The following is a 64207-nucleotide window of genomic DNA, read 5'->3' on the forward strand; positions in this document are numbered from 1 at the left end:
CATGGATTTGTAAAGAACAAATCATGTCAAACCAATCTGATAGCTTCCTTTGATAGGATAACAAGTCTTGTGGATAAAGGAGAAGCAGTGGTCGTGCTTCTAGACTTTAGTAAGGCATTTGATACTGTCTCGCATGACCTTCTTATCAATAAACTAGGCAAATACAACTTAGATGGGGCTACTATAAGGTGAGTGCATAACTGCCTGGATAACCATTCTCAGAGAGTACTTATTAATGGTTCACAGTAATGCTGGAAGAGTATGACAAGTAGGGTTCGACGGGGTCTATTTTGGAACCAGTTCTGGTCAATATCTTCATCAGTGATTTAGATTATGGCATAGACAGTGCACTTATTAAGTTTGCAGATGATACGAAGCTAGGAGGGGTTGCAACTGCTCTGGAGGATAGGGTCATAATTCAAAATGATCTGGACAAACTGGAGAAATGGCCTGAGGTAAATGGGATGAAGTTTAATAAGGACAAATGCAGAATTTTCCACGTAACAGGGAACAATCCATTTCACACATACAGAAAGCGAAGTGACTGTCTAGAAAGGAGCACTACAGAAAGGGTCATAGTGGACCACAAGCTAAATATGAGTCAGCAGTATGACAGTGTTGCAAAAAAAGCAAATGTGATTCTGGGATGCATTTACAGGAGTGTTGTAAGTGTGACGTCCCAGGTCGCCTCGCGATGTCCTACCCGGAGTCACTCCCCCTAACTAGTGAACCAATTCCTTCAGTTTCCTCCTAGACATGTTCGCCTTCAGTTTCCCTCTCCCTAGCAAGGCGGGAGGGGAAGGGGGGCCCGGGCCCACCCACTCTCACGGGCCCCAGCCCAGGGCCCTAAGGGTTCGGGTTCAGTTTGACCCGACCCGGCTGACGGGGCGTGAACCCTTAACACGTCAGCCCAGCAGTCAATCCAGACTCTGCCCTGGGCTGCTTCCTTCCCTTCCGGTGCCGGCGCCACTTGGCACCCGGCCTTCCCAGTCAGTTCGCTCACCGTCGATGCCCGGTGCCCAGTCAGGAGGACTGGGGGATGGGTCAACCGAGTGCTCCTTCAGCTGCCGGCCTCCGTCGGGGGCGATCACCTCCGCTCCCCCTCTCCTTCCCGTCTCTACTCCGTGGGGCCATTTTAAATCTGGCGCCGGGGCCATGACCCCAGCGTCTCCCGGCGGCCCCGCCTCTTGCGTCCGGACATCCTCCTGTTGCCGCCCCCACGGAGCCCGGCTGACGTCATCTGGCGTACCTAAGACAAAAGCGCTCTGCGCAGCTGCCGAGCAGCCCATACAAAGCCGGCTAGCGCCTGGCATCCTGCCGTATAGTGCCGTTTGGGAGGGCGCCTCCGCACTGTGCGGGCCTGTCCCGTCACATAAGCAAGACATGACAAGTCATTCTTCTACTCAACTCTGCACTGATTAGGCCTCAATTGGAGTATTGTGTCCAGTTTTGGGCACCACATTTCAAGAAAGATATAGAGAAACTGGAGAAGGTCCAGAGAAGAGGTACAAAAATTATTAAAGGTCTAGAAAACATGAGCTATGAGGCAAGGCTGACGGAATTAAGCTTGTTTCGTTTTGAAAAGAGAAGACTGAGAGGTGACATGGTAGCAGTTTTCAAGTATCTAAAAGGGAGGAGGAGGAAGGAGGAGGAAGGAGTAAAATTGTTCTCCTTGGCTTCTGATGATAGGACAAGAAGCAATGGGCTTTAAACTGCAGCAAGGGAGGTTTAGGCTGGACATTAGGAAAAACTTCCTAACTTTCAGGGTGGTTAAACAATGGAATAAATTGCCTAGGGAGGTTGTGGGATCTCCATCACTGGAGATATTTAAGAACAGGTTAGACAGACATCTGTCAGGGATGATATAGACTGTGATTGGTACTGCTGTGAGGACAGGGGACTGGACTTGATGATGTCTTATCCAGTTCTAGTATTCTGTGATTCTGTGAAAAGAATCCTAGCCACCTCTATCAATCCAAGCTTTCACCTTTTAGGTGTGTTGCAAGAACTGGTGTAATCTGAATTACAAAATGAGACTGCTCATGTTTGGTGGCCTCTGATTGCAATGTAGCTGTACGCAGATCCTGGAAACTGCCAGAATGTAGTTTACCACAGAATGGGAGCCTTTAGCAGATGTCAAGTGTCAGAGGGGTAGCTGTGTTAGTCTGAATCTGCAAAAGTGGCGAGGAGTCCTGTGGCACCTTATAGACTAACTGAAGTGTTGGAGCATAAGCTTTCGTGGGCAAAGACCCACTTCGTCAGATGCATGTAGTGGAAATTTCCAGAGGTATACCTGCCTCTGGAAATTTCCACTACATGCATCTGATGAAGTGGGTCTTTTGCCCACGAAAGCTTATGCACCAACACTTCAGTTAGTCGATAAGGTGCCACAGGACTCCTCGCCGCGTTAGCAGATGTGTACTTGAATACAACATTTATACCACCTCTTGTGGAGTCTGACTATGATTCATATTGGATTGGGTAAGAACACTAGCACATGAACTGAAACTAACCAAAAAACGTTAAACCAAAGACAACACCAAACAGAAAAGTATCTTATTGGTGGAGATGTTTAATGGAGTGCAACTGAGGTTGATGTCACCATCAGTCTTTGGGCTGGATCCTGGAAGCAGCTCCATGTTGGTGCATGTAGTGCTCAATTTGTAACAAAAGTGGCATTGCGGCTCAAGCACATCTTTTAAAAATTTCATAAATGATGAGGCAAGCCCAGGGATGCCAGGGTTAGGAACTGCCAAGCCTAGAGGTACTGGTAAGGGTACTGAACAATTTTGTGTAGTGAGGGTGCTGACAGCTGCTGAACCAATCCTGAAACCCTGTATATAATGGAAACCGCTTCAAGCCAGCAGCACCTCCCACACCCCCAGGTCCAGCACCTTTGGCTACTGGGCTCAGCCCTGGCAAAATTCAACACTGGATGCATCCCTGTATCTGAGCCAAGCACCACTGGGGGCTCCACTGCCATGAAACTCATTATAAGCTGGTGGCCTTATTTAACCTCCTAATTAATAACCTGGAAGCCTAGAGCGAATTCTCTGTCATGGAAGACGTCACAGATGATGCTAAACTGAGATTGAGGCGAGTTCAGAGAAGAACAATACAAAATAAGGGGGATGGGGAGCCTGATACCGAGGCCTGGCGAAAGGAGCTGACAACTAGTGCAGCACGTGCCAGCAGCCTAGAAACTGTCATACGGGGAGGAAAGGATGAAGTTGAGGCAGAGATTAGGGAACGAGGCTTGACATGGAGTCTGACCGAGGGAGAACCCGGTGCAGCGCGGCAGGGAGAGGGAGGCAGCTGCTCCTAGCAGCAGGGCAGTGCCGAGATGGAGGCTGCCTGGCAGGACAGCGGACGGCAGCTGCCGCCCCTCGGGGCAGGTGAAGGAGGGTTTAAAATAGACCTCGGGGCAGGTGAAGGAGGAAGGCATCCCGGCCAGGGAGCAGGGCGGGCATGCGGCACATGGGGCGTGTGCAGGGCCTGGCATGGCAGGGGAGCTGCTCCCTCGCGGCGGGTGCAGAGCGGGCTGGAGCCGGGAGGTGCGGGCAGCCGCGGGGCGGGGCTCGCACCTTGCCAGGCTCGCGCGGGGGGCTCCGCCGCCCAGACACATTGTAGCCGAGCCGAGCACTCGCTCGCGGCCCGGGGCGAACCATTCTCCTTGCGGGGGGGGGAGGGTAGGTCCAGCCGCTGCGTCTTCGGGGAGGACGCAGCGAGGAGGGAGCAAGGGCTAGGCCGGCCCGTGGCCGCGCGAGGGGCGGCGACGTGGGGAGGCGCGGGCGCGCTGGCGGGCTGCGGGGCTCTGTAGGTGGCTGGCTGCACTGCGGCTCCCCCCCCCCCCCGGCCGTTGCAGTGGGCACGTCCCGGTGTAGCTCAGGCTCCCGGCCGCGCGAGGGGGAGTTTCCTGTGCGGCTCCTGGCGGCGGGGCCATGGCGGCGACCGAGATCGCGCGGCAGGTGGTGAGCGCGGGGCCGGGCGGGGGCTGCCGGCGGCGCGGGGCTGGGGATGGCGGGCGGCGCCCGGGGCTGCAGGGAGCTGCACGCCCGGGGAGCGATGCTGGGGCGGCGCCGAATGAATGGCTGCCCCGAGCCCGGGCTCGCGCCGCCCCCCCCCCCCGGGCGGTGGGTTCGGGGCGAGGCCCCTCCGCTAAGCCCGCCTGGGGAGATGGGTGGGGGCTGGGAATGTGCAGCTGGCTCCGCGCCCCTGCTGCGCCAGAGGCAGAGTTTGGAGGCGAGCTCGGCCAGCGCCGGGTACCTGTGATTCTCCCCCTTCTCCCCATATCCCTCCCTGCTACCCAGAGATTCCAGTTGTGTCCCCCCCCCCGCAGGATTCCAGTTGTCCTCCGCCCCCCGCGGGATCCCAGATCCCCCCCCCCTTTTCCTGGCGATGCTACCGCTCATTGTCCCCCTTCTCTCCCCTGCCCCCCCCCCCGCTTCGAGGTCCCAGCTCGCCATCGCAGAGGGAGCCAAGTGTGGCCCCCGACGGCAGGGGAGAGTTTCGGTGGCCGCAGGGCTGTGCGGCGCGTGCAGCTCGTCCGCAACTTCCCGCGCCCCCGGGAAAGCCAAAGGGACTCTTGAGCCGGACCAGAGGGTCGGGCCAGGGGTGGGGGCGGTTAGAGGGGGTCGCCCGGGTGCTTGAGAGCGCGTGGTTCGATTCGACTTTCCTGTGACCGGGGGGCCAGTCTCCGTGCTTCACTTCCTCCCTTCTGCAGAAACGCTAACAGCACAGCCCGTGGTTTGCCAGGGCGTGTGTCCTTGCATAAGATACTGGAAGATGCTCTGAGTGCATGCGATAGATAGATTGATGGAAGTGGGGAAGGGTTTCTAGTAAACCCATCCTGTGCTGGCAACGGGGGGAGTTATATGCATGATTCTAGGAGTGGTGCAACTAGTACCCCTTCAGGGTATGTCCAGCATTTTGAGGCCCCAGGAGCCCATCCCACAGCCTGGGTGGACTGACTTGGGCTAATGGGAGTCGTGCTAGTTCTGTATCCAGTGCTGTGTTGTTGTATCTTGGGCCCTCAGAGCTTAACCTGTACCTTTAAAATAATATCCTCACAGCTGTTCTTAGAGCTCTAGCACAAGCCCCACTAGCCCTAAGTCTGTCAGTCCTGGATGAGAGGCTTGATTGCACAGGTTGCAAAACACTAGACATGGAGATCATCTTGCCATAGCGGGGTATTGGAATAGAAAATTAGCATCGTTTTACAAACAAGGAATATCCTTGATTGATCCTGTGGTTATTTAAAAATAAGGTGGGTTTATGACTAAAAACTTTGGATTTTTGCATAGTTGCACTGTCCCTAACTCACCCAGTGTTGATGAGGTGTTGCATTTATCTCATCTTGAATCCAAATGTCTCTCAGAAAAGTGACTAATGCCAAATCTGTCAGACTGCAGTAAGAACTTACTTTTATAAGTGGAGGATAAGGGATGTTAATAAGTTTTCTGTTCATTTTTCAATATCAATGGGAAAGTCTTGTGCAGCTTCCATCACTGTGAATCCTTGCTTACTTGGCATTATTTCCCATCCATAAAGAAGCATAATTCACCATTTTTGTTCTTTGCTTATTAGCAGCTCACTTTGTTAATAGACTTAAGTCTTTCCCCCATTGCATGATTGATGCAAACAAGGCTCTTCCACCCTGTGTATCCTGAGCTGCTCTTTGCATGTCCCTGTGCTGTTGAGCTCCATATGTTTTCTCTTTTGGAGCAGTGTTGGAGGGAATGGGTTCTTTATTTAGCTCTTTTTGCATGTTCTTCCAGCTGCTCATGGCACAGCTGCTCTGGCTTCATTCTTAGCACATGTCCCAGATATTTCCATCTCCTTTTCTAGGTAACTCTAGATATAACGAGTTGTTGGAACAATGATGAATCTTTGCATTAGTTATAAATTGGTTCCTTATAATACTTAGTGTTTTTCAATGGCATTTAGTTTTGAAGACATTTAGACTTTTGTCTGTACTTTTGGTGGATTTCCAGCTTTCATATCCAAATGTTAAGATGGAAATACCATTTGAGTTGAATATCATAGTTTGGTTTCTAAGCTATAAATTTTCAGTGGCCAGACCTTGGTTGAACTGATGATTGCAGCCATTGCCGTGCCAGTTGGTGACATTATTTCCTTCTGGACATCCCCCTTGGCACATTGTCATGCTGTAAACATTGGCACACTTCTTGTAATTCTTTGCTTTCTAAAATAAATTCAACATTGCATTCTCTTAAAGAAATGCTGTACAGGACTATTAGACATGCATCACTAACTCATTGAGATTTGCAATATGGCTTGGCTACTGTTGCAAGGCTAGGTAGACAGCTATTCACATTGTGTGAGGTTTTTTAATTTTGTTTTTTTAGACAAAAAATGTGTGTGCCACAAGCTGAAAACATCTTTACCCTGATAGATTACTCGTGTTGTTTTAGGCCTAGACTTGAGGCAGTGTTTTGTTGTGCATGGTCATTGCATGGTGCAGAAGAAGAGCACTGTTCTTGCTGAAAGCAGTTAAAATTGTGTAAGAAGGGCAGGACTGGGATTGCACCAGGGATTCACTGTGAGGATACAAAACCTTTTGTCTCTATGCTGTACTCTGCCACCAACCAAATCAATATTAACGGAAAATTATTGCCATTTGATTACTGAGTGGTCTCTGGGCAATAAATGTGCTATTGATGCAGTAGGGATGTTAAATTTTGATTAATCAACTAATCAAATAGTCACCATCCCACTGCGCCTTTCCCGTTAAAATGTGCAAGAGCCACGGGTGGCTCTTGTACATTTCAGAGAGAGAGGTGCAGCAATAGGGATGCCTCTGCTTCCTGTGAAGATGGTGCTGAGGGTGGGGGGACCAGCTTTTAAGTCAGCTCCCTCCAGCACCAGCTTCTGCTCTCCCCCCATTGCTACCTCTCTGGTAGAGGCAGCAAGTGGAAGGAGCTACTAGTCGAGTGACTGCTTGACTATATCTGATACGCTTCTGCTTATTGGGTAGTTGATTAGTCACTTACATCCCAATTTTGCAGGGAACATGTATCCACAGCACAAAAATGATCACTGTTACTGTCAGCCTCTGCTGAGATGCAAAGAATAAATTCACCCTTTACCTCTAGAGGGCAGTTCTTTCTGCTTATGGTTGAGACATGTTAGCAAGGCAATGCAGATGAGCCTCTGATATCTTCTTTGCAAATGAATAGGGTGCAGGTCTCAATTGTTGTGAATCTGAACAATAGGATCCTGATCCTGTAAATTGATTATCCTAGGCAGAAGCCTAATGCTTTCATTTGAAGTGGGTGTGTCTGCTTGAATGAAAAAGGTTTATGGGGTTGGGGGTCAGCTTGCTGGATCAGAGTCTAGATGTGCATAGGAAGCTGCCATATATAATTTATATAGTACAAGATTGGAAGTAATAGGAGGAGGGGTGTTGAATGTTGTCGTATCCGTTTTTTGTTGAGGGGAATTTTTCCTGGGAAAATATCCAAATAGCCTGACATCTCTGCAACCTTTGGCAAGGGCATCAAGAATTGCTAGCAATGAAGGAGTCAGTCTGAAATTCCAGAAGCACTTCACTGTTCTTACATGTTGAATGAATGATCAGTGCAATCACGTTAAAGTGGAGATTGCCATTGTTGTTTTAGTGAATTCAAAATCATTGTTTAAAAATTAATCTGACTACTGCCACTAATAACGAGGAAAGAAAAAGAAGCATGAAGCCCTTTTCCTCCACAACTGTAATGCAGGCATCTGAAATATAGTTACACTGTCCACCAGGGATTTCTGGTCATTGCATAAATAAAAGAAACACATACTTGTACAAGTCTGAAGCAGTCAGTAAAAGTGCTATTTTAAGCTGTCTTCTCATCAGAGCCAACCTGGGTCTAAGTTACATGAGTATCATAATGCAGAGTCTTGCACCCAGAAAATGAAGTTGCTCCAATATTATTCTTGCTTTAAGGTGACGTGAAAATCTTTTTATTTGTTAAAAGTGAGACACTTACTAGACATTAGGGATGTGAAAGGTTAACCAGTAAGATCACTGTAAATGAGTGATTTTTATCAGAAAAAACTTAAATAATCTAATAGCACCTTAAAGACTAACAAAACATGTAAATGGTATCATGAGCTTTTGTAGGCACAACCCACTACTTCAGATGACAGGAGTGTAGAAAGTCCAGATCGAAGAATAAATAAGGGAAGGAGGGGAGGAAGAAAACGCATTATCAACTATCTACAACCTATCCTGGAAAATGACCCATTGTTCTCAGAGGCCTTGGGGGAAAGGCCAGTTCTCGCTTACAGACAACCCCCAACCTCAAACAAATTATTTCCGGTAACCACACAACACACCTCCATCATGATCATCCAGGAATTCACCTGCAATCAGCCCTGGTGCCATCTCTGCCCACACATCTACCAACCATTTCATCACTGGACCCAACCACATCAACTGCCAAATCAGAGGCTCATTTAACTGCACATCCATTAATGTGATCTATGTGATCCATACCCTCCCCTTTTTTTCTCTCTATCTCCCAACCCCCTTCCCTTATTTATTCTTGGATCTGGACTTCCAGCATTCCTGTCACTGAAGAAGTGGGTTGTGCCCACGAAAGCTCATGATACCATCAACATGTTTTGTTAGTCTTTAAGGTGCTACCAGACTATTTGTTGTTTAAGTTTTTCCTGTTACTAACTCAGTTACCCCTCTGAAGCTTTTGATTTTTACCAGTTCAGGTTAACTGGTAACTGATGGGGGCTAGAGCAGCTCCAACCTTTCTTGGGCTGGGGTTTGTTCCAGCGTCTCAGGGGGTCTCTGTCCATGGACAGTCTAGGCACCCCACTGGCAGGGCCTGGTCAGCTCCAGTATGGGATAGGGGACAGGGGCCCTGTGGACTGGGGATCCAGCCCAGATCCTGCTTAGTCAGTTATCCAGTTAAACATTAACTGATTAACTAGGATTTTACATCCCCACTAGACACCATTATCAAAGGACAATCTTGTTAGAAGAAACAGTCAGATAATGGCCTTAACCTAGATAAGCTCTTGTGTGTACAAATTCCTGGATTTCTTTGCTGAGCAATGCTAGAAAATGTGTATCCCAGGTTTTACATCCCATATGTAAAATCTTATTAAGGGCAGTTCACGGCAGAGGTTCTTGTGCACATCCAAACAAATACAGCACAGACTGAACTGCTTTCCTTCAGAGCAAAATTTAATTCATATCTGCACTGAAACACTCAGTATGTTGTTTCTGACATAGACATTACATGTAGCAACATTCTGAGTAGGTGACGTTTTGCATGTTGAGGCCCTGGTCCTGAAAACATGCCATGTGCATAAGTAGGCTACCAGCAGGCAGAACGTTTTTGGCCCAAGAGTGTCCTCTCCCCACAGATTTTTCTCATTGCTGATGATCTGGTATGCCTCAAGCAGCCTGAGTCTAAACCATTTACTTTGCAATGAATTTCACTGCTTCTTATCTCTCAACTTCTAGACTGAAGTGTCAATGAGAATTAGTGGCATTTTTTTAGGTGTGTAGGGCTCTACTATACTTCATAGTGATGGGCTTCATTTTATGACTCTTAATTTCCATTCTTCAGGGCTGTTTATCTTTACGACACTCAGTACTTAACAGTGTATAACAGCTTGATATATCAAGTTTTTTTTTATGTAGTCTTTGTGTTTTAATGTGAAGGTTAGCATACTAAGATTAAAAATCAGTTATTTGCACCGTATTTGCTGCTATGTCTAGAACGGATGTGCAGTGTGGTCTAACAGTATTTTCAAACCACAGGTGACTAGAGAAGAGTGAACAGGAAGTGAATTGTAGATAGAGTTCTACCTTGTGAAATATAGCTTGCCTCTTGTTTTTATGGGTAATTTTTTTTGTTCCATCTGTATCACATGTATATTTAGAGATGAAGAGAGAGAATGTGTTCTGAATGAGTGCATATACTTCCACCCACATTTCCTGCAGCAATTTGGATTGAATTCTTAAAGTTTTAGTGTTTTAGGTAATATTTCCATACTGAAGATTTAAGACTTAGTACTGACAACACTTCATATGTCTCTGTCTCTAATTTAGAATCTTATTTGTGATTCCTTATCTGTTGCTTTTGTTAGTGCTCATCAATGGGTTGTTTCCAGTAGGGTATTAAGATAGTGGTGATTGTTTATCAGAGACAAAACTGTGCCAGACAGTGTTCCGTTGGTTTTTATCTTAGCTTGTTTAAATTTGTGCTTGTGAAGACTTTATTGCAACCTGATTCACCTCCTGTGTACAATATTATCTAATTCTTACTCCTTTTTGAATTATTAGAATGCAGAGCTGCATACTCAGAAGTCGCTTGAGATAAACTAACATTTCTTGGGTGACTAGAATGCATTCATCTCATAAACATGTGATTTCAAGGCAAGGTGCTTTGGAATTCATCAAGTGCCATATTTGGTGAACATGTTGGCAGGAGGAAGCAGACGCACACACAAAATATGGCTGGGCTAACATATTTACACATAACAAGACTGTAAATATGGCTAATGGCTTGAGTTTATGTGGAGCTTCAGATAAAAAACAATAGCATCCATGTTGCAGTCTATTCCTAATGCATTTCTAGAGAACATTTTCCCTATTCTAAAATGTGTAGTTCAATGAAAGAAAAAAACACACTTTATGATCTTTTTTTAAAAGGATTTTCAATATGTAAAGAGAGAAATCCGAGAGGCTAAAAAGTGACATTTATGCACTCTTGCACACTGGTTTTGGCCACTGTACTTCTAACAAACTAATGATGAATTTAAAAGGCCAAATGTGAATTTTCTGGACTAGAGATTGGAATACCTGGTTTAGGGAGATGCCTTGAAGGAGAAAAATGTCTTTGTGAGGGAGAAACTAGGAATGTAAACGAACCCCCTCCCAGCTCCATCCCGGCTCGAGCCAGCTCCAGGAGCTACCCCTGCTGCAGCTCTTCATAGCAGTTCTTATTGACTAATTATGTACAAATTGTATCAACTACACAATTAGTCAGATAACCACAATTTAACATCCTTAAGAGAAACTGTTCTTCCTAGCACATTTGTGTGCAAATATGAGACTAACACCAAAATAGAATTTTGGATGAGTCAGACTCTGAATATGAACCTTTGCATATACTTTGAATACCTTTATGCAGATGTCTAGCTTGTGTCCAGAAAGATTTATCGTAAGTTGACCTGTGGCAAGTAGCTAGGTGAATATTTCTAAAAGGCTGGTGGTGAGGAGCTGCTCTGTGTACCTGGCATGAGAGAGGGGGCCTGGAAACAAAGGTTTATCCACTCCACACATCCCTCTTTCATGGGCAGGTGCGGAAGTCAGAGAAAGGACTGCTTCTTTTCACTCTACTGAAATCCCTCTGCTGCACTCTTGAGGTGGTTCTGGCATAGCTGCTGTTTGTTTTGGCATAGGGATGTAAAATCCCATTTAATTAGGCCATGAGTGGGGAGCTGGTCCCTGGGTACCTGTCAACATCCCTATTTTGTAACAGTGTTGTTTGTGACACAGGAAAAGATGGAGTCTTGGGGCAGCCAATCTCCAAGCATTATTTCTAGCTGAGCCAGTGGATGACTGGCAGTTGCTGCTGTTTGAAAGTCTCTTCTGGGTTTGACTCAGTAGGAACATTTTGACCATATGAGAATCTTAACTATTGGAACCAGGCTGCCAGATGTTTGGGGGAGGAGGGTAGCAAAGCATTGCTGAGGAGTAATTGTTGATGCAAGGTTCTATGTACCTAGAGCAGTGAAGGGGGGAACTTAAGGCCCAGGGGCTGCATCTGGCCCCCGTCTTACCTGGATCCAGCCCCCAAGGCTTCTCCCCCAGCATTGGCACTCCAACCCTCCCCCTGCAGGGCTGAAACGCACAAAATCTACTAGGTTAGCCCCCTCTCCCAGGCTCTGGTGTGCAAGGGGATTGTGAGGCATGTCTTTCTCCTTCTCAGTTGAGGACCACAACGACACTGTAAATGTGTTTGGGTTTTTTTTGCTTCTCACTTGCCTGATTTTTCCTGTATTGTTGCACATGCAAACATCTTAGTAACTGATTATAGTCAGTAAAATCCTAATAATGACCATCAGCAATAGGAAACACACACAACTGCCATCATTGCAAGGACCAATAGGAAATAATCCCACACTGCAGGTAGAGTGACTATCACCCCCAACTGATTTTTCTGTGGGTCAGCAGCCCTCAACCCAATAAAGATTTCCCTCCCCTGATCTAGAAGCTAGAATTTTCCTTCTCTGCAGATCCACACAATTGAATTGCAGCACTCATTTTCAACTCATGGCATTTTCCTGGACAGTCTGTTGCCTCTTGTGATAAATATGCAAGAGGTTACATGGTCTGCCAACTAACACTAATTATGTATAGTATTGCCTATAGCTTGGACCACAACAATCCCAGAAGTATAGTATAGAATAGAGAGAGAGGAAAAAGTCCTGTTGGGTCACCTAGTCAAATCTACCTGCAGAATTATTTCCTATTGGTCCTTGCAACGATGGCAGCTGTGGGTGTTTCCTATTGCTGATAGTCATTATTTGGATTTTACTAACTGTAATCAGTTACTAAGATGTTTGCATGTGCAACAATACAGGAAAATGTCATGTTCAGCAGCTCTCCATTTAGGTTCTGTTGACAGCAGTTGTTAAAATATTTACATTTTACAAGCATGTTGCATTTCCATTGTCTGATTGGTAAGGTTACAACTTGATGGTTAGAAAGAATAAGTAACAAAGTTATTTTGACATTTTTATTACAAAATAGCCACAGTTACTGATAATTAACTTCTATTTTCCCTGGGAGGGCATGAGTGTTGTTTCCATTATAGGGAAAGTCTTGAGAGTCCTACGCCTCAAAGCTTTAATGATTATGAATAAACTGTGTACACACACACACACACACACACACACACACACACACACACACACACACACACACACACACACTTGTTTAATCATAGTTTCTTGAATATATTTCTGTGGCAAAGCAGCTTTGCAGTGCAAGTGGAATTGGGTATTTTGTTTGCATTATCTGGAGCCATTTTTAAGCAGTGAGGGAAGTATACTGACAAGAAGCAAAGATTTACAGTATATACAGATCTGGTTTTTTGGCTTGCTTGGCAGAAGGAAGAAGTGACGCATTCCCCTTCGGAAATCTTAAAAGTGTCTATTGATTAGAATGTTGTATTTAGAAGTAATTTTTAAAAATGTTTTAAATCTTTCCAGGGTGAAGGCTGCCGTACAGTCCCTCTTTCTGGACATGTAGGATTTGACAGTTTGCCTGACCAGCTGGTTAATAAGTCAGTTAACCATGGCTTTTGTTTCAACATCCTGTGTGTGGGTGAGTATTTCCATTTTGGGATAGTCTATTGCAGAACAAGGCTGCTCTGCAGCCAGAAGTCACATTAGGTAATTGGATTAATATGGTAGCTTTGATTTATTCAAAATGCAATTTTTTTTGTAATATGTAATTTAATGAGATTTACTGGCATTCTAAAAAGTCTGCAGCTGAAGTAATGGAGACATGTAATGTGCAAATCTACTGAGCAAAGAACTGTAGAAGTCATTTCTAAGATCCTCAGCTTTTTTATTTTTGGTGGGGATTTTTTTCATATTTTAATGCAATACTTTTAGTAAAAAATCAGCTGTAGAAGTCAAATAATTTGACACGAGGCCTTTTCTGGATTGCCAGTTACTTAAAGAAAAATTGTGCTACTCTTAAAAGGCAAAGAAAAACACTACAAAAATATTCTTTCCCTATCCACTTTTCTTCTGTACTTGTGTGCACTTGGGTGTTTATAGGCAAGTTAAGTTAGTGTCTAGACCAGGCTTTGTGCATCTCAGCATGTCCAAGTTGCCCTTTCACAGCTCTGTCTGGGCACCTCAGTCATCGTATGCAGTTACTGTCTGATTTTTATATCTTATGACCATAGTATATGATGTATCCATATAGTCTTAAATGGGATTGTGGAGCCAAATGGCCTCTTCGTAGCACAGGGTGGAAACAAAATTAGTTACTGGGGTCACCATATGGCTAAACATTCCTTAATGAGTAGTGGAACAAGACTACTATACTTCTCCTGACTGATCTAAGTCTAGCCTCCAGAGGTAAAGTATGTTTGCTACCCTACAGCTGCTATTCCAGATAGACTGTGCTTGCATGTCTCTGACTTCAAGGTACTGTCAATAGACTAAAGCAGGGGCAAAGGAAGACATGATTCTAATGCTTAATAAGAGCAAAATTTGCCCCTTAAATCCTAATGACCTGTCTTGGCTCTGATAGTTGGTGTTTGTGTTTTGTGAAGTTCTCTCCACATGTGTCTACATTGCAGTAGGACACTTGCAGCCGACTTGGGCTCAGTGGGCTATACGACTGCAGGATAGACATTTAGGCAGCCCTAGGCCGAGCCTGAATGTCGACACTGCAACTTCATAGCCTTGCAGCCTGAGCACTATGGGCCCATGTCAGTGGACACTGGCCAGCTGCGGAAGTCTTATTGCAGTGTAAACGTCCCCTCCCTGTCCACGAAAGATCCATGTATGCAATGCAGTGTGTGGCACTCTGGAGTTCATGAGAAATTCAGACAGGAAGAGCAAAATGGTGAGAGTCGAGCTCTGCCAAATGTTTCTGAGAGGAAAACTTTCCCTTACAACGGAATTCCTGTGAGAAGATAAACTTCATTGACAAATGGAGGTCATTGTCGGGTTCAGCTGTTAGGTAATTCCCCTGCATGCGTTCCCAAAGATGGTACTCTTATTTTGCTGTTACTACTTGACTCCTCTTTCCTTCTTGCTTGTTGAAGTGTGGTGGTGTTTCTGAGGTTGCAGGCTTCTCTTTAGATTATGTATTCTCTTTGATATGTGGAAAGTGGTTGACTTCTATTGCTTATTTTTTTTCCTGCAAGTAGGACAAAACTATAATATATACTCATCAAACATTAATCAATATGAATAACAAGGGGGTTCATCAAGATTAATATTCTCATTACAAGTACTAACAACAGTGCTCATAGAAATATTCCATTGCAGACTAGACACTTGTACTATCTTGGCTTCATCTTTTGTAATTAGTTTTTTAATTAATTTTTTGTTAGGAAAATATCATTAATGGCTTGGCAAAGGGCAGTGTAGTGAGCAGGGGTGGCCGCTCACTGACCCCGAGGGAAAAGAATCCCTCTCTGATCCCGGATGAGCCAAGCCAGTTCCCTGCTTCCTTTATCTCCCTGGAAGCTAAGGGGCAGGGCGGGTAGGATAAAAGCCCAGCCCAGAAGCTCAGTAAGACCCCAGCCACCCGAGGAAGCAGAGGCCTGCCCTGAGCTCCCAAGCTAGGAGGGCCCTGAGGACCTTGCAGAGGCCGAGGTCTGGCCCAGATCGCCGGGCCCCTGCTCGGAAGAAGAGACCTTCTTTACCCTGGCAGTCTGTGTGGGGCTGGGTAGATGCTGGGGGTGTCAGGAAGTGGCCCAGGGGAAGCTGACGACTGAGCTTATAGAACTTTAGCGTGTGTCAGTGTGTTGCAGGCTGGATCCCTGCTGACCCCAATGGCAGCCAGGGCTGTTCCTGCTAGGGCTGTGGGCCGGGACTTGGTGGAGTAGGGAGGGTCCGCATCTTCCCCCTCCCCCCCCCCCCCACACACACACTCCACATACCAGGAGTCAGTCTTCCCCTCCCTTCTCTTGCCTAGGGAACTGCATTTGTGTTCCTGAACCAGGGCCTGGGCCTTACTGACTGTGGGACTGCATTTGTGTTGCTGTCCCGCCCTGAACCAGGGCCTGGGTTTACCAGTCGTTGAACTACTATTTGTTTGTCTTTGTTTGCCGGGTCCATCCTGCTGGCCAGGTATTTAATTTAAAGGGGTCTGCTATTTATTTATAGGCCGGAGCACAGGTCTGGGGCCCAGGACTAAGCCAGTTGGCTTACAGGCAGAATATACTTTCTTCAGTCTTATTTGAATGGTTGTTAAATATTTGTTTTTTCTTATAAGTGTTTTGTTTAAATTTCATGTTAACAATCAAACTATTAAACATTCTGAAAAAATAACTTTCTCCTTTCTATTTGTTAGGTTTCATTTAAATATCATATTCAGTTCTTCTCATCCAGAAAGTCTTTCCTTTCAGAAAAGTAGTCAAGACATGAAATTTTAATGAAAAAACACAAGAAGGGAAATAATAGGCTTAGTTTCATGCCACTTTGGGGGAGGGATAGCTCAGTGGTTTGAGCATTGGCCTGCTAAACCCAAGGTTGTGAGTTCAATCCTTGTGGAGGCCATTTGGGGTGAAAGTTTGTCAGGGATGATGGTACATGGTCCTGCTGTGAAGGCCGCAGACTGGACTTGATGACCTTTCAAGGTCCCTTCCAGTTCTAGGAGATAGGCAATCTCCATTAATTAATTAATTAAAAACGCACAAACTTATTCCTTCCCCTTTTCCTTTTTGCTAATCTCTGCAATATGCAATATTTATGGAGGGATGATTCTTTTAACGGGAAGCTTACCCAACTAGTTTATAACATTCCTTAAGACAGTTGAATATGAAAGTGCAACATTTAAACACTTCAATCACAAGTAATCTTTGTTGAGAAAAGGAAATTATGTACAGGTTGGACCTCCCTAGTCTGGAACCTTTGGGACCTTAACTGTTCTGAGCCAAGGAGTTTGTCAGACCGGGGAGGTCCTAGACACTAGGCACCACACCGAGGCTCCCACTGGTCACTGGGCTCGGCTCCCTGTCCAGTGTGGCTTCTGGCCACCAGCTTGTCTGCAGCTGAGCTGGGCCCCTGGCTGCCAGCTGTGTCTGCCCAGCCCTGGGCTCGCAGATGGTGGACTCCCATCCAGTCCCCACTCTTGGTTGCCAGGGCTCTCTGGTCCAGCAACAGGACCACAGATGATGTCGGACCAGAGTGTCCTGGATTTCATAGGTTCAACCTCTAGATATTTTAATAGATACCACATTCATTGTAAGCCTATTATTCTGTCAGCTCTCCCTGAATCTCTTAAAGTGATTGCATTTTGTTAAGGAACAACTTGGAAGTGACTTGTAATGATTAATTCTGATTAAGAGCCATTTTAAGATGTTGTCTGCTGAAATTGATCTTTGATTTGAGATGAAAGCCAAAAATGGGGAGTGAGTGGGAAAAAATAACTGAGCAGTGTACTAGAAGCCATGAAGACCAGGAACAGAATCCCTGATAATTAGTAGCGGTTGCCTTCCTTTTCAGTGCGTTAGTTGGATAAATATTTTGGTGCCTTCCCCTGTTTCCTTCGTGCTGTCTACCTTATTTAGTGAAATGCAGAGAGATAATAGAATTGGGTAGCTCCTGCGCTTCAGTGAGCTTTCTCAATACAGGCCAGTGCAGATTAGGGTCATGTTAGATTGTCATTCCACTTCACGCGAGTGGCTCCTTCCCTGAAGGGAATCTTTAAAATGAAAATACCTGCTCCTTGTGCACTTGGAGCAATGAGAAACTGACACAGCCCCAGAATGGGGCTTGATCTCATAGCTTGTGACACGGCCACTCTAAGAAAAAGAAATGCCCGTTTCCAGCAGATAAGCATGTTTCTTCATGAGCCGTATTTCTCCCCAGTTTTTGCAAGCCTGCCTATGCGTTTCGTTATGTGCATGCAGTGTAGTTGTAGTTGTGTCTGTCTCATTAGATACTTTTTACCAAGAAGTGAAACTGTATTCATGTTCGTAGCCTAAACTGAGTCATGGTGTTAGAGGTTCTGTTCTAGGTACCATTAGCAATTGTGCTGTATGATGCCAGGGCTGAGGTTGGTTCATGTTCTGTCTAGTGCTTTGGGGTGATGGGATTACTACAATTCTCAATTGCACTTTTCCCAAAGGGAACATTTTACTTGTCTGAAACAGATTTGACAACAAAACTGGGTGGATTCAGAGGCTTCTGCCTGATTACCCAGGCTGACAAGTCAATCTATGGTGCGTAGAGAAGATGCACGCGGTGTTCAATAACAGCCTAGTGAGGCTTGTGAGCTGTGACTTTGAAGGGGCCATTGTAAAGCTGCAGTAACTGAACATCTGTGGCGTTGATCAGAATGGATTCAAAATAAGGAGGTTGCTTAGAATACAAAGGTGCTCCTGAAAAGAGGAGAGGGAAAAATATTGTATGGAGTTTTCTGGATTTGGGGTCAAATTCTGCCTTCACATGCACATAAGTAGCTCCCACACGTGCACAGGAGAATTTGCCTCATTGCATTTAAATTTTGACTTTTGAGCCAAGAGGACACTTTGTCTTTTTAAGTTGCCTGGAAACCTACTGATTATTTTTGTGTTTAGTTTTTTTTCTTTATTGTTTCATCTGCTATGAAATGGATGCTTCCTGTCACTTAATGGCAAAGTACTTCTTTTGAAATGATACTTTGTTCCTCTTTTGTCCTCAAACTCCCTAATGAAGGAGAACCAAAACCCCACACAATTTGCAAAGGTTCTCCCTACAGTGGGCTCATATAAGGCTTGTCTTTGTGGGAAGATTTCCCAGCATAGCTACACTGAAATTATTTGGTTGTAATTACACTAATACAAATTTCTATTGGAAGTGGAGCAAATGTTCTGGGATAAAATGACTTTTATTCCTGAATAGTGGCCAGCTAGGAGCTTTATATAGCATAGCTATAGCACAGTCATTGTACTAGGTTAGTGTGCAGGGAAACTTCCCCATGCAGACAAATCCTAAGGGAACTATTGTTCCCCTCTCCACAGGGAATGTTTTTATCATGCGGAATTGCCTATATGAATCCTAATCTCTTTAACAGGTAGTGTGTTGTTTAGACATTGTAATCTGCTTCTCTAGCAAAGTGCCTGCTTTTGCTTTAAAAGACATCTTTTTTTTTTTTATTGAAGAGGAAATGCTCAACCCCAGTTATTGGGCTTTTTCCCTTCTGATCGCTTGCTGCAGATCAGAGCATGGAAAAGTGTGTCCTGGCTCTGAAAACCTTCATTATGGTAGGGCAAAGAAGCGGCACCCTTGGCAGGTTGTGAGTTACTGCATCGAAAAACTCACTAGCTTCTGTCTGGCAGTGCTTTGGTTCTGGTGCAGGGTTCAGTGTAGCAGGCTTCAGGTTTTCAGTCCTTGAAAATACTTCCATCTTAAAAGCTAAAATTAATTCACCTTTCATGAGCTTCTCTAGCCCATGCTTGCCAATTATCAGGAGTACCTGTGTTCCTACAGGATGTTCTGCTGAAGCTGAACGTGAAACAGCATGTTTTCACTAAAACGTCTAGGACAGGGCTACTCAACTTTGGAAGCCCTGGTGGCCACAATGATACTCACAGCACATGCCAAGGGCCGCAACTTAAGTGTGGTTGGATATACTTGCAAATATATATGCAAATAGCTTCTTTCACACTGACAGGCATGAATACAAAGATTTAAGGCAAGACTGTACAACACACAGGCCCGATTTAAGACAGTTCTGCTGCTATTAATAAAATGCAATATTTACCCAATTTCTGCCCATTTGACAGCACTTTTAATGAGTAATGACAGTACAGGAATTGAACTACTAAAACGCATATCGACAGGAGACCATTACATGGACTGACTTTTTGCTTTGGCTCCCATCCATGGGCCGCAAACAAACAGGCCATGGGTGAGTAGCCCTGGTCTAGGATGTCACAGGCACAGGACTGTGTGGTGCAGGATCAAGGAGAAGGAGGCTTGGAGAAACTGCTTAATAAAGCAGAACTATCTGAAATCATTTGCAGTGCAAAATATCAGCTTCAGCATGAACTAATGCCTAATGCTTGAGACTAGGGATTGGCTCTATGCCTAATACCGCCACCCACTCGTTGTGTAAGGAGCAAATCAATGCCCCCCTCTCTGCCAACCTCCTTTTACCAATTTGTAAAAAGGGAGAATACACTTCCAAAGCTCTTTGGAAGTCTTTTGTGGGGATCACTATGTGCAGAATATTGTTGCATTACAGTTCAAGGGTCAGTTCAACTGCTACTCTCCCCCCTCCCACAAATATTACAATTCAGCCATACTCAGCATTGTTACTAAGTCAGGCACGCAGTGTAAATTGTGTTGCTGTTGCTTTTCAGTAGGTGTGCAGGCTGTCTGAGTTTCCTGGTACAGCAAGTTATAACAATGGCAGGTCATCACTGCTTTCCTTTCCCTAAATAAATTCCTAGCCATACTTTGGGTAGTATTGCATGACACTTAGATACAACTTCCAATACTGGACTCTTGAGTGTGTGTAACCTTCACAGCAGGCAGTAGCTTCTCCAGTCAGGCTATTCTCATTGGTCTGAACACACTGGCATTTTCCCATTGTGCTCAATCAGAGTAATACACCTCCCTTAATCCTCATTCATTGTTTGTGTTCTCTGGAGATGATTCTAATGCTGTCAGATGGAGTGAGCCCAGTCTACTTTGCCTCTTGTCCTTTTTACAATACCATCTGTTCCATCTGGACTTCTCTATCCTATCAGAAGCAGTTGGCGCTATTCACATCTTCTTGCCTGCTAAAATTTCCTTCTGTTAGGCAGGAAGTCCTGAGGGATTGACCAATAATCCTTCACTTTATTCCTTTTTCCATTTTAAAATAGCATTGTTCTCTAGTTTGTCAGATGTCTTTTCAAAAAGTCAGAATTTATTAAAAATGGGAAATGTGAAAAATCTCATGCCATTTTTACATCAGTGCTGACCTATTGGCTCTTTTTTAAAATTTCTCATCTTAGACCAAGAAATTAATTTCTCTGGTATGTAGTTAATTGTGCTTTCAGATTTTTAGTGCTGCAAGTGTTAGAGTATTTACACGTAGCAAGGAAGCATTCGTTATTTTAAAAACTTAAATCTTTATACACAGACACGCACTTGCATATTTTGGGCTGCAGCACCTACATTGGTCTTAATTTTATTATAAATCTGAGTTGTTTTATTTGGTAGCTGTGCCTCTGAAATCAAAATTTAAAAAAACTGTCTTAATTGAGATTTGAAAAGAGAACCTATGAAAACAAATTTTAGTCACTCTTGGATTTATAATATTTTTAGAAGATCTAAATTTATGTAGATTAAACTTACATTGTCTCTGCTTAAAGCAACTGATACATGATTTTATGTTGCACCATTGAAGTCAGTGGGAGCTAGCCCGTTGGCTTTATGCATTCAGGATTAGACCCTGTATTGTTTTTCTTTTTTTCTCCTTTTATTACTAATGACACTGGCTTGAAAACTCTCCCTTTCTTGAAGGGTCACCTGCTTCTTCTCCCACATGATGTCACATTCATACAATCATAGACCCATAGAGCTGGAAGGGTACGTCTAGACTACATGAAGCGGCGATTTAAATAATCACCGCTTCATTTAAATTTACATGGCTGCCACGCTGAGCCAATCAGCTGTTTGTCGGCTCAGCGCGGTAGTCTGGACGCGTGGGGGTCGACATCAAAGGCATTTGTCGACCTCCCAGGTATGTTTCATCCCAGGAGGCATACCTGGGAGGTCGACAAATGCCTTTGATGTCGACCCCTGCGCATCCAGACTACCGCGCTGAGCCGACAAACAGCTGATTGGCTCAGCGCGGAAGCCATGTAAATTTAAATGAAGCGGTGATTATTTAAATAGGTGCTTCATTTTCCTATGCCGGGTAGTCTAATCTACATGCCTCTGTCGCCAGAGGCATGTAGTCTAGACGTACCCGAAGAGACCTCAGAATGTCATCAAGTCTGCAGCAGGGGACAGGGTGCCAGTGTAGACAGAGTTCAGGGAGTGGGGACGGGAATAAGGACAGTTCTGTAGCTAGGGACAGGAGAGTGGGGACAGAGTTCTGTGGCTGGGGAGTGGGGTGCCAGTGGAGGCAGAGAGTCCCCCGCATCTGCCTCCTCCCAGAATTCCCCCCCCCCCCCGAGGGAAACCAGCACATGCCTGCCCCGGCGCCGACCCCCCCCCCCCCCCACCCCCCGGCGCATGAAAAGCCCTTCTCCAGGGCTGACACTCCCCCTCCCCCGCGTACGCCTTCCCCGGGGCTGACTCATCCCTCCTGTGCGGTGCAGGGAACCGATGCTCCCTCCCGCAGTACACCCAGCAGAGCAGCTAGTGCACTTCTGGAATTGCCGGAAGTGGCGCTAAGCTGCGGGACTTCTGTCCATCCCCAGGAAGCTGACACTACCTCCATTTTCACTTGAGGTAGGTAGTGGGTCTTCTCGGGGGTGGGAAGGAAGTGGGGGCGGGGCAGACAGGACACCTTGCAATTGATCTGTTGATCCCGATTGACCTGTTGGTGGCCAGGGTTGTAACAGGAAAGGCTCAAAAAACAACAAACAGTCTAGTAGCACATTAAAGACTAAATAGTTACAAGAGCCTGATAAGAACCGTTAGTTTGCACTTGGAAAGGAAGATGACCAATACCAGATTCTACACACAGTGAAGGTGCTAATGGTTCTTGATGTCTGTGTGTCTGTTTGGGCAGAGAAGAAAAAAAATCACTTCCACAGCCACCTCTTTTTCTTTCCGGCAGCTTCCCTGGGGTTCTCCAGCCAGCTGCCAGAAGTTCAGTACAACGCATCCCCATTGCCCCTTTCCTGTGGTGCTACAGAGAGGAGCTAAAAGGTGGTGAAGTGGCACAATAAGCTTTGCTCAAAGGACACACACACACACACACACACACACACACACACCCCGCATCAGTGGCGTAGTGAAGGGTGGGGGAGTTGCCCCCGGGCGCCACGCTGGGTGGGAGTGCACAGCCCCATCCGGTGAGCCCAGCGCTGGCGGTCCACACGCTGGCAGGCCAGTTGCTCCCTGCAGACAAGGGCCAGGTGGTAGAAGTGGGCACTTCAAAAGTAGGATTACCATACATCCGGTGCCTGGCTCTGGGGGAGGGGCGTTGGGTTAGAGAGGGAGGGCTGGGGGTTCCTGGCTCTGGCGGAGGAGGGTGCGTGCATTGGGTTAGAACAGGAGTCCTGGGGGTACTTAATAATTTTTTTTCAAAAGGGGTACTTTATTTAAAAAAAAAAAAAAAAGGTTGAGAAACACTGGGTTAAGATATACCTGAAAATATCACTGTATACATTGGGGACAAACAGGAAGGAGGTGCAAAAAACCCAAGGGGAAAAGGAAATGAATCTGGATTCATAAATATTGAATTGTTTTCCTCTCCAGACTTTGGGTATTGCTGTTCTCGCTTTACATGAGAAGGACCAGGGAAGTAGGGGAGTGAAGGGATAAGCCCTCTGACACTGTCTAGTTCTTCTACTCTCCTGGTCCTGGTCGAGTGTGTTCCCACTAAAGTTAGCAGCAACATTTCTTTTGATGCAGGATTCAGCACTTATTTAGGGAGGTTGGCATCCATATAAATTGGGCATGCTGCTACTTCAGCTCTCCTATCCCACCAGTATATGCAGGAAAGCTTGGCAGAAATTCCTGGAAATGCCACAGCCCTCTCAAAATCTGCTTAGATTCTCTCTCTCTCTCTTTTTAAAGCTATCCTCTTCCTGGAATCCTTGAGAAAGTCCTTGTGGGGTGATAACAGGCATCTGTTTGTGCTTTCTGCCCTCTCTTAGCTGTTAGCAGATGTCTTGAAATCCTGATCTAAATTCTGGAAATAGCTGCTGTGCTCTGCCATGCTTTACATATTTGCTCCATGTTTGGCTCGTATATTGGGGCTGAGCAAACATTCTACTGCAGCCTGAGCGACAGTCTCCTATCTGTTTCTATGCCCATGTGATCAGGCCCTTTCTTTTGGGCATGCTGATTCTGCCCTCAGGCTGATGTGATTGTCAACCGAGCAACTCGGGGAGCAGCTGCACACTCGATTGTAGTGCTGTGGTAGCCCTGTGCCCTTTTCCTTTAGGGCAAATGGTCTTTGATCTGTAGTACAGTAAACTGTGTCAGTGCCTTAATGTAGCACAAATAAAAAGCGTGGATGGCTACAACTGGGTGTTTCGTTTTAGTCCATTTTCCTTCTGACTTTTGCATTAATTCTTACCTATGGTTAGAGTGTAACCAACCAATCAAAATTAATGAGCAGTGGGTAATCCTGACACGTACCTTTGCATGTACCGGTAAGTTGGTAAGTATATGAGGGAAGCTGTTGTTACCCTCCCCCCCCCAGTAATATTTATGTACACACTTGTTCAATGTTTAAAGTTGTCATGAATTTGGGTGCTCATGGAAATGAAGTTTCTAATGAGCTCTGTGTTTGACAGTGACAGTCACCTCTATGGTACAGAAGAACTCAGTTCAAGGCACAGTGACATGATTTATACAGGGACTGAATGCTGCTTCCCCTTTGCCTTTTCATCTCTTTTAATCTGCAGGTTTTAATGACACTGTGCAGTCTAGTAGCCAGTGAATACAGGCTTCCATTGTATGTGACTTTCTACTCGCTGGGCAGCTCATTTTGGAACATGGGTTTAGGGATGTTAGTGAGTAGTCATAAGCCTAAGCTTATTGGATAGTCGACTGGAGTATCAATTACTCACTTTTCTCTTCCCACTTGCTGCCTCTGTGAGACATAGAGTTGCCAGATGGTCTCAACAAAAATACCAGACACACTTGACATTACATCACAATCGACATTACATCTTGTTTAGAAAATACCGGACATTTATATTTTCTCAATTTGTTTTCCGAACAGAAAGCTCAAATACCTGGCAACCCTAATGAGGCAGCGTGGTGGTGGGGGGGTGAGGGAGACAGGAGTCAGTGCTGGAGTGGAGCAGGTTTAAAAGCCATTTCCCCCAGCACCATTTCCATGGTGTTGCTGCCGCGCCCACTCCCCCCCCCCCCCCCCCCAACACACACACTGCCTCTATCAGAGGCAGCAAGGTGGGGATAGGGGAGGCTGCTGCCACCAGGCAGCTGCTGTTCATGGTGGCCCGGGCTGGCCACATGGATCCGGCAACAGACCCTGGCCGCTGCAATCAGGGGATGCTGGACTTAGCATGAGCTGGACCGAGCAATATTGGCTCTCACTGGTCTGGGATGCTGCGCCTCTGCATTTTAAGTGTATCACGAGCCCAGTGGCTAGTATATTTAAAATGCAGAGCTGAAGCGCAGGTGGGTCCTGGAGCCAGTACACGTCAGGATTGCTCAGTCCCTGCTCAAGCTGGATCCTGAAGCTACCCCTGCTACAGCTCTGCACAGCGGTCCTTATCGACTAATTGTGTAGTGGATGTAAATTGTATGAACTACACAATTAGCCAGATAACCACAGTTTAACATCCTTCCATGGGTTCTGCTTGCATCTGTTGAAATTTCGCCCTTGCTAACCGTTCTGACCTTGATGGGCTGAACTATCAACTCTGGTAAAATGTTTTGCCTCTTTTTCTTTTTCTTTTCTTTTTTTTTAAAGGAGAAACTGGCCTTGGTAAGTCCACTCTTATGGATACCCTTTTCAATACTAAATTCGAAGGTGAGCCAGCATCTCACTCACAACCTGGAGTTCAGCTGAAATCCAGTACTTATGACCTTCAGGAGAGCAATGTTAACCTGAAACTGACCATTGTGGGCACCGTGGGCTTTGGGGACCAGATTAACAAAGAAGACAGGTAAGCAAAAAGAAGTGAGGGGATGTTTGTAAGAGGGTATTTTTTATTCTCTGACTTAACTAGACAGCGGTTTCCAATCTGCTCTCTAACCTGAATCAACCCAGGCGGGTCCAGTTGGCTTTGAAAGGGTGGTAGGTGCCTTCTCACCTCATAGGAATCGCATTTTAAAACCCATTTCTACCCTGCTGCTTGTGGCTGCTTGGAGTAGGATGGTGGTTAGGTAGGCAGGTACTTGACCTTCTCAGACTCTTACTGGTGTCTGTGCTGCATGGAGCATTGGCTAGAAGACAGGGTTCATTGATTGAAAGCTGTGTCTGCCCTCCTCAGTAACCAAAGCTGCAGTCTGTCCATTGGATGACTGAGCACTCCCTGTCTAAAGAGCAGAGGTATTTTCTGACTCTCACTCTGGTGCTTCAGCGATGCAAACCACAATTACGGTCCAGTGGCTGCTTGTCTTTGTTGGGGGCTGGCAATGGTTTTTCAAGTGGGAGAATGGGACATGACCTTAATTAGATGCTCTGTGGGAACTGGTCTGGTCCTTGCTGACTTGCCTTTCCAGGCCCTTAAACAGAGTGGTACCACTGTACATCCATTTTTAGGGTTCAAGAGCAGAGTGTTGATCACAGAAATACCTTCCTCCTCATTTGTAGTTTTCTGCAGAGGGTCTCTGGATGAAGTTACTTCAGCATATTTTTTTTAAAATAAGCAATCTTGGCAGTTAAGCGATAGTCACTCTGTTTCCATGTGTCCAGTAGTCGGTATTAGGGATGTGAATGGGTAATCTAGTTAACCAGTACCTCGGAGCAGCCCGTGGCCTGCTGCAGGTGAAATGTTGCTCCAGCCCCACAGGGGTTAGGACTGACCTGCCCATGCAGTGGGGGAGGGATGGGAGCAGGGACCACCCCACCCCTGTGTGGGGCTGCATAGAGGGAAGGGGGCTGGATCCCATCTAATCGGTTACCCAATTAAACCTGAGGTTTAACCAGTTAACTGATTCACTAGGATTTTATATCCCTACTCAGGGTTTCAAATCTCTCTACAGGGAAACAAATGAGAGCACGTTGCAGAAAATAGACTTCCTGTGGTAGTAGGAGGATTAAATTGACTGGTGGTGTTAAAGCCACCCCATGAGAATAAAAATGCAGTTAAACTCATGGGCACATGACAATAATGAGGCCAAGACCTGATTAGACATTTATATGATAATTTCTAGAGGTATGTGAGAGTAAGATATAAACCCTCACGCTTCAAGGCATAAGTTGACAGGCCACTAACTGCCATGGGTAAAAGAGGAACTTCCCTGTAGGCAGGTTATTCTGTAACCATCCTTTCACGAGGTTTCTTGCGCTTTCTCTGAAGCATCTGGGGCTGATGTCTGTCACACAAGGTACAGGGGACTAAGAGGGTCACTGGGCATGAGAATTCCAATGTCCTAGCACAAGGCAAACTGTTTACAAAAGAGCAAGTTTCACAGGCGGCTGCACTCTGGGTTAGTAAACTGTAATGATGGAGCCTGAGTGATGGACAATGCTCTGTATTGCAAAATGAACAGTTTTTTCTCTCTCCGCCTATCCCCCAAAGCTATAAGCCCATCGTTGAGTTCATTGATGCCCAGTTTGAAGCCTACTTGCAAGAGGAACTGAAGATAAAGAGAGTCTTGCACAACTTCCATGACTCCCGTATCCATGCCTGCTTGTACTTCATCGCACCCACAGGCCATTCCCTGAAGTCTCTGGACTTGGTAACAATGAAGAAGCTCGACAGTAAGGTACGGGGCAGATCACCTCAATCCTCTTTTCCTTTTTCTCTGATTACTCTTGTGGAACCTCACAGATCTGTCCCAGGGTTCCTCCCCACCTTCCATTCCTTGAGCTAGTGCAGGTTATGCTGCAGAGTTACTGAGAAGGCTGCATAGTACACACTTAAATTCTTCATGTGGCCCTACGTTTTCTTGCTAGACATGGAAATTGCTCATTTCACTGCTGTCACTGAGTGAAGACTAAACCCTTTTTTTACTGCTTCCCTTTCAGGTGAATATCATTCCCATCATTGCCAAATCCGATGCCATTTCCAAGAGTGAACTGACAAAATTTAAAATTAAAATTACAAGTGAACTGGTCAGCAATGGGGTGCAGATCTACCAGTTCCCAACAGACGACGAATCGGTGGCTGAGATAAACGGGACAATGAATGTAAGTAACAATAACTGTGACTTGCCCCACACCCTGCTGATTTTTTTTTGTTCATTTTCTGCTTTATTCCTCTTTAAAGAGCAATAAGAGGATTTTGCTGCAATTTTATATTTATAGTTCAGTTCTATCCAAAGTGTGTGAAACAGCCAACTCTGTGGCCTGCCTCTAGTGCTGTTATAATTCATTAGTTTTCCCAGTTGCCCCTCAAGTTGCAAGGCAGGCGCAACTTAAATATTAAAAAACAAGCAAAATGGTGTCTTTTTTTCTCGAAATATCCTTTAAGGTAGGGATCCCCAAATGTTTCATGACCTTCCCCTTTTTCCTTGTCTGCCCCCCCAAGTGCTGAGCTGGGGGTGGGGCCATGGCTTCTGGGCAAAGGTGGGGTGCTGTAGCCAGACGTGAGACTGTCGGCTGACAGGTGCAGACAGGGCAAGGAGGCTGTGGTTGCAGCTGAGGGATGGCCAAGGGTAGAGCTGTGGCCAGAGCGTGTTTGAGTGCAGGGTTGGACTGGGGCCAGGCAGGGAGTAAAGCGAGGGGCAGAGTCGAGGTGGGTGGCCCTAGAGGGGGCATAGCACACAGTTCGGGGATCTCTGCTTTTGTATATCTGTAAAGAAGTGAAAGAAAAAAAACCTTCCCCTGCCTCCCACATTTCCGGGTCACCTTTAATGTCTTACCTTGGTTTAAAATGTGCCATTATTACTTCTTGACATTTTAAGAGATGAATTGTTTTGGAGATTGGGGGGGGGAGGGGAGGAAAGGGATTAATTTACTTCTTCATTGGGGTCAGAATCATTTGTGGAAGAATTCCGTTGATTCAATGTAATTTAGACGGAACAGTTTCTGGGGGGGGGGCTCAGTAGTCTGGTTGGTCCAGATTCAGAGTGCAATGGGCTAAAAGGTTTTCCTATAAATTCTGTCAGGGAGGGTGTTAAATTTCCCATTCTGCTGTGCCCGTCTGACCTCAGTCAGCTGTCCCTGCCCTCTCCTAACATGGCTTAATTGGTAGATGCTGCCCATAGATGTGGAGGGGTGGCTTTGTTGGCACTGGGCTGCTCTTTTCCTGAGGGTGGGTGTTCCTCTGCAGGAGTGGCATGGACGAACATCACTGTAGGTTAGGGGAATGCCAGAGGGGTCCATCCTCAGTTTTTCAAATCAGCACTTCTCTCCAGTTACCCAAACTCACCCCGGCCAGCAGAGTCCCATGCTTTCTTTACTACCTTTCTTAATGACCGGTCACAGTAGGAAATAATGCATCCTTTTAGCCCCTTTGTGGCTGTCTGGATGCGTATGTGCTGCAGCTGCTGACAGACAAATGGAAGGTAAGGGTAGATGTGTAAGTCTGATCCTATGACATGAGTGGTGTTCTGGGATTTGCCTTATTCAGATCAGTGTTGTCTATGTTAGACACAGTGATGCATTCGTGCTTCTATGCTGTTCTCCTCCCCATTTCTGTTTTGGTATTTCTGCATTCTTCTTTTTCTTGCAGAGTCATACTTTTGGGTCTTCCTCGTCATGTAACCATGTCTTTGCACAACAATAACCCCCCTTGCTGGCTCTAGTTGCTCTGTGTTGTCTCGATGCTTTCAGAGCCAGAAATTCATCTGGCTGCCGTGCTTTGATGAAGGTGGCGTGTTTTTGGCCATAACTAGAAAGCAGATGGACTGTGTGCTTGTAATTAATCATCACAATGTTTCCACTCCCCAAAAAGGCTTGCGGCACCTTAGCTTTTTCCAAATAACAGCTCTTTCCCTATGACTCAGAGAAATTCTCCTGTGCACGTCTGGATTTCCACCATAATGCAGAGAGGCCCACCTCTTGCACCCACAAAACTTGTGTTGGCAATTTTTCTGCTTGCCATTGAATTGTGATTCAGATCCAAGAACCTGTGTCCTGCATCTGATCACGGTGTTCACTGTCCCTGTAAATACCTTGGCCTCCTGGAAAACGGACAGCTTCATGTTCTTATCTTCTCACATCTCAATCATTCTCTAAAGATTTAAGATGGAAAAGGCATTTTCTGCCAAAGGTATTGGGACAGTATTTTCTGTGACTTTATCTAATGAGAACATGTAAAAGGGAACCAGCACTGCTTAGGGTTGGAACAAAGGACAGGAAGTGGAGGGGGGAAGACTGGATTGTGTGTGGCCCCGACTGTGACACTGGCTGCTCTGTTATGTTGGGCATGTCATTTAACCTCTACCTCACTTTCCCAGCTGCATAATGTCTACTTGGAAAAATGTGAAGTGGAAAGAATCTTTAGAGACGGGTGTGTGCTTAGAGTGGCTCTGGTCTGTACTTTCTGTTGTGGCTTGCTCTTGTTATTTGAATGGTTTTGCTGTTGGATCTTGCTTCCTTGGAACTATTGTTGGGGAAAAAATTGACCGAGGAACAACGACCACTTTCTTAGTAATACTAAAGTCAGGGGTAAATATCAGTCACTATGCTTTGGTCATTTTAATTTCTCTTGAATGGGAGTTGCCCTCACAGATTTTAAATACACTGTAAATTGCCAGCGGTTGATCAAAGAGGAAGACTCTGATTTAAATTCTCACATTACACCGATGGAAATTATAATTGCCGGGTTTATGAGGACCGATGATTATACAGGACGGAATTTGAATTTGATTCCAGTATTTTATCAAACATGGAGAAGATAGATTATAATCATTTAATTTAATTGCATAAAGCAAATCTGCTTTGATTTCAGGTGCTGGAGATAATTTGGTAGAGTGATTGAAACCTGTAAGAATAATGCATAAGGCAAAAGCAGAAAGATTCTTTACTTTTTAAATTAACATTTGGAGCAGAAGATAGGATTGGCTTATTTAAAAACTTCTCTAAAAGACGGAGAGGCCTTCCATTCCTCTTCTCATTTCTCTCCAGATCTACATACCAAGGACAGAATTACGTTTCTCTTAAAATACTAGATCATTCATATTTGTGCAAATCAAAACTCTCCTGTACGGACATGATCAATTAATCCTCATTATGTCGATGCTGTTGCTAGGTTACTTGATTTGATCTGGAGGAAGTGACAGAGCTGTTTGCTTGTTTAGTGTATTTTTGAAAGACTGTGCCAGGAACATTGCCTGGGCCCCTCTGTTATGATAGTTTGAAAAAATCCAAATAAACTAAAATTAGAAATGTGATAGAAGATACTCTGCTTTTAAGATTAAAATAACAGCCAGATGATAAAATAGTTCGAACAGATGGTGTGATTTCTTGTGGGCAGAGTACAGGCTTTTGAGCCAGAACTCTGGGGTTGCAGTCCTTCCTTCCATCAATCAGTAGCTGCATGACTTTTAGAAAAGCTACTTCAGTTTACTCGTGTAAAATGGGGGCAATAATTGAATACTTGATAAGGATGTTGTGAGGCTTGATTGTTTGCAAAGTGTTTTGCTTACTCATATGAAATAGGGATGTTAGATACTGATTAATTGAATAATCATGTAACTGAATCAAATCTTAGCCATTAAAAGATTATCCGATAGTCCTGGGGAAGCCTCCTGCCATTCCTCACTGCTGCCTCTCCATCAGATACAGATGCAGCAGTGCGGGGTGGCAGAAGCCCCTGTCCCCGTGGGCCCGAGCTCCCTGCGGACAAGAACTGTGCTGACATCCCACAGGGTAGTCTTTGTCTGCAGTGGCATGAGGCTCCCCATGGATAGAGGCTGCTGTCTGGCAGCCTTCTGTGCCCCTTCCCTCCCCCTAGCGCTGCTGCCTCTAATAGAGGCAGCGGTGTGGGAGCAGATGGCTCCTGCCTGCCCCCCCTCATTGCTTATCATACAGAGGCAGCAAAGTGGGGAGAAGTACGTGCAGTCGATAGAATTAACCAATAAGCCCGAGTTTATTAGTTAATCATGTAGTCACTACACGTTGACCTGTCTCGTATTTCATTTTAGGGATAAGTTCAAAGGGTTTTAGTAAGGGTACATGTTGAAGCTCTGTGGTCCAGGACTCTCTGGTCTGGATGTTGTGGGACTAGAGAGCCCCAGTGGCAGAGGCTGCCAGTGGTGAAGAGCAGAGCCTGCTAGCAGAGCTGGAACTCATGGGGCAGCAAAGCCTGCAGCTAGCTGGGCTGCTGGGAGTGCCAGCAGGGTGGTGGGGCAGCCAGGAACTGAGGCTGGGGAGTGGAGCCCAGCGGAGAGGCTGGCCCTCTTCCCCTGCCTTTCCACTTCACATTCATTTTTCCAAGATCGCATTATCCAGCTGGCAAAAACTTAAAAAGCAACAAATAGTCCAGCAGCACATTAAAGACTAACAAAACATGTAGCTGGTGCAACCTCCATGCATCTGAAAAAGTAGGTTGTGCCCACGAAAGCTACATGTCCTGTTAGTCTTCAGGGTGCTGCAGGACTATTCGTTGTTTGATTTTCCAGTTACAGACTAACACGGCTACCCCTCTAAACCAGCTGGGAAAGTGAAGCAGAAGTTAAGTGACATGCCCAACATAATGAAGGTTCTAAGGGTGCTGGACCAGGGAGGTTCAACCTGTATAAGCATCCAGATTTGGTAACAGACAAAGTTACAAAACCTCTGGGTTATTTATCTGAAAGCAAAGAGCCAACAAGTAAAATGTAAAGCTCTCCTGTGATGAGAGAACATTAGATCTGAAACAGGCAGGATATCATAAGAAAGTCCTTGTAAAAAATCGGAAGGTTTATTGTAGTGAATGTTAAAATCTTTCTGAATTGATTCTTTCCAAGAAGCTCAGTAAAAAGCTGGGAGCCAGCTCTGAGACTTCCCAGTAAAGTTCTAGCACTGTGCAGTAACTGCTGTTTATAAACTGGCCATTGTGAAAGAACAATTCTGTCTGTACATTAGTGATTTCTGACAGTTGTTCAAAGAAAGTTAATGTGGACTGACGATTACCTGTACCATGGTGGTGAACTCAGCATAAATGGCACATTCTGTTGATAGTTACTCCACTTGTATATCTGCATTAAAATCGTCAGTTATTCCTGACTTGTGCTAGTGTAACTGAGGGGAGAATTCTGTCCTTGATCTACCTCATTACTCTCTTTTAGTCCAGTTACTTTTTTAATCTTTTCTTTCAAATATTTGTTTTCTGGAAGCTGTATTTGGCTGTTCCTACACAGTGCTGTAGGAAACAAATCTCCCATTCATGATCTTGTAGGTGGCAATATCCTGTTTTTCTGGGCAGTTGCTAATATGAATTCCTTCCACTTTCATGTGTAGATGTTTCCCTTCAGGTCTCTGGACTGAATGGGTTGGGGGTGTGTGTCATTTTTCTGTCTTGAAAACAATAAATACATTTTAAATGAGAACACACAAATGTTTCCAGTTCAATAACTGTTTATCTGTTTTCTTTAAAAGTATAGCACTGAATTTCCAGACCTGCGCCGTTAGCTAATTTCCAGCAGCTGTCTACTTTCCAGCTATGAGGTTGCATTTCTTCCCTTTGGCTGCTTTGCTTCCTAAAGTTTTCTCTGTTTCTTCATGCAGAAGGAGCTAAAATTGAACGTAATGGGCCCACGTCTATACTAACACACACCCTTCCAAGCCTGATGATTTCAGTGAGACTGTAGAGGTGTCAGTCCACATAGAACCTAGCCCAGAACATTCTTAAGGGATTGAACAGTTGCCTGGCCCTGTGGAGTTAAGGGTCCATCTCAGTACTCAGACTAGATTGATTGGTTGATTGTACAGTATGTTCATGCCTTTGCTCTGACCATCAGGATGAGAGCAGCATGGCCCAGGAGAAGGCCAGGTAGCTCATCTCAGTCTGTTGTTGATACAAACAGGCATTGTTGTAGTGTGTTTTGTTTGTTACTCAGTAGCCGGATTTAAACCCATGTGGCGGTTTCTATGTCACTGATGTGTTCAGGTGGAAAAAAGCTTCTAATCCTTTATCTGAAGCTTACCACCATTAAAATTACTAGGAACTCAATCCTGCTTTACTCAAGCCAATAGGAAAACTCCCATGGCAGGATCAGTCACTAACATACTAGCTATTCTCCATGCACCACTGCGCCCACCCCACTTTTCCTGGGGAGCTTCTATGCACTGAGACTTCCCCACCCTGTGTACATACTTCTTCCTTACTTCCCCAATCATATCTGGCCACCCTTCAGGCTAACTAGGGCTGGCCATGGTTTCCTGTGGAACTGAGGCTTGACTCTAAAGTGGTGACAGAGTGATGCTTACAGATTGATGCTTCCTCCCCTTTTCTAGGGACTCGACCTGCTGCACCACCAAGATTCTTGTATCTCATGGCTACTCAGGGATTGAAGGACGGGTCTCTGGCTCTGTGTCAGAGAGTGGGTTGAGCTGGCTCTAATACAGCCCTTTCAACTTAAAAACAAATCTCTCCACATTCCCCTCTGTGTGCTTTGTGCTCTTATTGATTCTTGTCACTAATCCAAACAAATTTTCAACCTACTTGTGATCTTAAATCCTTATTCTTTATTCCTATAAGCAAAGCCAAGGTCATTGATCTTACTGGTATAATTGGTATCCCATGGCTACATTAATTACTCAGAATTCAGTTCAGCTTAATGGCTCTTACTAGCAAATGTCGCATGGTATCTAGCCTACGGATCGATGGAGGGAGAGAAGGAGCTGTCTGCTTATTTTAAACAGTGAAATACAGAGTGTGATTTGTTCACTGTAGCGCAGAATGTGCTATATTCCCCTATCCACCCCGCCGCCCACCCTTCAGGTCTAATGCGTCACACAGCAGACAGAATAAAGTACTAAGGGAACAGCATTTTTAGTTCAGCTGCTACAGCTTTTCTGGAAGGTTTTAGAGGATGGGATGAAGAGCTCCTACAAGCTGACTAGGAGCAGCAGCTTAACGTTTATAGAGCTCCTTATATTTTTCAATCTTTCATTTGCACAGGAACCATTTGAGGTTGTTAGATATGGTCTCCGTTTTACAATGGGAAGCTGAGACTGAGCGGTTATGTGACTTACCCAGAGTCCAGGAAGGAATTGGTAGCAGAGTCAGAGACACACCCTGGAAGTGGCTTCAAACCCTATATTTGGTCTCTTAGGCCATGCTGTGTTCTGTTACTCGTGGGGTGCCAATATCCCAAAATGAAAAGAAGGATGAAATTCTCAAATCTTTCAGGCTTGCTGCTTTGGAGTGGAGAGCAGCCCTCATTGGCCTTTTTGCACACCTGGGAAGTGAGTGAGACCATGCGGTGTAAATTGGCACAGCAAAGACAAAGGGCCATGCAGAGAGGATGTTTCCGAAGTTTACAAGATGTACAAGTGCAGGGTAGAACGTGCTTTCGTTGAGGGTAAGCAGGTAAACTGATGCAGTTTAGGGTTTGAAAAAAAATGCAGGGATTAATCCAGCTGAAACAACCCTAGAGTCCATGTGCTTATAGGAAAATTAAGTTAATACATCCCAGCTAATCAGAGCACTGCTTCCATTCTCCTACTCTTGTCCTCTTTCAAAATGTCTCCTTGGTTTGTCTCCCTAACTTGACCTGGGTTTCTTTCCTTTCCTATATTGTTGAGTGAGTCAATTGCTGCCATTGGCTACTTCATAAATACCCCTCATGAACTCAAAGGCTGAGTGAGTGGATTCAAAGCCGTTAGAGAATCGAGTTTGATCTAGTATCAGAGGGGTAGCTGTGTTAGTCTGAATCTGCAAAAGCGGCGAGGAGTCCTGTGGCACCTTATAGACTAACTGAAGTGTTGGAGCATAAGCTTTCGTGGGCAAAGACCCACTGACGAAGGTGCCACAAGACTCCTTGCCGAGTTGGATCTAAAGGCTCTCGTGCTAGACTAGATCACTCTGGTAGCGGGCAACCCTTTTATTTCTAGGTTGCTGGTTCCGATGCATTGCAGCTCATGGTAACTGCAGGTTGCTGCCATCTTGCTAGTTTTATGTCGGCTCACAATAGCCATTTGTCCACATTGAGAGAAACCATCACGGCTGGCATCTTGGCTGGCAGGCTCAGTGCGGGGACCAAGGTGTGAATGGGAATGGAGACTGATCTACCCCCATAGACATGTCAGCAGGGAAGGGCCTGCTTCTGTCCTATAGCTAGAGTTCTGTAGAACAACCTCCAAGATGGTCACATTCATGAGTACTGAGTTCCTGAGTGTCTTAAAGAGGGAAAATGTGTTGAGAGCTGAAGAAAGCAAAGGAAGCACCGATTGGTGTCTTGCTGGTTCCACACCAGAACTAACCCCTCAGTCAGAGTGAGCCTGCTAGGGCAGGACCAATAGCAGAGTTGGTCCCATGTGTGTCCGGGCACTAACTCTGTGCTGGTTCAGCTGGGGCAGCGAGGTCATGACTAGAGAGCAGTAACAATTAGCAACAGTAAAATCCCCACAGCTCTTCCTTGTCATGGCCTGGAGCCACTGCCCTGCCCCACTTTAGTGACCGGATTTATGGGATGGGAGGCTGAGTTGGGACCAGTGAAAGGTGACTAATATGGGCCTGTTGAAACGTTTCAGGCCCACTTGCCGTTTGCAGTGATTGGCAGCACAGAGGAACAGAAAATAGGAAATAAAATGATGAAAATCCGTCAGTATCCCTGGGGCACAGTGCAAGGTGAGTGCTGCTTGCTGGTGTTGGCTGGGCATGCTGTGACCGTTCTCCCCACTGGCAGTGTGATCTCACCAGAGGAAGCAGGACTGAGTCCACATCAGTCTCTGGTTGTAGCTCTGCTGTTGGGCACCTCTGTGCCTTTGAATCCTTTAGTGCTGCGCTTCTCAAACTTTTGGGGCTCTGGAGCCCTTTACATGCATAAAAATGTATGCGGAGCCCCAGCGGTCCACTGATTGTATGTGTTGTACCTATCGATGTTTCCGGTTTGTCAACCTCACGGAGCCCCTCGGGCTCCGCAGAGCACAGTTTGAGAAAACTGCTTTGGTGTATCACTGCTTGGGACTCCTCTTAAGAGAAGCTGTTTTCCATGCCAGAAAGGGTTACTGAAGTCTCTTTGTGGGGCAGGGTAAGGCTGAGAGGGTCTCTGGAGAAGACGTGTGCATATGTCTCTGTGTAACTCCTCCTTGCAACTCTGAACAGTTGAAAATGAAACTCACTGCGACTTTGTGAAGCTGAGAGAGATGCTGATCCGTGTGAACATGGAGGATCTTCGTGAGCAAACCCACACGCGCCACTATGAGCTGTACCGGCGATGCAAACTGGAGGAAATGGGATTTAAAGACACTGACCCAGACAGCAAGCCATTCAGGTACGATCCCTGGAGCACTGACTGTAGGAGAGCAAGGAGCTTGAGAGACATGCATAGGCAGGATGACGAGCACTGTATAGTGCCATGTTCCCTCCCTTCCTCCCCCCCCCCCCCATCCACTTGTGGAATAAATATTATATGAACCAAAGCATGTGTCGGGATGTGCACCGCCAGTAGAAACACATGCTACTGACTCCAGGTGCTCTGCTAGTCAGCTGAGTGACATTTGAATCTTTTCTGGGCTGCTTCCCAAGCGCTCAGCTTACAGGGAACACTGACTGATCTGGCTCTGCAGAAAACTGGAACCTCCTGAAATGTGTGATCTTTGGAATCTTAATTGGACTCTGCTCACAGCCCTGCTGAGTAACGCCACCGCAGCTCCTTAACACTTCAGTGGGAGGTTCCACCACAGAGAGAGAGAAGTGGGGGAAGGAGAAGTAAGGAAACGAAGTGACAGTGTAGCATGGGGCATGAATGAAATGAGGTGCAGGGTGGAGGAGGGGTTGACGAGGAGAACGCCAGAAGCAGAGAAGTATGGGAAGTAATCTCACTTAGGAAGCTGAGGAGCCTCTTACCCCATGGGGACCCCCTGCAAAGCATGGTGTAGTCGTTTCCCTTTGAAAAAATGTCCATCTTTAAATGCTTTGCCTGACCGATTTGTCAGTCTGGTCACAAGAGTATCCAGTAGTGGTTTCTGCTGTTCTTTTTTTCATCCAGTCACAGCTAAGTTAGGAGGCTAGAACAGTTCAGCCAGGCAGTAGTGGGCTAGTAATTTGCCCATCCATTCAAGCTCTGTAATAATGACCAGAACTAATAATTGCATGGCAGGAAGGGCCCTTGGAGATGTATGGATTAGTGAGCAGCATGTTATATGTGGATGAAGGGTTTAATGGTGAAGGTCTGATCCAAAGCCCAATGAAATCAGTTGAAAGCCTTCCATTCACCTCAAAAAGTCGTGGATAGGAAAAGTGGGGGAAGGAAACTGGGCCTGGGTGAGGAGGACTGGGTAGGGAAAATGTATGTCGGGCGGTAGGGAGGAGAGGAAGGGAAAGCAGTACAAGAAACAAAGCTTGACTTATGATGGGGATGTGAGACTCTCCTAGAACTGGAATGTTTGACGCTCTCTATCATCTCTGAAGCAAAGGCACTGCTCCTGCTCCAAGCTGGACATCTGAGGAGGGTGTGGTATGTTGGGCATTCATTTGCAGATGACTGTTCTTGAACAGCTTCAGGGGGTAGCGGAGTTAGTCTTTGTAGGATAATCTTAAAAAACAACAAATAGTCTGGTAGCACTTTAAAGACTAACAAAACATGTAGATGGTATCATGAGCTTTTGTGGGCACAGCCCACAGTCAGCCAAACCCATTGCAAAATGAGACAGACCTACTCTGCCAAGTTTGGATCAGGAGTCAAACTTCCCCAGAGTCCTAAGGGTGATTGGATGTGGGTTTAGAGTGGCCCCTTCTCTTAAGACCATGAGGGGCAATCTAGGCTAGTGCGTGGGCTGCACAAGTGGCCCTTCTTCATCTCAGTGGGTAACAAGATAGTTTCCCAGAATAGGGTAGTTTTTCCAATTGCGCTACTGTGCCTAGAATTTGTACGGTGTGCCGATTGAGCCATAGCAGTGCTTTGATTGGATGCAGAGGGAGAGCACAGCTCTCACTATGTTGTGTGCAATCAGCATGCACCTCGCTTTACGTGCCCTTGCTTTACATGCATATCACTTTTGTAATACCAGTAGGAAAAAAAATTATGTGGACAAAAGCCAACAGAATCTGGCAACCCTGTGTGTGGGTAGCAGCAAACAGAATGTCTCATAGGCCACACATAGAACCCCAATGGTCCGTAAGTGAGGGAGATGTCTGAAGATGACTGATGGCATTAGAGCAACACGGTCAGATTCTGCACTGCCATGTACAGTCACACTCATGATTTTTAATGGAGATGCGCGAATTGAGAGCAGAAGTTAGACCACTGATTATTTGTGTTTTTTCCCCTCTTTAGCTTACAAGAGACCTATGAGGCCAAGAGGAATGAGTTTCTGGGGGAACTACAGAAAAAGGAAGAGGAGATGAGGCAAATGTTCGTCCAGAGAGTCAAGGAGAAAGAAGCAGAACTTAAAGAGGCCGAAAAAGAGGTAAAGATGGCTCTGTCTGTCTCCAGTTCTCTGCTGTTGTGAGCATTAAATTCACCTCAGGAACATTGGTGCTGAAATTGCCATTCTGAAGCTAGGCCACGTTCTCTCCACATAGTGACTTGCTCAGAATGGAGTCGGTTGTGTCTGTTTTATGCGGGGGGGGGAACCTGGTTGTAACATTTTTATTCCATAAGAAAATGCAACATTCTTCTATTGTGATGGCTACCAGATAATATCATAGCACGGTGAAAGTGATGTATTTATGTAAGGTATTATGTGTACATGGCCTAGGGAGAACTCGGACCCCTTAGTTCAGTGGTCATCCCTGGTCTGTTCTCTTCCCATTTGTTTTATTGAACTCCCCTCCACGTCCGCTGTGTGTGCGCCAAGGTGCCAGGAGTGAAACTAGGGCCTTGAAAGAAATGGAATCTTCAGTCTCTCTTCCCCATGTGCTAGGAATTTAAACATACATACATACTTCCTGCACATCATAAGGGGAATAAATCTTGCCATGTGATGGCTTGTAAGAATAAAGTTTATGGCATGAGATAGCTGTAATCTATATCTGGCTGTTGGAGACTAAAACCTATAATTTACCAACCTCTGTAGTTAAGTAGGTACTTAAGAAAATTTTCAAAAAATAACCCAAAGATCCTATTAGAAAGTAAAGTAAATGGATTGAAATAAATAAAAACACATTTTAGAGGCATAGTCATGTTAGTCTGTTTCAGCAAAAACAATAAGGAGCCCTGTGCCACCTTAAAAACTAACACTTTTATTTGGGCATAAGCTTTCAAGGCAAGAACCCATCTGATGAACTGAGTTCCAGTCCACAAAAGCTTATGTCCAAATAAATGTGTTGGTCATTAAGGTGCCAAAGGACTCCTTGTTTTTCCTTTGTTTTGGGCGGGGGGAGGGGGAGTTGACTGCTACTTTTTGTAACTATACATTGTCTGCCAATTTTCCCACTTTATCCACACCTTTCTCAATGATATATTAATAAAATAATGCCTAGGATTTGTAAATGTTTTGGGGTAAGGACGGTTTACTACTCTGTAGCACAATGGGGGCTGTAGGACAGGGGTGGCTAACAAGATGTTGGTGTTCGCCAAGGTTAGCCCCTTTATGCTGCTACCACTGTGTTCATCTGTGCCTCTGCAGGTATGGGTGACTGCAGCTCCCATTGGTTGCAGATTGCCGTTCCCAGCCAATGGGAGCTGTGGGAGAAGTGGCACCAATCGGGACACTGCTTCCCACAGCTCTCATTGGCCAGGAACAGTGATTCGCTGCCAACAGAAGCTGCAATTGCCCATACCTGTAGAGAGACAGGTGAATACAGCAGTGGTAGCCTGTCAGGGGCTAACCCTGGCAAACTGGATCCAGCTCGTGGGCTGTTCTTTGCCCACTGCTGCTCTTGACATTACTATAATAAGCACCTGATTTCCATGGGCTGTATAGCATGTTGTTATGGACCTACGATAACTGGCTTGTGGTATCTAATCAGTTCTCCCAAGCAGAGTCAGATGGAGGAAGAATCAATACAGTACCTCCGTGTTGGAGTGTCTGCTAATGCCTTGTTCTGCTTGAATGATCTGCCTCTGTTCTTCTTCACTCTAGCTGCATGAAAAGTTTGATCGTCTCAAGAAGCTGCATCAGGATGAAAAAAAGAAGCTGGAAGACAAGAAGAAATCTCTGGACGATGAAGTAAACGCGTTTAAACAAAGGAAGATGGCAGCTGAATTGCTCCAGTCTCAGGCCCAGCAGGCTGGAGGATCACAGACTCTTAAAAGGGAGAAGGAGAGAAAAAAGTAAGTGGCTAACCTGATGGTGTTTGCTTCCTGGTAATGAATTTATTTTATTAGTTCCTAAAGGTGAAGTGAGACAGACTTTCAGCCCCTAATATGGCTGAATAGTAACATGAAGCTGTTGACCATCACATTTCATCTTGAAGACCAAGGAACCCAGTGCTAACTAGTCTGCATAGTATTTTGGCTGCCACTAGCCGATGGGTGCTTTAAACCAGGCCTAGTTGGGGTACCATTCAGCTGTCTTTTCCCTATCTATGCCATGGCATTCAAAACAAAACTAGCCTGATGTAGTGCTTGTTCAGGGACCTCCCATGTTTTCCTGTGGACAACATGTGAGCACCATGATGGAGAACAATTCCATGTGGTCCAAAGAGGTGCCAGATGTTGGGTCTCACACAGAGCTCCATTTGCTGTAGTTAGGTATAGAAGCAAGAAGAGCACTGGAGCCATTTGGATGTACCATGCATCTAGAGCAGGATTTGAGCAGAGGAGGTAGCAAAAGATGAACAAAGGAGCTTCTCGTCTGTCATTTACCTGTTCATTTAAAACTGAGAGAGTTGAGTTTTTCCAGTGTTTAGAGCTTTTCGTATAGCTCCTGGTTACACTGTGGAGACTTTCCATTGAAGCCAACTGCCACAAACACATGCAGATCTGTAGATATTTATTGGTTACTCAGTGAATTCTAGCTACTTTAGAGCAACATCAGCTAAATAATATTTTCCGTGGGGAAAATGTAAGAACCTGGTGTGTGACTCAACATAGGTGAAGAGATTAAGATCGAAAGCAGGCTTTCAGTGGTATTATTTTGCTGGGAAAGCTAGTGTAATAGAGTGGAGAACTGGGTCCATGACCTACAGTCTGCAACCACTAGAGAGCAACATAGTCATCCATACTTAGGCAACCTGTCATTCCACCCAAAAGTGGCCAGTTATTTCTCTCTGTGATGGTACATTACCTGAAACAGAGTTCCACTGCCATCTTGTGTGTACTAGGAGCATTGTGCATATAACAATCCATTTTTATAGCTTCCACGATTGACACCTGTGCAAATGCATAGACCATCTGTGCAAATGCAAGATTAACTCTGCATGCAGTAAGCAGTCCTAAGTAACCCAATTAGTCCCATTACTATGAGGAATATAGGAGATGGCCAAGGAGCCAGATGAGAACGTTTGTCATGAAAGGATGTCTTCTCTTTGTTTGGAACTTTTTGTAGCAGTTTGATCACTATCGTTCAGCAGTAAAGAATCAGGTCCAACATTTAATATGCCATTTTATGTTTTAGCTTAATTCTTCTAAACTTCTATCGTCTTGGTTTTACTGTGGGCTGCACACGCATTGTAAGGCTGTGGCTATTGTCTGATTAGCTTTTCTGTGCTTTCCTCTCTTGGAGGTTCCTTCAGCCTCCTATTCACTTTTATTTTTGTTTTGAGTTCCCTTCAGTTCCTCAACAGCTTGTTACTGAGGTGACCAGGACGGAATTAAGTGGTGTAGAGGACAAAAGTCTGTCTTGTAACTTATATCGCACTTTGTTGCATGTTTTGCATGTGTTCCACATTTAGAACACACGGACATCCATAGAAATCTTACGTGCAGAACAGTCATGGTGATCTTCACTGTGGATTAAAGATTTTTTTGCCTTAAGATTGATCTTGCCAGAGCAGCATAGAGAGAGAGATTATCATATTCCATGATATGTCTCTACAGAATAAACAACTCCAGAAGCACCCAAGCATGCTCTGTGTATCTGTGTTGAGACTGTCCCTTTCCCAATGTGTCATTTCTAGCATTCAGCTTGATTAGGCATAAAAGGGTTTAGTATAGGTTGAACCTCTCTAGTCCAGAACTCTCTGGTCTGGAAACGTCTGTCCTGAATGATTTTAGTTAGCCAGATGTTCACTTTTCATGGGTGTAGCCAGATTTCCCACAGTCCCATAAAGTTTTACAGCCACCAGTCCTAGCTCTCAGTGTTCTGTGCTGTTATTTAGTTCTAATTTACCCCTAAGTGCCCACTAAGCAGTAGAAGTGTTAGTAATGCTGCTAGACAATATTGACCTCCTATGGTCTGAACAATTCTCATGTTCGGAACTGGTCAAGTCCCAAGGGTGCTGGAGTAGAGAGGTTCAACCTGTACTATCTTCACTGCAAAGTTCAGGGACCCAGAAAACACCATCAAGAGTGAGCGCTCACCATACTGAGCACTGAAGATAACAGTAATTTAGTAAGAGGATTCTCTGCTCTCAGGTACAAAAGCTGTCTTTAAATGTGATATTGTGCTTTGCTGTTTACTTAAATCTTAGAGTTGATATTGTCCTATATGTTCCATTATAGTATTTAGATCAGAAATCTCCATAACATGCCATGGATTATATTTACGCAGTATTTAAACTCATTTTATAGTGGCTGAACATAGACTAGACTGTCTATTTCCCAGTACATCTCGCTTCTTTTATGGAGTTCAAACTCTATTAATTGCACTAATTCATGACTTGATTTCTTTTTCTATTGTCATTCCATCATCAGTAGTTCTTACTTGTGTGCTGTTTTACAGTTAACTGCTGTTTGCTGCATGGTGCATGAGGTACATTGCCCTGGTAAGCTTTATTAACTAAAATAGATCTTGCAGTGGGATTAATTAGAGTTCCTGAAAACAACAAAAAACACACAAACTTAAAGTCAGTGCATTTTCTCGCCCTTTTTACCTGCTGTGGATGTATTACCTGTCTATAGTTGTGCAAACACTGTTACACCCTTCACCTATGCACTGTAATTTTATATGTTCTTTGAAGATGCTGCAAAGTAATGTGCAAGATTATGCCTATAGAATTGTTTTGATTTGTAATGCTAATAGACAGAGCTAAATAAGCATAACGGGCATTTCCTTCTGAACTTGACAGCCATTTAGCTTATTCTTTAAATATGTAGGCTTCTCCAGCACTATGGTAATAGTTGTTATAGAAATGCTTATGGTGATGATAGAATCAAGATATCTGGTGAAAATTGGCTTTTTCACCTGGGGTGTGGTGGTAGTATCTCCTGGTGAGAATGCAGGACTTGGTTTCAAAACTGAGTTTTATTCTCGACTCTCAGCCAGGCCACAGGTAAAACATTGAAAGTCTCTGAACTGTGAGCCTTCATTCATCTAAAGGCATCATATAATCACAGAGCATTAATTACTTTTAAATAGTCTATTGTCAAGTAAGACAAACATCCAATTCAGATTCTAAAATGATCCAGGATCACAGGCTGCAGACTTCCATAATTGATATTAAGAAATCAGAAACATTGTTTATGCTTTGCATATCGAGCAAGAGATGCCAGTAATCTTTAATATTAAACTAGGATTTTTGGTGAAAAGGATTACCACCCTAGATACATTCAATCTTTTAAAACCAACCATCTCCTGGAATTCCCTTCCCCTCTCTGGGCCATTCCATGTACATTCAGGTTTAAGGTAGTTGCTAGAGTCTTATAAAAGAGCATGTTTCAACAAAGAGGCTACAAAAGTGCTTCCTCCTTAGTACATTAGTCCTCAAGGAATTTTAATCAAGCTTGCAAAACTATTCATCCTGCACAAGCAGGTTTGTCTTCACTGCAATATCATTAGCTCATGGGTCTCTTCTGTCTCTAACATCTATTCTTACCACATGGAAATGAGATGTGCTGCCTAGCACTAGGGAAGCTTCATCGTCTGTATGAGCATGCATGTCCTCTGGTGCCTGACCAGAGAGAATATAACTTGTGGTGAGCAAGTGCTTTCAGCATTTGGGGTCTTATGTTATAAAGAGGAGGATAATTTATATAAAAGACAACTTTTAAGAAATGCACTTGTCAGCTGAAGGAGACAGAAGGCACCCATGTCTCTATTGGATAGATGAACACAAAACTGATGTTTACAGCTGTCTACTTGTTTTAAGCACAGGCATTAATGAGTACATATGTGGGTTTTTCAATTTCCTACAAGACAGATAATAAAACAACTAGCTCTTTGGCAAATCAACCATTTTTATTGTCCAAGTGTTGGTGGCATGTCAGCCCTGTTAACATTTCAGACTGCACCTTTAAAATAATAATATTTACTCACTTTTTATAAAGAGAATCAGTATTAGTTCCATTTGGACCATTCTACACGCCCTCACTAAAACCTATTAAAATGAAGTTCTCTCTGTAGGTTCTAGCTATTAACAAATCCACAGCCTGTTCTTAAACAGGGAAAGAAAAGCTGGTTCTAGTTTTATTCAGAGAGGGAGGAAATAATTGTAATTAGAATAGAAAGTAAATGTTAACTTGTAAGTGAAGCTCATGTGTCTACCAAGCTCCTCTTAACGGTAAGATCTCCAGAAGTGTCTTTGCTAAAATAATCCAAAGAAATCTTCACAAGCCTCTGACAAGATGAGTGTTCTTACTGCTGATGAGAGTGATGTAAAACAAAGAAAAGAGCAATTCTTTCCTTCCAGGATCTGAACATGAAAAATAAGACCAAAGAACAGTGATGATCATTCTAGTGCAGAATACAAAGCCAGAGCTAAAATGCAGTTGAAGTGAACATTACTGATTTTTGTTGGTTTTGGATTGCCTTTGGTGGCAGTCCTTGTAACTGGATGCAGTTGTGTGCTGGGCTCTGAATTCAATAAAGTTCTTTTGTTCAAAAGACACAATTGCAGACAGTGCCTTTTTGAATGGGCATTTGTCCTTGCTGAGCTTAATATGGATATCTGATTTTTTTTCAACAATTCAGAAAATAATCACAATACTTACTGATCCCTAAAGGGTGTCACTGTTTTGCAAGGATGTAAATGGTCCACCGATTATCCATCCTGTTATGTGCAGAGATCCAAAAGGATTGTTTTAAATAGAAGCCTGGTTCATCCCACTGCTTGTGTGTGCCTGTGTAGAAAGCATGTCTCATAATCAATCAAATTAAACTTTATTAACACACTGCAACACTTTCATTTGTCCTGTATGTTTGGAACCATATTATTTTTTATTTTAAAATTAATCCATAAAAACATTAATCTGCCTTTTTTTTTTCTTTCATTTTCAGTTCGGGTTTCCTGTAGAACCTTTCCCTTCGCACCAGAACCGAATGCCCCCACATTGTTAACATGCTGTTGTGCCACTGTGCCTGTTTGCCCATCTTTATCACCCTCCCATTCTCTCCTTCTCATCACTCTTAAAAAAGCAAAAGAGGCTGCATTCTTGGCGGTTTTTTGGTGAAGAACCCAGCAGTAACCTGTGTGGAACTGACAAGAGATGCTAAACGCTGCTATCTGTTCCCTGGATCAGTAGCACGTTTGCCAAGTGACTAGTGTTCTCTGTCCTAAATTGTTATGACTGTTTCTTACTTTTGTTTCACAACTGCATGGTAAGAGAGCACGGCTGCTTGTTGGTTGCACTTAGTGCCATGATGCCTGAGCCTTATCACAGATTGCCTGTGAATGCTGTAGTCGTGCATTTTGATGACATGTGGCTGCCTAGAATAGAGGCTTTCCTCTTTTTTTTGTTTGTTTTCATTTCACGTATAAACATCTAATCCATCATTATTTAGATGTGCTGTTGTTTGATATGGTTAATTTGAAGTAACTGTTACAAAACTTGCAATGCTAGTAGGGATGGGCCTGAGCCAAACCCCAGAGGATGGAACAGCCCCTCCCCCCCCCAGACTTTGGGAAAACCAAATCAGGATACAGTCTTTGAACCACAACCACTGTGGTTTCTTCCCTTTCCTTCTGGTGAACTAAATTTAAAGGAGATTGCCTATCTCCTAGAACTGGAAGGGACCTTGAAAGGTCATTGAGTCCAGTCCCCTGCCTTCACAGTAGGACCAAGTACCATCCCTGACAAATTTTTGCCCCAAATGGCCTCCACAAAGATTGAACTCTCAACCCTGGGTTTAGCAGGCCAATGCTCAAACCGCTGAGCTATCCCTCCCCACTGAACCAAAATGTCAGATCTCAATGCTCCTGCATTTTGGGAGGTTCAGATCTGATTCAGTCTATGTTGCCTTCTTAATTGTCTTGCTCTACCACTAGGATAAACATAGGAATGACCATATTGGTTCAGACCAAAGATCCATCTAGCCCAGTATCCTGTCTTCTAACAGTGGCTAGTGCCAGCTGCCCCAGAGGGAATAAACAGAACAGGTAATCATACAGTGATCCATTCCCTGTCACTCATTCCCAGCTTCTAGAAAATGAATTAGGGACACCCTCCCTGCCCATCCTGGCAGTAGCCACTGATGAACTTATCCTCCATGAATTTGAGTGGGTTGAAACAAACTCTGGATCTTAACTCAGGGAACATTGATGGCTTGGACCCATGTTTACTTGCTAGAACAAACTGGTGTTTATGAAGAAAGATATGTTGCAATATTTCCATGTGACTTGTTTTTCAGGACCTGTAATATTTTTTTGGTTTTAATACATAAAGTATTGCTGAGAAATGATCAACATGTGTGTTCCTGAGCAATGCTGCCATGTGGCTGAAGTTTTCTCTTCACCAAAAGATTTTTTCAATGCAAAATTTGCACGGAAGTATGGTACTCTTGCCACTGACTTCAGTGAGGCTAACATTTTACCCAGTAGCCAGGTACACTTTGACCCCTAGACATACCTCTTAACGCAGTCTGCATATGAGTGTCTTGTATATGTTGGGGAAATGTTTACTATAGTCTTCCTCAGACTGTGAATTCTGGTTAACATTACATTTTTTTGCCCTTCTTTTACAGTAACCCATGGCTCTGTACTGAATAGTATTCCCTGAATACAGTGGGCTGGAATGGACCTTCATTTACTTGTTAAATTGGAGGTTCTAGTAGAAACTGACAGCTTCTCATGATATTTCAGTCCTGGCCTTCCTATGCAAAACTGCTCTGTTAACTATATTCATCATGAGTCTGTCTTTACTGTGTACTGATGGCTATTGCTTTTATTAAACCATGTAAAAAGGTAATGAGGTTTTTGGACACTGTTAACCCTACATCTTTTTTTTTTTTTAAATAACATTAAATAGATTTCCCCTTTCCCCCCAACCTAAAATATTAAGGGTTGTGGTTCTTTTTTTTTTTTTTTTTTTTTTTGTGCTGTCAAAATAACAGTACAGATTAAAATATATTTATTGGTGAGTTTAAGAAGACAACAACACCTTGGTTTGATTATGGTGTATGACTGAGAGGTTAAGAACTTTCCTTGTATTGCTTTGTATTGATACGACTGTTGTAAAATATTAATTATCTTAAGTCATGTTGCCTAAAAATGGGGATTTTAATACTTATTTGACATTCCTACTACTTTGATCTGGCTTTTGGATCCTGTGTGCACTGATGCTACCTGGTTGTGGCAGTCTGCCAGCACACATCCCACTGCAGGTTCAGGGTCCGTGTTGGTAAATGCTGCTTTTATGATCCATTGAAACTTAAAACTCATGTAAGATAAGCACACTTACATGGCCATTCTGGGTATAAGATGATCTTTCAATACAAAGTTGTATGCTGAGAGATGACTTTACCTAGAAAGATCTGAATTGTGCATGTTACAAAGTTTGAAGCAAACATCCCTCTTTCCTTCTACTCTCCACCCCATTTCCCACCCCAAACCCCTCCCGTTCGTTGGTACCCCACGCGTATTTGTGACAGCTTTGTTATTGCCAGAACGTAAATCACATTAATGAACAGAGGCTCATCTGCGTACTGATATAAATTGATAGATACCACTCAGGTAAATTTTTCATTGTTTCCACTGAGAACCATGATTTTTATATTCAAAACAAGCTTCTGGACCACATACTACCCCAAATCTTTTAACAAACTCCTGGCTCTAGGGGCGTATATAGTCTCTAGTCTTCAGTAGTGAAGTATACTCTGATGCAAGGCATTCCAAAAAGTATTATTCTAAGGCAGAGGTGGAGAACTTTTTGGGGTTGGGAGCCATTGACCCACAGAAAAATCCGTCAGGAGCCACATGCAAGTGAGAAGTGGCTGCTGACTGAGGAGGAGAAAGACACTCTCCACTTTCCCCACTCTCACCTGACCCTAGGGAGGCCCAGCCTAATAGATTTTGTGTTCTCCAGACCCGCGGTGGAGCAGCAGTGAGAGGGCTGGAGAATAAGCACAGGCTCCCCAATGCTGTGGGGGGGAGGGTTCCCTGAGCCTTGGGGGCCGGATCCAGGAAAGTGAGGGGCCGCATCTGGTCCCTGAGTCTGAGGTTCCCTATCCCTGTTCTAAGGCTAGCAAATAATGTTCATGGGGAGTTGAATTTAAAGCACTAGAGTGGTATGTGTATTGAGCCTTCTTACCAACCACTTAGTAACTCAAGTGGTCAATTAACCTTGTACAGTAATCCATAAATGAAACTAAGGTGTGGCCTCGTTTTAGAAATCAAGACTATTAAAACGCTTAATTGTGATTTATTTATATTGTCTCAGGTGTCCTGTTTCACTGTAAAGACACTTTTTTCCCTCCAAAAAGCCTTGATTTTCTTTTTTAAATGTTTTAAAAATATTTTAAGCTTTTGCGTCTTTCAGCTCTGTGAAATGTGTAAGCATGTTTTCTGAAATACGCCAGTCTCACTTCGTCAGGGGTTCTAGGGATTCGCTGAAAGGGGCTTTTCATCTTGCTTTCACTTGCTGCATTGCGGGTTTGTTTTAGATCACTGGACTTTTGTTTTTTAATGCTATTAAACTTTTTAAAAACATTCTTGTAACTTGTCTGGTTTTCTTTAAGCACTTTGAGCAGCCCCTCCAGGATCCTTAATTGCTTAGAAATGATGCATGTGCCCAGCTCTTTTCTATTTATTGTTTTTCATGTTGAGTCTCTTTCTTTATTGAATGTCCTTCTCCTTTTTGATGATCTCCTGTTTTTCTCTCTTCCTGTAGCTTTTTTTAAATCTGTCTTCGCCAGCTGCACTGAGGGAGAAGACTCCACTTGTAGAAGAGTTTAGGGATCCTCTAATGTCTAGGGGAAACCAAATCTTCAGTGTTAGTGTCTTGGAAAGAAGCTCCTTTCTGACTTGCATGGTATTTAAAATTGAAGTGTCTTGTATTTTGTGTGACAAGACAGCACAATCTTGGGGAAAGCTGATCGTGTACAAAAATTTGGAGGAGCAACAGAAATGTGATGTTTAGATTGAGTAGCCAAATTTTCAAAACGTTGGGTTACCGCCATGTTTTTTCCTCTTATTGGGCTTATTAGAAGGGTCATGGATCCCCCTCCAAGGATCTGTGGAAGCCTGACGGGGGTGTTTTCCATATGTGAGTTTGTTGGTTTGTTCTGAAAACTATTGTATTCGATGGCAAAGAAAACAGAAATGAAGTGCGATTTGTTACGTTGACAGCCGGCCACAGAATACTTAATTCTAACGAAGAAGTAAAGCAAAATGAAATGTTTCCATTAGTGTCATTTGTGCCTCCTCCACGTTATTAAACCGTATCACCTGACTGACACAGGGTTGAGTGAGATTGTTTTTAATGTTAATCATTTATTCTGTAAAATACCCCAAATAGTCTGATCTTTCCCTGTGTGCTTTAGTTAGAGAATGATCTTATCCTTAGTTATTGAGATGACAGTGGTGGAGTTGTAATTGGCTGAGAATACGCCTTCCAAATACCATGTGACTAGAATGCAGTGTCCTTAGAATGCATTTGACACCTCTCCTAGAACTTTTTTGCTTGTCTTGTTCTCCCTTGATACATTCACTGCATGTTTTTCCGAACTGTATTCTACTGTCTCTCTCTCTTTTTTTGTTTCCTTTTTTTACAAATGGAAGTGTGAGTGACTGCACTGCATATATAGTTACCTGACAAACATTGGAGAACCAGCACTGTTAAAGTGTGATACCTTTCTAACGTCAATGTAAATTTTCAATTAAAAAAAATGCAAAAGCCCAGCTATGTCCTGCTGTTGTTTGTGCTAAGGGTTCCCCCTCAATCAGTCCATCCTCTCGTCATGTGTTCTCTCAGAAGGAAATGTATGCAGCTCAGTAGATAAGCCGCTTTGCAATGCAGCGAAGATGCGGAGATCACCACATTGGTCAGAAGGATCACACAGGTTTGTTAATGGAAAACACAGCGTGAGGATGGGGGAGAGTTTGTGTGGGGTTTTTTTTTTTTTTAAACCTCTCATCCTAAATACTTTCTCTCTCTCTCAACACCCTTGACTTTGTCCTGAACTTTAGAGCAGTCCTGGCTTGAGATAGAAAGTGCCCCCTACTAAATTGCCAGCACCACATGCCCCCCTTTCTGATCTTTGAAAAACCCTCATGCCTCCCCGCCCCCCCAAAAAAACTTGTTGAGCAAGGAACTGAGCAGGGCAGCAAAACTTGATGCCGGGGGAGGGCTGGGTCGCCTCGCACCCCCTCTGGAATTTCTTCACTCTCCTACCCCCCCCCCCCCCGGGAGGCAACGCCCCCCAGTTTGGGAACCCATGGTTTAGGGGATCATAGCCTAAGATAGTATAACTGCAGGTGAAAATACAGAATTACAGTTTGGCATCTAAGGTATTGTGGATCAAAGTTCTATAAATTCAACATGGATTTTCTTTTAACTTGTTGCACTTAAAGATAAAATTGTTTAGCTGCCTTTTTTTTTAAGAAGGCAGTATCAGGCTAGTAATTAAATTTACTTGGGTGTTAGTACAACTGCAGGTTATTAAAACTGAATGTAAATACTTAATTTTGCTCTTTGCCTTTTATGGGATGTTTGTTTTTGCTTTTGAGGTTAGCTACTTTACACTAAACTCATCTGAACCTTAAAAATGTTTGTCTGGATTTGTGTGCAACTTTAAATACACCATTTCATTGCTCATTTTGAGCAATGGTTCTGTCAATGTGAAGTGTGTGAAACAACCTGTCATGTATTTATTATGTATTTCATCTTATATATAGTAGTCTGCTTTTAAATAGTACTGTAACTAGCTGTATCAAGTGGGGAAAAAATCTGGTTTGAACTAGATGCTTAGTTGGTTGAGGGAAGTCTGACAAAGTTATGGAAACTACGTGAGCTGTCTAAACTGGAGAGTAACCGTGAATTGAAATTTCTCCAAGTGACTTCTCAAGGAGCTAACAAACTGGTTGCTTAAGAGGTGGTTTTAGATACAGTTGGAGCAGAATTGTACTCAGTGCGCTACAATATTGGGAATGGTCTTGTGTAGAGCTCAGACACCTGCACTGTAGTTTGATATCCCTGCAGCCTGAGCTCTGCAACTCTGAGTCAGCTGACATGGGCCACGGGAGTTTTAATGCAGGGTAGACATACCCTGAGTGGGCCTTGCATTACAAGGAGTGGTTCCTTTTCAAACCTGCAGTATGTAGCAGGACAGCTCTGTGTTTCCAATCAGCCTAAAATGTCCATTTTTCTTGATTGTTGCTCCCTGGTTTCACCTGCTCCAGGAGGGCCTCAGCAGCTGTATAGCTTTATTGCAAAGGACTTGATGCTGCTTTATTGAACTATATGCAAGCCTCCTGACTTGAGGAACTGAACTCGGGGTCACAGATGAAAGGGACCATGGATGTCTAATGCATTTTTTTCTTGCCCTGCAGTGTCCAATAACTCTTGAGTATCACAGAGGGGTCAGATCTGCCATCAGTCATATCAGCAAGTGGACATTATTTTAGGCACCTATTCGCATTTATATCACTAGGCTTTATCGCAGGAGGGGTACCTTACCCTGACTATATTATCAATTACCTGTATCTCTTACAGAGATACTGTTCTCTTGCCTATATGTATGCAATCTAAATTCATGGCTATGTATAGTAATAACAATGTAGGCATTGGCTTTTTCATATACAGGGCAGCAGTAGCCACCTGCCCATTCTCTGGAACCCCAGAAGTTTGCTCCTATGGCAGATTTGAGACTTAAATTTTCAGGTCTTTTGTCTCCCCACAAGTTGAGTGGGGGCCAATAAGTCTGACTCCCACTCCACTATGTCAGTGTCCATCGCTGTCTTCAACTCGCATTTCAAAAAAGAGATGGAATTTCTGCTACCACCCTCTCTCCCCTTGTTGAGGGAGGGGCACCAGTGCTTCTGTGGCCTTCGTTTTGATTTTTCCTCTAAGGCAGCCTCCGTCACTATCCTAAACCCGGAAGAGGAAGGTGGGAAAAAGTGTGGTCACCTGACCCTAATCTGCTTGGCAACAAAAGGACTTAAGGGGGTACTTACTCATCCCTCAGGGCTTTCTGCGACTCTAGCGCTGAAGCAGCAGCTTGACTGTGACCCTTTCAGGCAGCTGAGGCATTCGATCAGCTCAGTAGGCCACTAGGGCCCGGTTGCTTGTCTACCACTGAGAGACTGGGAATCTCAAACCAGAGTGTCAGGGACGGACCCCAGTGTTGGAGCAACTCTATTTCCCCACACCCAGTAGCATTTGCTGCCACACAGTGTATTTTATTTAGGTCAGGGCAACAGCAGTACAGCTAAGGCAGGAATATTTGCAACCACCTGTCCTTTGCCTTCCTCGTTCACATTCTACAAACATGACAATGAGTGAAGAAGGGAAGAGCTGAAGAAAAGATCAATTCCGCTCCTCCCCTCCCAACTTGAGCGCCTACGACAATGACCTGCTACCCCGAATTCTATCCTGTCTCTCCTGTTCCTGCAGTATCTTCCTGTCTCCCCTCCAATCGAGAGCATGATGGTATCAAATTTGCGCAATTCTGTTATCTGTAGGTTGGGTTCTGGCTTGATGCCACTGTGTTGCTTTTGACAACTGGGTTTTATGTTTTGTTTGCCAGTTCAAGGTGTCCTATTAGTTTTGGTATTGTGTTAAATAAAGCTGTTTGTTGGACCAGCCCCCCTGTTGTATCCTTCATGCTTGACTAGTAACCAGTGATAAATACATGGTACGGGTGGAGAGCCTGAGCTTGGGGCCCTTCTAATCCAGATGTCCTAGCCTGAGATTGATAAAATCAAGTCCTTGCCTAACAGTCTAGCAATTGAAACAGGACACCTATTTATTTGCTGGCTTGGTCAACAGCTAGCAGTCCAGTATGTGGGTGGGAAGATGCTACTGTGGGTATTAGAGCGGCAACCGTGGGTGGGTGGCTGTGTGCTGCTGTTTCATGCAAGGGTGGTATTAAACCATCAACTGCTTGCCCACTGGCGGCTGGGAGGACCATTGGAGAAGCCAGGAGAGTACTGGCACAGAATAAACCTTTCACGGCATTTTGTGTGGCATTCTTTGGAAAAGGGAGGGCTGCTCCAGGGATGCAAGGCGTACTCCCCCTTGATAAGGTGCTAGGAGAGATTTACACAGGGTAAGTCTGCTAACAAGAAGCAGAAAAAAAGGCTCTGACCTATTGTAGCCAGACATGAACCCCATCTTGGTTTCCGTCCCCCTCCCCCCAGAGAGCAAGGGAAAGGCAGTCAGCCTTTGATGCCCTGGGAACGCAGGTGTGCTGCCTGTCCCTGACTCTACCATAAACAGAAACCAGACAGTAAATGGGCTAGCTGACGACTCGAGGCCTCCTGCCGTCCTGATGGCTAGTACCAGTAATTGACACGCCTGCACTGTCCCAGGAGAGGAATTTTCGCCCATCACATACCAGAGGTGCCCATTGTCTGCATTTTCCCAGGTGTGAATTATGCTTTGCACCCTTCGTGGGAAACTTGGCGTTCAAAGCCATTTTTCCTAATTGGCCACTTGAGACCAGGAAGAAGCCTACGTGACCCAAGGGATATAAAGAGGTTTAGTAGCCCACCCCATTTGAGCTCCAATCATCTACACCTGCTGGCAGGTATTGATTGACTCCCGAGGTCTGTGGGACGCCCAACCTCACCCTACTTCTTCCCGAGGGATTGAGAGAAAGACGCTGGCCACGCCAAGTCTGGAACACAGGGGAGAGAATATATACCTGCTAGGTGTCTATTTTGCATGCATTTAATAAGAGCTCAGAGAACCAAAAGGGTTTCATGGTACCTGTAAGTGACTTATTAGTGTAATTTCTGTCCTGTCCTTTGTAGTGGATGTGTTATCTGTAACACAGCAGTAGCATTTAACAGCTAAGTTTACCCTGTAACAATAAAATAGTAACTTTAAGCTGTGACCTGACTTCTTCAGTTGTTGTAACAGAACCAAGCACAATTTAAAAGAACTTCAGCCGGTCATAAGGGACAGGTATAGGAAGAGCTTGGGTGTTTTGGATCGTGTCACTCCCAGATGACAGATCCGTTGGGGCATCTCTCAGTCTTCCCTAGACTGCCAGCTGCGAAGGGATCCTGTATTCTAGCAGCTGAAATCTGAGGTGTAATAAGCTCTCCCTGTAACCTTCTCCAGGTTGCCTGCTGCAAAGGGACCCCGGTCTCAGCAGTTGAAGTCTCGGGTGTATCTCACACACACACACACACACACACACACACACACACACACACACACACACACACAGACCCCCCCCCCACTCGCTTCGCTGCCCGGACCATCGGCTGACACCTATGAGCTGTATGTTGTCTCCAAGGAGCTCTATGAGCTCTGTGGGTCCCAGACAAGCACTGAAGCTCAATTACACCAACTGGTCAGAGAAAAGGAAGCTGAATTGGAAGTTTTAAGGGTTAGGTAGAATTGGGGCGGGGCAAAATGAAGGGTATTTCACTCATGTAAGCCAATTAGACTCAAGCTTTCAGAGCTGTCAGCAAAGCGTGACAGAGTTCAGCCAAGAGGAATTTCAGGCAGCGATCTGAGCACTTAAAGAGTTTAGGTCCAGGGAAGCAGAACACTCAGACTGTCAGCAGGAGATCTGAAAGCTCCAAGGAAAGTTGCTACAAAGTAGGGGGCTTCTACTAGCTATCTGCAAACATCCCTTACGTAAGGGTTCTGAAGAATCCAGCAGCTCCCCTAGCTCCAGTATCTCTGAGATGGAGAGGCTCCGTTTGCCTCCCAGAAAACATAAGATTAAGGAAACAAATGGGGCAGTAGTCTTCTCTTTCCCCGTGAGCCCAGTCCTCCTGTAATTGAGTGCTTACCCATGGTGCACATATCCATCACAGTCATGGCCCAGGGTCTACAGGGTCTTGGCCATCAGAAATGTGCGAAGAGTTTTAAGTCCTATTTGATTGAGTGACTGTCAAGACCCTAGGCCCTCTTCAAAGGGATGCAGCTTTAGATTGGTCAGCAAAGGTGTGCACCTGCTGGGGTGGGATCAGAGGACATCTCTGCCCTAATACAAGAGTGTATGGCCAGTGACCCCTCTGCCCATGCACCTACAGGTGGGAAATGTCATCATCCACCCTCTGCAGATGTATGAGAGTCCTATTAAAGTCTATTACTTTGAAAGACAATGTCCTCAGGAGAGGCCAGAGAGGTATTTAGGGAGAAGGAAACTGCTGTATTGATTAGCTAGCACTGCCTCATGTGATATAGAGTTCTGGCAGGCAGTTCTACAGGATTTGACACCAATCCTGCGTATAGCTCTCGGACATGGGGAAACACAAACCGTCTCTCCATTCTCTGGCTCCCACAGTATTCGGGAGGCTTGTGAACTCCAGCAGGAAGCCTTCGCAATGGCAGGGACTAGGAAGAAGGTGGTAACAGTTACAAGCAAGGGCAGCAGCAGAGACGGAGAATCCCCTAAGCCCTGGAAACACCAGCAAAAGGGGAAAAGCTCTCCACAGCAGGAGGAAATCACCTACCAGCTTAAGAAGAGTAATTGCCTGGGCAGTTCAAATCAGGAGGAGCAAGAGACTGGAATGAAATATGGAAAAGACTTCTTCAATATGAAACCATGGAAGCAATTGATCGCCTCCCTACAGAGGAGCTGTTGTAAAAGGTAGCACAAAATGAGTCAACTTCCAGACCTGCTATGATGGACCCAAGCTGCCCCTTCTTCCCCACTAATGGCACCGATTGAGAATGATAACTGGGGAAGGGCCTCAACATTGGTTGAGATAAAGGGAGAGTTTGGACATTTTAATCAAAGAATGCTAATTGATGCCGGTGCCACCCTATCTCTGATTTGCACAGACAGTAATCCAGTAGCAGATGACATTCCAGTCATGGACTCTAAGGTATTGGAAGAGTTTAATGGAAAGTAATCAGTAGTCCCAGTGACTTGTTACATCAACACCATTGTTCCTGAGAGATCCCTTGGTCTCTGGTCCTTAAAGGGGCAAGGGATCCTTGGAATCAATGTGATGTCAAAATTAAGGGCAACTGTTGATTGGCCTAATAGCTGATTCAAGATGCCAGCAATGGGAAGTTATTCCAGGTTCTCTCAGGGTAGCAGCCATCAAGGCTCCTGAGGAGCTTCAAATTCCTGAATGGCCAGCCAACGTGGTCCAGGAGGCTCTGACTCATCAGGAAGCCTTTGCCAAGAGTAAGCTTCAGTGTGGGAAGACATCTGCGAAGTCAAAATGGATGGTCCTGATCCCAGAGTCGTAAGACAAGTATCCAGCAGCTGCGGAGAGGCGCATCGAAGACACCGTCACGGCACTTCTTCAGCAGGAAGTAACAGTAGCAATGGAGAGTCTGTGTAACTCCCCAATCTGCCAGTCATCAAATCAGAGGGGAAAAGATAGCACCTTGTCTCCAGTAGATTAACAGTCACACCTTGGGTGGCCCCTGTGGTTGTGAAGTTCAACGAAGTGACAGCAGCAGCAGCAAGGTGCTTTTGTGTATTGGATTTATCTAATGCATTCTTCTCCATCCCATGCACCTCTCATCATGACATAAGTTTGCCGTTACGTATAAAAAGTAGCAATATATGTTCACTTGTGTACCCCTGGGCCAACACAATGCCCCTTCAATTTGCCATAAACAAGTATCGAGGATGTGGGATTCGATGGAGGGCAAACAACAAATTTTGAGCTATGTGGACAATATCTGGATATCCACCGCCACCCAGGAGGAGAATCTGTGGATAGTGAATACCATTTTAGACTGTATCAAGTCTACTGGGTTTATCAACCCTGCGGAGCACAGCTAGCCTTGCCTGAGGTGACATGTCTCGTTATCCACCTGGGCCCAGATGGTAAACGACCAGATGTCCAGTGTGTCAGTCTCCTCTGTAAACTCCTGGTACTTCAATATATTTCCAGGCTAAGACCATTCTTGGGTTTGATGGTTTTTTTTCCCAAGAATTAATTGAGAGGTATGCAGAATTGGCCAAACCCTTGTACTTGTTGCTGAAGAAGGGACACGAGTGGACGTGTACTGATGAGCATCAGCATGTCTTCTCTGCACTGAAGCAGGCTCCAGCTTCAGCACCCGCTCTAGCCTACCCTAGACCAGAGGAAACATTCTACCTGTAGCTGGCCTCCACTGATGGAGTGATCAGTGCAGTATTGTTTTAAGACCACGCAATAGGGTTGTGTCCAGTCTCACATGGCTCCAGAATGCCAGCTGAGGTGGAACACCAATTTAGTGTTTCTGAGAAGGAGGTCCTAGCCCTCATTGGGCCATCAGTCACCAGGAATATATTATTGGCTTGGCCCTGGTAATTCTCAGAATGACCTCTACGCCCATCAGCTATGTATTCTTGGGAAGGATCAATGAGGCCTGAGTGTCCAGTCCCAGATTAGCTTCCTGGACTTCTAGCTTTCTAAATTGGAACCTGAAGATGGAAAAGGTGCCACACATGGCATTCCTGCCATATGGATTGCTGACAAAAGGGCAGGATCACATTGGTCCTGTTCCTCATTGTCGAGGCGCACCTTGCCTGTCCCCCTGCAAGGGTGGCATTGGGCCCTCTGTGATCCCTCAAACTGTACTCAACCTCTTGTTCTCTGAGCAACATGGGCTAATGGCCAGAGTCTACTATAATATCCCCCCCCTCAGGGCAGCCTGGCCCAATGACCATGCCCATCTCTTTCTCAGGACAGTGAGGCATAATGGCCAGAGTCAGTAGTCTCTCTCTCTCTCTCTCTCTCTCTCTCAGGATAGCATGGCTTCATAGCCAGAGTCCACTTCTGTGCCACTCTTTTTTGGGGTAGTGTGGCCTGACAGCCAAATGAACCAATATAATTTCCCCCTGTGGTTGTGGTAGCGCATCCTAGTGGCCAAAGAGTCAATATATTTCCCCCGGGGTCAGGGTTGTATGACCTATTAATCAGTGTCAAGATCAGTGGCGGCCCGTCAATACAGGCGAACTAGGTGGTTGCCTAGGGTGCCAAGATAAATGGCCGTTGAGGGCTTTAGAGGTGGGGGCGCCAATCGCGCGCTGATCGCGTGTTTTGCCCAGGGCGCCAGTTGCCGGCAGCTCGTCTAGGGCCACTCCTGGTCAGGACAACAGGCGTAGATCCCCATATGGGGTTGGTGAGGAAGTGGTAGTGGGGTCCAGCCCACTGCCTTATTAGTGGTCGAGTGGTCCATTCCTAGCTCGGTGGGGAACCTCACAGGACGGACATTCACAAAGCTCTGGGTTAGTGGAACAAACAAATTGTACTCTGAAAACTACCTTGAGAAAGGTAGTCAATAGTCAAAGCACAGACTGGCTGCTGATTCTTATAGCCATGACCTGTCAATTGATGCACTTTCCTGAACATTGGTGGGTAGGGGTTGTCCCACCAGACAAATACTCACTCAGGCTGCATGTAAACCAACTAATGCAGGAAAATTATACAGGACATTAGTGACATCCAACACTAGGTGGCCATCCAGCTAAAGATCAACCACCCAGCCTCAGAAACAAGATTTCCACTGGGATATAGATGCAGTGAATGCCTTCCAATGTAACATAACATGAGCAGTTGCCTGCAATCAGGTGCAGTTATGGCTCCAGACGGTGGTCCAAGGTATCCTTCGGGTAGGTTTTCAAGGAAGGCTCCTGTGTAGAAATTAAAAATGTGTTACGAGACGTAAAATCACCATTTGAAAAGGATTATCATGCATTGTAGAAAATGTTTTTTTATTATGATCCTTATACCCATAGGCTACGTCAAGACTGGCATGATTTTCTTTTGCGGAAAAACTTTCCAGCTGTCTACACTGGCCACTTGAATTTCCGCAAGAACACTGACTTCCTACTGTCTGAAATCAGTGCTTCTTGTGGAAATACTATGCTGCTCCCGTTCAGGCAAAAGTCCTTTTGCACAAAGCTTTTGCGCAAAAGGGCCAGTGTAGACAGCACAGTTTTGTTTTGCGCAAAAAAGCCCCGATCGCGAAAATGGCGATCGGGGCTTTTTTGCGGAAAAGCTCGTCTAGATTGGCACGGACGCTTTTCCACAAAAAGTGCTTTTGTGGAAAAGCGTCCATGCCAATCTCGACGCTCTTTTCCACAAATGCTTTTAACGGAAAACTTTTCCATTAAAAGCATTTGTGGAAAATCATGCCAGTCTAGATGTATCCATACAGTACCTACATTCTTACCATTGCTAACACCTCAGCAGAGTGGATATACCCTTAAATCCCTCTAGGTATACATTTTAACCATGCTGTATTAATGCCCACAACTGTGCTAACGTGAGGGATAGAGAATCAGGGAGAGCATTACAGGATAGATCCATCTTCATGTGTGTGGGAGGTAAATACTAGATACGTGTGCTCTAGTAAAGTCTATAGGGGACCATACGTATGTCTGGATCTGAATCAGGGAAGATGTCATTACCATATGTAGCTTAGAAATATTTCTCCATTGGAATTAGTTATAATCAACAGCCAGTGTGTCTGCATTAGAAGTACTTGTAACCAATTTATTGTTAATTTATTTTATCCTGTTAATAATCCTCATACTAATTTATACCTAATCTTTGTGCTATCTCTAGAGGATTGTGACATTAAGTTTTTCAGCGAAGGTGGATACCAGGGATATAAAGCTGGCTTATCACCTTTATGAGCATTTAGAACCTGTAAGTTTGGGAGCTAACCTGAGCTTACTGAAGCAATTGCAAAAGCATCCAGAACTAGAATGTTTTATTCAGGAACTTGTAAAGAAGGGAGACGACACAATGATAATAGTGCATCATTCCACTATTCAAATTGAGACAATACTGAAGAAAGTGCTCCAATCCTCTAAATTTGCTCATTGGTGGGAATCTTTGTCAACCATACAGAGATGAATAACATTTGGCACGTCTTAATTCATCCATTTGTTAGTATCCTATTGTTCAATTTGTAATTACTGTAGTCCGTGATTGTGATAATTCGATGGGTAAAGGTAAGTCGCAGGAGTGTAGCTAACTCAACTAGATATGTGCTTCCTTCTGTGTAACCTAGATACCCCAGGCAAAAGCAAGAAATTGCTACCAAGCTTCTAGGAGGGGTGGGCAGTAGACTGGGAGTTGTCAATGCTTTGAGTACAAGTACAGTAATTACTTGTTTAACACATGCCCACTTAACACATTTTCACAATAGCATGACTTTTGTAGGGAATGTTTTTCGAATAACACGACTATCCCCGAAATAACATGAAAATCAAGTGGCGGACTACTTCACACGGCAGTATAAGTTGGTGAAAACAGTGGTAATATGCATGAGCGGATGAATTCACGTAGTCACAGCACTCCTCCCCTCACTCGTGTTTATCTTTGTGTTTTAACACAATGCGGCGACTTGTGTTTATAAGTGATGTAATAAACATTTTTGGTGAGAATGATCATGAGTGGAGCTCAAAAGTAGTGAAAAGCTTGGAAAGTGCCATATCTTGCTACACGCAACTTTACAATGAAAAACAAAAAGCAGCAAAGCAGCTCTCTATCAAAAGTTGTTTTTTTTGTGTGTTCAGCCTAAAAAAATTAGCTGATGAACAAGATCGCCCTATTCCACCTACATCATCTAATGCTGATGTTGACAACCCAGCACCAACAAAAAATTGACTTTACCACCACCACCTGAAACACAACCCTCACCTTTTCCATTATTTTTAATGGGAAAATTGACCCCACATAGCATGTTTTCACTTAGCACAAACATTTTCAGAAACGCATCTATAGTGTTAAATGAGGAATTACTGTACACTCACACAACGTATCAGTAATGAAGGTCACAAATTGGCCTCCTTAAAGGAATCTTTGATAGTCTCTAATAAAATTGTAGAGTTTAATTCAAGGCTACTCAACATGTGGCCCACAGGCCACATGTGGTCTGCAGCCTGTTTATGGCCCACTGTACGGTTTGGGTTTACACAGGGCTCAACACACGGCCTACGGCTGGGATCCTTTAAAAATGGCCTCCATTGGGAACACGCTCCAGAACAGTGAGGTGTCTTCTAGGCAGGATGAGCATTGAAAGACACAAGCAGATGGGATGGGTACAGGGTGTTAGCATTTCTAGCCCCCAGGGAGGAGGTACTGGGAGTGCCAGAGCATTGTGGGAAGTGCTTTGTATTCATGCTTGTCAGTGTGAAAGAAGTTATTTGCATATATATTTCCATGTATATGCAACCACACTTAAGTTGCAGCTCTCGGCACATGCTGTGAGCAGGGGCAGATATAGGGCAAGGCAAGTGGGGTGGCCGCCCCAGGCCCCGCGCTTCAAGAAGCCCCGCGCATGCGCCATGGCGCCACCACGCATGAGCCATGTCAAAGGGGGGGGAGGCGATAAATTGTGCTGCCCTGGGCCCCGCAAAATCGTCATCTGTCCCTGGCTATGAGTATCGTGGCCTCTGGGACTTCCAAAGCTGAGTAGCCCTGGTTTAATTGACGTGGCAACGATGGTACCGAGATACCCTCTCTTTGGCAATCATGTATGTTGGGGGAGGGGCACTAATGGTTTTGTGTCCACCATTTTGATTTTTCCTCTATCAGCCTTTCTGTCCCTATCCTATACCCAGAAAAGGTGGGGAAATCTGGTCACATGACCCTAATCTGTTTGGCAACAAGAGGCTTTATAGGAGAGTGTTCACCCCACCCTCAGGACGCTCTGATCATTTTGTGTAACTCTGACTCTGGAGCCAGCAGCTTGATTGTGACCCATTCAGGCAGCTGGGGGAGGCTGTTGGCTCAGTAGGCCACCAGAAGCAGGGTTGCTTGCTTGCCATTGAGAGACTGGGGATCTCAAGCTAGAGAGAGAGAGTCTGATACATCTCCCAGTGACAGAACAACCCTATTTCTTCACACCCAGCAGCAGTTGCTGCCACAAAGTGTATTTTATTTAGGTCAAAGCAACAGCAGTAAGTCTAAGACTGTCAGATTCTTCAGGTATACTCGCACTCACCTGCCCTTCACATTCTACACACATGATGAGGCTGGAAGGGAAGAACTGATGAAGAAAGACCCCCACCACCACCACCTTTGAACACTTATGACAGTGATTTGCTATCCTGAGTTCCCTCTTTGCTGTGTCTCCTGTTCTTGCAATATCTTTCTACCTCGCCTGATTGAGAGCATGATGATATGATCCCCTTCTTATCATATTGGCCCAATTTTGTAAGCTGTAGTTTAGGTTCTGGTTTTATGCCACTGTTTTATATTTAACAACGGGATTTTGTTTTGTTTGCCAGTGCAAGGTGTCCTATTAGTTAGATCTGGTATTGTGTTAAATAAAGCTGTTTGTTGGACCAGCCACCCTGTTGTGTCCTCCATGTTTGACTAATAACTGATGATAAAGACACAGTACGGGTGGAGAGCCTTGGAACCCTTCTTTTCCAGATGCCCTAGCCTGCTATCGCTTAGTACTCTGGCTATCTTTTTCAGAGATGACTTTTGCTCATTGCATAGATGTGAACTTCCAGAGACATGACCACCAAGAGGCAGAAGATACAGGTGTTGCAAGATGGGCTCAGCGTACTTGTCACCAGGGCTGTGTTTGGGGCTTGAAGGAATTCTCCATGTGTTCTCCCCCTTTACCACTGTTACTGTGGTTTCATGCTCAGATCTATCCAGCACCACCAGTCAGAGGTAAGTGCATAAGCAAATAGCTCCTGGTCTGTAAATGTAAAAGTAGGGTTTTTCCCAGAGCAGCCAGAACTCTTGACACCTTGCGGTCTACTCTCTTCTCTCTAGGGCTACGTCAAGACTGCAGTGTTCTTTCAGAAGAAGCTCTTCCGGAAGAGATCTTCTGAAAAAAATCTTCTTCTGAAAGACAGCGTCCACACAGCAAAATTGCATCAAAAAAGCAATCTGCTTTTTTAAAAGATACCGTCCATTCAGCATGGATGATCTCTCGCATTTAAGCTGTGATTACTATGGATAGAGTGGCCACCAGGGTGCCTGTGCTTTTTTCCCTCTTCTTCTGAAAGAACTCCCCCACGCAAGCCTTTTTCTTTAAAAGCTCTTTCAGAAAAAGGCTTCTTCCTCATCGAAAGAGGTTTACCAATGATGGGAAAACCCCAGTTCTTCCAATTTTTTTTTAAAGCAATTGCAGTATGGATGTAAGGGAAGTTTTTTTGGAGAGACGCTGTAGGGTAGACATAGCTTAGGGTTGTGTTTCCTCTCGCACACCACAGCCTAGAGGGCCACTGCCTGTGCTCCAACCCTGGAAGGGACCAGGGGCG

At 44.8% G+C, this 64207-nt stretch overlaps 1 protein-coding gene across 5 annotated transcripts; it reads left to right on the forward strand.

Moving 5' to 3' along the window:
- The first annotated feature begins 3813 nt into the window (after positions 1-3813).
- SEPTIN6 (septin 6) lies at positions 3814-50235 on the forward strand. Of its 5 annotated transcripts, XM_075941007.1 has the most exons (11): positions 3815-3971; positions 13258-13372; positions 25343-25538; positions 27120-27306; positions 27569-27730; positions 36167-36263; positions 36741-36909; positions 38914-39046; positions 40664-40854; positions 43406-43448; positions 45899-46515. In XM_075941007.1, exons 1-10 carry the CDS (start codon positions 3942-3944, stop codon positions 43407-43409), a joined length of 1284 nt encoding a protein of 427 aa, XP_075797122.1. In that variant the 5' UTR covers positions 3815-3941; the 3' UTR covers positions 43410-43448; positions 45899-46515. The 5 variants fall into 5 exon arrangements, with proteins under 5 accessions (XP_075797121.1, XP_075797117.1, XP_075797120.1 ...); XM_075941006.1 differs by lacking the exons at positions 43406-43448; positions 45899-46515 and adding an exon at positions 49726-50235 and having other exon boundaries at positions 3814-3971; XM_075941002.1 differs by lacking the exons at positions 43406-43448; positions 45899-46515 and adding an exon at positions 47582-49676 and having other exon boundaries at positions 3814-3971.
- The last annotated feature ends 13972 nt before the right edge of the window (positions 50236-64207 follow it).

Source organism: Pelodiscus sinensis, chromosome 13, assembly GCF_049634645.1.
Source record: "Pelodiscus sinensis isolate JC-2024 chromosome 13, ASM4963464v1, whole genome shotgun sequence".
NCBI lineage: Eukaryota > Metazoa > Chordata > Testudines > Trionychidae > Pelodiscus > Pelodiscus sinensis.

Coding starts and splice junctions, on each gene's coding strand:
- SEPTIN6 (XM_075941002.1), top strand. CDS start 3,942: ATGGCGGCGACCGAGATCGCGCGGCAGGTG. Junction 27,307..27,568: donor TGAAGAAGCTCGACAGTAAG/GTACGGGGCAGA, acceptor CTTCCCTTTCAG/GTGAATATCATTCCCATCAT. Junction 36,910..38,913: donor CCAGACAGCAAGCCATTCAG/GTACGATCCCTG, acceptor TCCCCTCTTTAG/CTTACAAGAGACCTATGAGG.